At 40.1% G+C, this 60,948-nt stretch overlaps 1 protein-coding gene across 2 annotated transcripts; it reads right to left on the minus strand.

Annotated features, from left to right (window-relative positions):
• Nucleotides 1-19,846: 19,846 nt before the first annotated feature.
• On the minus strand, nucleotides 19,847-60,643 carry LOC142160343 (dual specificity protein phosphatase 13B-like). 2 transcript variants are annotated; one of them, XM_075215262.1, is made up of 4 exons: nucleotides 60,523-60,643; nucleotides 59,390-59,622; nucleotides 57,957-58,177; nucleotides 19,847-20,085 (listed from the first exon to the last, which is right to left on the minus strand). In XM_075215262.1, the coding sequence occupies exons 2-4, from the start codon at nucleotides 59,545-59,547 to the stop codon at nucleotides 19,883-19,885; spliced, it is 582 nt and encodes a 193-aa protein (XP_075071363.1). In that variant the 5' UTR covers nucleotides 59,548-59,622; nucleotides 60,523-60,643; the 3' UTR covers nucleotides 19,847-19,882. The 2 variants fall into 2 exon arrangements, with proteins under 2 accessions (XP_075071363.1, XP_075071362.1); XM_075215261.1 differs by having other exon boundaries at nucleotides 59,318-59,622.
• Nucleotides 60,644-60,948: the final 305 nt, after the last annotated feature.

Here is a 60,948-nt window from a genome sequence, read left to right on the forward strand (position 1 = left end):
GGACCTGGAGCTTTATTTATCTTAATATTCTTCAGTCGCCTTTGGACTTCTTCCTCTAACAACCAAGTATTAATTAATGGCATGGTTTCATTTCCATTTTTATGTATTACTCCTGCCATTTGTTCCTCTCTGGTAAACACTGAAGAAAAGAACGTGTTTAATATCTCTGCTTTTTCCTTAGTATCATTTATCAATTCACCCATCTCACTTCTTAGGGGTTCTATATTATCTTTTTTAATCCTTTTGCCATTAATATACTTAAAAAACTTTTTGGGGTTTGTCTTACTTTCTTTTGCAACGTGCCTTTCATTTTCTAATTTAGCCAATCTAATTTCCTTTTTGCATGTTTTATTACATTCCTTGTACCTATGGAAGGACTCCTCTGACCCTTCAGACTTAAACAATTTAAATGCACGCTTCTTCCTTTGCATTTCTTCCCTTACCTTTTTATTTAGCCACATTGGTTTAGACTTAATTCTTTTACATTTATTTCCCATAGGAATGAACTTATACGTGTATGTTTCCAACAACATTTTAAAGACAGCCCACATTTCTTCCGTATTTTTTCCTTCAAAAACTTTGTCCCAGTCTATGCTCTTTATAGACTCCTTTAGCATATTAAAATTTGCCTTTTTAAAGTTTAAAGTCCTAGTTGATCCCTTATACTGTTGTTTCTGGAAACTAATTTCAAATGAGACCATATTATGATCACTGTTTCCCAAGTGCTCCTTTACTTGAATATTTGATATTACGTCTACATTGTTTGTTATTACTAGGTCCAGTATAGTCCGGTTCCTAGTTGGTTCCTCAACTAATTGGGACATGTAATGGTCTTTTAGCATGCTCAGAAACCTATTTCCCCTAGCTGTACCGCAGGTCTCAGTACTCCAATCAATGTCCGGATAATTAAAATCCCCCATAATTAAAATTTGACCTAGTTGTGTAGCCTTTTCAATTTGCTGTAGAAGTTGGGCTTCCTCAATCGTACTAATATCTGGCGGTTTAAAGCATATCCCTATCAGAAACTTCTCTGAACTTTTTCCTCCGCTGGATATTTCCACCCACAATGCCTCTATATTATCACCAATATTCTTGTATATAACTTCCTGAATACTTGGTTTTAATTCTGGCTTAATATAAAGACATACTCCTCCTCCCCTTTTATTTACCCTATCCCTCCTGAAGAGAGAATAGCCTTCCAAGTTGACTGCCCAGTCATGTGTATCATCCCACCAGGTCTCAGTAATACCTATAATATCATACTGCTCATTCATTGCTACTAGTTCTAACTCCCCCATTTTACCTGTCAGGCTTCTTGCATTTGCAAGCATACACTTAAGTCTATTGCCTCCCTTAGGTATTTCTTTTTGCTTTAAAAAGGGCCGCTCCTTATCGGCTATGCTTCCCTTTCCCCCCTCTCCACCCCCTTTACTCTTGTTAAATTCCTCCTTACTACTCTCAATGTCTATCCCATAAATACTTGCTTGCCCCTCCCCCCCGGAGCCTAGTTTAAAATCTCCTCCAACCTTCTAACCATCCTCTCCCCTAGCACTGCAGCCCCCTCCTCATTCAGGTGCAATCCATCACGACAATAAAGATGGCAACTGACCGAGAAATCAGCCCAGTGCTCTAAGAATCCAAAACCCTCCTTCTTACACCAATCTTTTAGCCACGCATTAACCTCCTTAATCTCCCACTGCCTCCCTGGACTAGCGCGTGGCACAGGTAGTATTTCCGAAAATACTACCTTGGATGTCCTTGCCTTAAGTTTGCGACCTATGTCCCTGAAATCATTCTTTAGGACACCCCTTCTTCCTCTAACTCAGTCATTGGTGCCAACATGCACCAAAACCGCTGGGTCATTCCCAGCCCCTCCCAACAATCTGTCCACCCGATCCGCAATATGCCGAGCCCGAGCACCCGGGAGACAACACACTGTTCGGCATGCACGGTCCCGGTAACAGATTGCCCTATCTACCTTCCTAATAATTGAATCCCCTACCACCACAATCTGCCTGGGTCCCTGAGTAACTTTGGTCCCCTCTGTGCTGGAAAGACCATTCCCCTGGTTGCTAGAGGAAGCAGTGTCATCCAACTCTACCAATTCTGAACTGCCTTCCACAGTATCTTCATCCAATCTGGCAAATCTGCTGGGATTGCCTAGCTCAGAACTGGCCTGCCTCTTCCTCCCTCTGCTACCCCTAGTAACTGTTACCCAGCTGCCTACCTGTGCATCCTCCTCTGTCTCTGCTCCACCCTGCTCAGCTAACGCATCAACGGTGAGCTGTAAACTTTGCTCCAGGTTGGCAATGTCTCTCAATTTTGCAATGGTCTGCTTTAGATCAGTTACCTGGGCTTCCAAAGAGACCAATTGCTCACATTTCTCACAGAGGTAAAAACCTTGGAACACTTGCTCCAAGTGTGCATACATATGACAAGATATGCATTGAGTGAGATCATCAAGCCTGCTACTACTCATCTTATTATGGCTAACCTAACTTCTTATAGCCTACAGTGAACTTTAGTACTAGCCTTTCCTAGCCACTTACCAGATTAAACCCCTTCCTGGATTCAACTCCTTACTGGAACTAACTCCACACTTTAAACAAAAACAGCACTTGAAATAAAAAAAGCAGTGAAATCACAAGCTTAATGAAATCGCTAGCTACCTCCTGATAAATAGAGCTTGCACTAACCAGCTGTATCAACTATGCAATTAAACCACACCTACTAGCTCTAACAGAGGGAAGGAAAAAAAAAAAAAAAGGGACACTTAATAAACACACAGAAAAAAGAATCCCGTTCAATAAACACACAGAATAATTCCCCAAACTATATCACTCTCTCAGCACAGCACAGCAATCCTTACTGGAACCAACTCCACACTTTAAACAAAAACAGCACTTGAAATCAAAAAAGCAGTGAAATCACAAGCTCAATGAAATTGCTTGCTACCTCCTGTTAAATAGAGCTTGCACTAACCAGCTGTATCAACTATGCAATTAAACCACACCCACTAGCTCTAACAGAGAGAGGGGGGGAAAAAAAAAAAAAAAGAGAAAAGAAGAATCTACCAAATCATTTTTAGCACTCCCCAGTGCTTTTGGGGTGTCCCCCGTTTTTTTGCCTAAATATTTCTGGCTGTCAAAAGTCATATTTGTCAGCAGTATCTAAAACAATTTGTAGCACTACAAGTGCTTTGGGCTCAGAATGGATTCAAAGCAGTCCACATATGAGCAGAATGAGCAACCAGGTTCTATCACCAGTCCTGATGGTAGTGTTCCCAGTACATCATCTGGGCAAGGTGATGTCAAACTACACAGTGTTTCGAAATCAGTCCAAAAAACACACACCCAAAATTTTTTTACCGTGTTGAAGCGCAAAAGAAGTGTAACTGAGGAAAAGCTAAGTACAGATAAAAAAAAAATTGCCAACATGCCATTCTATACACACAGTGGCAAAGAGAGAATGAGGCCTTCACCTTTGTCTATTAGTGGCAGATCAAAAAATGTTACTGAGCCTACAAGTGGTGCAAAAGTACTGTTACGCGTCAAAGCCGAGCTGCAAGAAAACAGTAAGGCATTAGAGGATAATGTATGCTCTGAATCAGAAATGACACCAATCCCTGGGGAGAGTCCATCCACCAGTGGTATGTCTAATCGTGAGCATTCTGTTAGTGACAGTGTACCCATAAAGAAGGTTCCTTTCAGCAGTTCTGATGATGTGTGCCTGAACAGCCCGAGGATGCCACTTTTCAATTAGAAGAGGATGAGGGGGAGATTTGTGTAGGCGACGAGGGCACTAATGATGATGATGATGATTATGATGCAGACAGATACCAAATTGCCTTTCTCAATTTCTATTTATATTCTAGACTCTATAACGGCTGAATAGTTTACTATTTTACTCCTAGTGGAGAGGGGGTCTGATGCAGACAGATACCAAACTACCTTGGTCCATTTATTTTTACATTCTAATTCCACAGTCTATGCAGGCTGCTTTTTTTCTATTCAACTACAAGTGGAGGGTGTAATATACACCCAAAGACGATGGCTGCATTGCCAATAGGCAAAGATGAAGAGGAAGACAACCAGGTTTGTGTGGAGAATTAAGGACGGCCTACCAGGGATTAAACTGTTTCTTCCTAATTTATTATAATTACCTTACTTATCCAAGAAACAGGTGGAGCACTAAATTTGGTTATTTTAGGCAAAAAAACATTGATTTGCCAACAAAATAGCAAAACAAAACCAAAACCAAAACCAAAACATGCGATGGCAGTTTTGCAAAACCAAAACCAAAACCAAAACACAACGGTAATCCAGATCCAAAACCGAATACAAAACCAAAACACGGGGGTCAGTGACCATCTCAACTCCTAACCCAAGATATAGGTAAAACCCACAAGCCACTATTACAGAGAATACTGTGTTGAGCCTTCAAAGTAGAGATGGTCACTGACCCCCATGTTTTGGTTTTGGTTTTGGATCTAGATTACCTTGCGTGTTTTGGTTTTGTTTGGTTTTATTTTGCATTTTTTTGGGCTAAAATAACTTAATTTAGGTATTATTTTGTGCCTACATTATTATTAACCTCACTAACACTAATTTCCAGTAATTTCCATTCAATTTTCAACCACCTCATAGGTTACAATATGATTTTCATACACTTTCAAAGAAAAATTGCTGCAGTTCTTGCCAGTGATAAGAAAAAGGCCATTGTCATGCCTGGGCATAAGACCAAAAATCCACCTCTTAAGTGTGGAATTATTTTTACACAAATCCTGACAACAGTTGTCTAGCCATTTGTACCATTTTAAAAGTTACACTAAGTAGAGGTAGGGACCTTAACCATCTAGGATCCTCATCCATGTTACGGCATTTTTCAGCGGGTTCGTGGAAAGCTGTTGGGAAAGTCAGAAACTTAGGTTAAATAAAATAACAACAAGCAGTCCAGCATCATCTACCTCCCTTCTCTCATCTACATCCCAGCACCTGCAATCTACACCCCCAACACCTTCATCATCAATATCCCCAGAAGCAACAATTGACAGTTAAACAATCCTTTGCAGGAGGAAGCAAGTATGAAACCTGTCACCCAGTCACAATGCAGATCACAGATGCCCTGGGTACTATTCTAGTATTAGATCTGCGTCCAAAGTCCTCTATTATTACAGTTGGTTTAAGACATTTAATTGAGGTGTTCTGTTCCTGTTAGCAAATGTCATCACTATACCATTTTACTAGAAAAGCTATTACTCACCTGTACCGGAAGGTTCCTAAAAATTTAATTATTGGGCTACAAAATGGCATTCTACCCACTGTACACTTAACCACAGATATGTGGACAAGCGGAACTGGGCAAACTAAAGATTATATAACTGTGACAGCTCACTGGGTTGGTCATTCGCCTTCACCAGCAGGAACAGCAGCAGCATGTTCCCAAGTACGTCACATTTTTCAGATGTAGGCTACTCTATGTATCAGTGGCTTCACTAAGAGGCATACATCTGACAATCTGTTACAAAAACTAAGGGATGTCATTGAACATGGCTAATCCTGCTTGGACTCTCCTGAGGATATGTCATTTCTGATAACGGCACCAATATTGTTCAAGCATTACAGCGGGGTGCAATTCCATCACATTTCCTGTTTTGCTCACACAATTGTCTCTTGCACCTGGGTGTCTCTCTAGTTATACCTGTCACTCCCAATGTACCTTGTTGGTCATTGTTGTTGTTGCTGTGCTGTACCCTGCTGTGCTCCTGGTTCATCTGTTCCCTGGAATTTCTTCATATTACCTGCTCACCTGCATCAGCCTTGTTCCTGGTATTTGTTTTCTGCATCTCCCTGCAATCCTTATTCTATATCTACACCATCTAGTTTGTACCATACTGCAATAAACATTGTGTGTTTAACCATATTCCAGGCTCCTAAGCTGTGATTTCTGCATTGAAGTGTGACATACAGGATGTTCCAATTGATGCCAGATGTTTTAAGTGGACATAAGATTTAGGAATGTAAAGGTCACACATTCTTCTTGACCTGGTCATTTAGGATTTCTTTCTGTCGAAATAACTGTCAAAAGTATTTAGTTTGATTTCTTGTCATATGCTGTGTATTATTTCAAAGGATGGGACATGGATAGTGACGTCTGTTAAAGGGGTGGGTTTTCATGCTTATATTCTCTGCCTGTATGATTCTGTAACTAATATTGTTCTATACAGAACCAAGGCTCTATGTAATTCATATTTGGTAAATAAATAAATTTTGCTTTTCCACACTTACTGCTTCAAGAGTGCTATTACATTATGGAATTCATCATCGAGATCATCATCATCATCATCATCATTTATTTATTTATATAGCTCCACTAATTCCACAGCGCTGTACAGAGAACTCACTCACATCAGTCCCTGCCCCATTGGGGCTTACAGTCTAAATTCCCTAACACACACACACAAACACACACACACACAGACTAGGGTCAATTTTTTTTATATTTTTTTTAGCAGCCAATTAACCTACCAGTATGTTTTTGGAGTGTGGGAGGAAACCCACGCAAACACGGGGAGAACATACAAACTCCTCACAGATAAGGCCATGGTCGGGAATTGAACTCATGACCCCAGCGCTGTAGCAGAAGTGCTAACCACTACGCCACCGTGCTGCCCATAGATCATCTGTAAATAGCAACCAGCCAACACATCCAGAGTTTGGAGACTTGAAAAATATATTTAACAGTGGCCACAAAGGTAACATTTTATATTTTCTGATTATATACTTCTTTCCCCTAATCTCTGAGTTTGCTGAAAATGTATTTATAGATATCTATGTAAGTGTGAAATTGCAAATATATCTTTTTAATTGTTTATATAGGTGTTTTATTATATAGGTACCAGTTAGAATTTCTGTTTGCTGTTTATTTCTCAATGAGACTGTTTAACCTTGTTAACCATAGTATGAAAGTTTGCATGTATGTGTGTGTGTTTGGGCTTCCTTAACATCGCCAGCATTTGGTTAAGATTCTAAATTCAGGTATTAATTATGGTTAACTCTTGAAAGAGGAATAGATAGTCCCGAGCCACGTAAAAAATACTGAAAAAACACATAGCAAAAAAGTACACTATGAGGCCTTAGATAGCAGTTTTTGTAACATGTGTTTGTGAAACACCAGGAATATCTAATGAGATAGTGTGGTTCCCTAAGGGTCGAAGCCTAGGGTTGTTGCCCTTAAAGGGGTAATACATCCTAATAGTAGTTGTAGCACTTTTACCATCAGGCAGATACTGAATAAGTCGGACTATAAAAGAAAAGATTAAGCTGCACCATGGGACATAATATAGCCAAACAGGAGAAGCGTAAATGGTTGGATATCCCCCTGGGTGTCCCGCAGCAATTATGTTCCCTAAATATGGAAAGAAATCTGTTCACAATGTGCATAAATGGTTAACAAAGTGTTCTGAAATTACAGCAAAATTATTGATTTAAATGTTTTAGGGGGGATAGGAAAAGGTGGTTTTAAAAGTAAAGAAGTGCAAGTTTTGAAATTATGGTTAAATGAGGCTACGGTCCCGCCTCTTTATATTGATCAGTATTTGGCAGTTAAAACTCAATATCTGATTTAATACCAATTGTAATAGGTGCACAGAGGAAGTTGTATCCGCAGTTGCCTCTCCAAGTGGATCATCAAATAGATATGCCACTGGGAGACAGAATTGTCAAAGAAATAAAAAGGGATGACAAAACACTTGTAAGTTCTGATGAATCACAAATATCTGATGAGGACATTCAATTGCTTCATGCTCTGTTCACTTCAGATGAACTTACTACCTTAAATTTTCAGTGTAAGGGGAATGAGGCAACTTTTAAAGCCCCTAAAAATTATGTGAGGGCTGAAATTGATACACAATGGGATATTGTAATGGCAAAGTTTAAAGAAATATTCCCCCTTTGAGTAGACTGGTCCAAAGTTGTTCTGATTAAACACAGTGCAGCTGAAGGAGTCAGAGAATACAATGCTAGATTCAGAAGAGAAGTTGTAAATTATTCAGGTGTTTCTGATGTGTTTGGTAGGGTTTTTAAAAGTATTCTAACTAGTGCTTTTGTTGAGGATTTAAAACAAAGTTTTAAAATGAGAATTCAGATACACGACCCCTTGTGGGCTTCTAAGGACATTGATGCCTTGGCTACATCATGAAGATAATATGGTAATTAAAAATGCTCAAACAAACAGAAACAAAATTAATGAACTTGCAAATGAAAGCTCCAAGAGCAACCATTCAGGGTGTTAGACTCAACATGAGGGGATATATAAATCCTGGTCTCCAGCAGCACCTGTACCAATATGTCCAATATTGAGAACAGATCTAAAGGACCCCACTGTAAAAATGACAATTGATGGTAATAAGTGTCACACGACACTCATTCGGCTTCCATAGACAAAGACTAAGACATTCACCTGTGCCTCATTAAGCAGACCTAAAACCCTTAATCTTGATCTGCACATGTGCAGACTGAGCACCTGTCTGTTTCTGGCAAGAATCCTGTTGGTTCCTGGTTTTCGCTCTAGCCTTTCCTCTGGGCCTGTTGATCAAGTTACCTGTCTGATTAGGTTCCTACCTATTCTGTGAGCTTTCACCTGGATCGTCAGTGCCTCCGCTGTGTTGCTGTTCTACGGGCTATACTGCTCAAGCTGCACCTGTCTCTGCTGTGTTGCTGTTCCACGGGCTATACCGCTCAAGCTGCACCTGTCTCCGCTGTGTTGCTGTTCCACTGGCTATACTGCTCAAGCTGCACCTGTCTCCGCTGTGTTGCTGTTCCACGGGCTATACTGCTCAAGCTGGACCTGACGGCACTGTGTTGCTGTCCACGAGCTGTACTGCTCAAGCTGCACCTGTCTCCGCTGTGTTGCTGTTCCACGGGCTATACTGCTCAAGCTGCACCTGTCTCCGCTGTGTTGCTGTTCCACGGGCTATACTGCTTAAGCTGCACCTGTCTCCGCTGTGTTGCTGTTCCACTGGCTATACTGCTCAAGCTGCACCTGTCTCCGCTGTGTTGCTGTTCCACGGGCTATACTGCTCAAGCTGCACCTGTCTGCACTGTGTTGCTGTCCACGGGCTGTACTGCTCAAGCTGCACCTGTCTCCGCTGTGTTGCTGTTCCACGGGCTATACTGCTCAAGCTGCACCTGACTCAGCTGTGTTGCTGTTCCACGGGCTACACTACTCAAGCTGCACCTGCCTCTGTTGTATTGCTGTTCCATGGGCTGGATCAATTAAGCTACACTTGTCTTCATTGTGCTGCTACTACATGGGCCGTGCTGCTCAAGTTACATCTGACCCTATTGTGTTACCGCTCCGGACTGCATCACTCAGGCTTCATCTACTCCGCATTTGCCTCTGTGGCTCATTGGCATTACAGGTCATATCATCTAAGCTGCTTGTTCTTATCTACTCCTGCTGGCTGAACTGTTCTTATTTCATCTAAGCATATAATGGCATTACAGGGTATCTCGTTCTTGCTGCATCTACTGTGACTACATTGCTGCCTGGACTGTTACTTGTACCTCCGATGTTGTGCTGCCTTATTGTGGTCCCATATACCTGCTGCATTACCATCTTTACTCTGTTGCTGGACTGTTCATGCTATTGCTATATTTGAATATATCGATTATATCTCTATTGTATTCATTCATACTATATTGCCGGTGGCACTGCTCACCCTGTTACTACATTTCTTGTGTCAATATACTGAGATTGTACCGTTGATCATCATCATTAAATCGCTAATTGTACTTTTATCCTGCATCTGTTGTATCCGCTGTCTGGGTGTAGATCTTACAACATTACCAGTGTGCCTACGTTACACCAGTCACTATCATTCCCCTGGGACCCTGCCCAACACACCTGGTAGGGACCACGACCTGCGAGCGAAAGCCGCTGAGTCCAAGTCACCTTGCAGTGACCGCTGGTGAAAACCATTCGCCCGTTAGACTCCGCGCCCTGCTAGGGGTAACATCTGTTGGGCGGATCCAAGAGTCCAGAATACCAAACCATGACAATAAGCATGAATTTTTGATTGATTCGGGAGCTGCAAGATCAGTATTAAAAAATTAACTCGTATTACCAACTACTAGCAAAATTGTTAATGCACTAGAAGAAGCTGGACAAGTTAGTTCTTTGAAAGAAACGGAACCAGTTACAGTCATTTGTTGTGTAAATTAGGATATTCAATATTAAGTACTCCTGATGGAGTGTTTCTAGACATTCCTGAGAAAAATACACATGAAGTGCAGCTAGCTCTTGACATGAATTATAGTACACCTTGTCATGGTGCTTCCAACCAGGGCTATACAAAGATGACATGTTAGAATGTATACCTAGTCAATTGTGGACTACTGAAGCAAATGAAACTGGAAGAATGAAGGTTAGCCCAATTTATGTTAAATTAAAATCAAATATTTGACTTCCCTCACTACATCACTGTCCTTTAAGGCCGGAAGCTTAGCAAGGGATTTTCCCTGTAATAATATCATTATTAAGGGCAAGGAGTTTTTATTAAAACCCAAAGTCCATGTAATTCGCCCATATATCCATTAAAAAAGTAGTGGGCATGGCTTTAGGCTAATTCAAGATCTAAGGGCTATTAATGCAGTAGTTGAACCCTTATATCCAATTGTTCCCAATCCTATAACGATTCTTATGCAAATATCACCAGAAGCCCAGATTTTCTCAGTCATTGAATTATTTTCTGTTTATTTTTCTATTCCTATACATGAGTATAGTCAATATTTGTTTGCTTTTACCTATTAGGGTAAGCAATACACGTGGACTAGAGCTCTCCAGGGCTTTGTAAACAGTGGTACTATATTTAGCCAAACCCTAGTAGCTGATTTAAAAAATTTGAGTTTTTCACAGGGGATCAAACTCATTCAATGCGTAGATCATCATCATCATCAACAACATTTATTTATATAGCGCCAGCAAATTCCGAAGCACTTTACAATTGGGGTGATTTGTCATTATGCTCTGATTCTTTTGAGGCATCACTTTCAGACACTGGCAAATTATTAGTTCATTTGGCATATTCAGGACATAAAGTGTCAAAGGATAAAATGCAGTTGTGCAGTCTACAGGTCTTCCATATAAGACACTTTTAACTAAAGGAAAAAGACATTTATGCCCAGATCGAATACAAGCCATACATGATTTAACTTTGCCAATGAATAAAAGAAAACGTAGAGTTTTTCTTGGTTTTGTAGGAATTCTATAGCAAACTAATCAAGTTTAACTACCCCGTTGTATGAACTTACTGATGCTGTTAAAGAACCTTTCATTCACTCAGATATTACCAAACGTTGTTTTGAACAGCTTAAACATGAACTCTTGATGGCACCTGCATTAGGTTTACCAAATTATGAGTTATTATTCACTTTGTGTTTCCATGAACATTTAGGTCATGCTGCTGGTGTCTTAACACAGTCCCATGGGAACACCCCCAGGCCTGTTGCATTTTACAGTAAACAACTCAATTCAGTGACTAGAGGACTTCCTAATTGTTTAAATGCTGTGGCAGCCACTGCTTTGTTGGTAGATAAATGTGCTGATATAATTTTGGGAAACCCACTTATAGTACATGTCCCACATACAGTTGCTGCACTCTTAAATTGCCAGATGATTAGATGTGTTACAAATGAAAGACTAACAAAATGGGAACTGAAGCACCTTATGGCACCAAATATTACACTTGTCAGATGCAATATTTTAAACCCTGTAACCTTGTTGCCTATTGCTTCTGATATTGAACCTTGTAAGGTTCAGAGAGAGGGGAAGGTATATTTGGATATATATAGTTATGATCTGGCATTAAGTAAATCAGATGTGGAGAATACTCATAAGAGTGAAAGTCAGAATTTTACACATTTTGCTCATGAGCCACATGATTGTGTGGTGTACATGCAGAAAACTACTGCATCACGACCAGATTTAAAAGAAATAACATTGCAGAATCCTGATTTGGTTTGTTATGTAGATGGGAGTTGCCATAGGAAGAATGAAACATAAATATTAGAGCCAGTATATGCAATAGTAGATAATAATAGGACTGTATATTCTGAAAGTTTACAACCTCTCCATTCTGCCCAGATTCCCAAATTAAAAGCATTAATTAAATCTTGTCAATTGGCAGAGGACAAAACAGTAAGTATTTACACAGATAGTAAATACGAATTTGGAGTCATTCATGATTATGCCGAAATATACCGACAGAGCAATTTTGTCACAGCTAATGGTACACCTGTTGCTCATCATATAATTGTGAATGAATTACTGCATGCTATTCAGTTACCAAAACAGGTAGCAGTTTTTAAATGCCAAGCACATATGACAGGACTTGATGATATAATAAAAGAAAATCATAGAGCTGACTTAGCTGCAAAGAAAGCAGCACAAACAGACACTGCAAAGATTGGTGAAAGTACTGAAATACTAAATATTGTAATTCCTGATCAAACTGAACTAATTGAGATGAAAATGGTTGTTGAGAGTCTCATTCCAGAGATGAAACGCGTCAGTAAATTTTATACCATCTGATATTTTGACTTTTTACGGACCCATTACGGATAAGGTCTGGTACATATGAGAACCACATTGTTGCAGACAAACTATTTGTGGAACCACTAATCTCCATTCTATTTCTGCCTGGGCAGACTTCTGAGACGTACAACATCTCGAAGAAACAGCTACAAGCCAGAGAGCCGCAGGAATACGGAATATCAGGGCGGTCGTAAGTGTGTATCAAGTTATCTCCCCGTACATATTACCTTGGACATAAGTAGGCTTACTAATCCTGTCTACACGTATTCATTGAATTGTTGTTGTTTCTTGCTTGGAGTACTATCTACTTACAGGAGATAAGTGGGATATTATTCCCTTTACCATATTGACTCCTAATTACCTACAGTGCTGTAGAAGTCCCTACCCGTGCAATACAATATAGAGGACTAATATAAGTCTATTATCTTGATATTTTCACTTGAGCTACCTAACAATTTATATTTATATTATTGTCTGGTCTTTTATGCTTTTTAATAGCATAAAAGATTTAACATATTTTATTTATTATTAAAGTGTTACTTTTTCTTGATCCTGGAGTGTCCGTTTTCTGGATTCTGCCCTGGTGTTTTATGGTGATTTGGATATTTTAGAGACTTTTTTACATTATACATAATTCTATTCCTGAGCCCCTCATTGACCACACTCTTGCGCTGAATTGTTTGTTTGCTATATCTTCACAGGAAAAGGCTAGATGGGAAGTGGCAGGATGCCAAATTGATAAAGATGGACTTTGGCGTGGGAAGGGAGGTAAGCCTGTAGCTCCCAAGACACTCTTGTCAGCATTGGCACAAATGAGTCATGAATTGACCCATGCAGGTAAGCCCACTATGCAGAATATAGTCCAAATATATTGTTATGTTTTCTTTGTCACTTAACAATAAACACTATTAACAATAAACATGCAATTATTGTGGTTTCAATGCACAAAGATATTTAATTGCAAAATATAGCAGGATTTACAGCAAGCCACGCTGAAGCATGAAAAGATATAATAAGCAGGAAAGTGTAAAAACCCGAATACATTACGTATGTCCTTCCCCTGGGCCCAGGATCAGATACAGTCATGTTGTCTGTTGTCAGGAAGAGAGAACAATGGCCTAAACGCTTTCGCCCTTTGCAACGGCGAAGCTTGCTTAAATGCAGTTCAGTTAACAAAAAAAACCACTGATGTCACTATGTACACATATAACAATCAGAGAGGTCTTCATTGGTCCAGGGTTCAGGTCAGTCCAGTATAATGCAAATCATACATCAGTTGAACGGATTTCTCTGATAAGGTGTGGCCAGCTCACTCCAACAGCAGAGCACATGTTGTGCCTAAGGGAACTGACCTAATCCAGTTTTTACTGACCTATTTACATCCCAAACACAATATAATTTTGAGCATTAATCCTTTATCTTCCATAACTAGCGATCGCTTCGCAGATAGTAGTGGATTCCTGATGGTAATGTGCAGATCAAAATGACACTAAACATGATACATTTCCTATATCCTGAACCTTAAATACCTTTAATATAATATAATTTATGTATGAATAATCTTTAATAGATTTTACTAATAAATAAATGTAGTTTTGAACCTTAATAAACGTGTATAATTTACAAATGTAAGTGTGAATAAAAATGTGTGTGTTATTAATCAGTGCGATCGCGTCATTACATGTGACATATTCATCACAATTGCACAGTAAAACAATATTAATTAATTTGGTTTACTTCATCCAATTATTTGACTATCACTGTATTGGCATGCACCTGGATTTTCAGCCATAGCTGCCAGGTACTGTGCTTCATATATTATCTGTCTACAGAGTAATACAGGGAAGGCAGTAAAGACAATACCTAATCACCTCCCACCAACTGATGGCCCATTTCATAAATTCAGATTGATTTCATCCAACTTCCTAAGTGTAGGATGTTAGAATATGTTTTAGTGTGCGTTAATCAATTTTCTGGTTGGGTTGAAGGTTAAAGCCACTGCTAGTGTTACAGCTAAAAAGATTGTACAAGAATTTGTATGTAGATATAGCATACCACAGGTAATTTCTTCTGATCGAGGACACTCATTTTACTGGACTTGTTTTAAGCAAATGTGTTAGGTATAAAGAAAGAGTTACATATGCCGTACTATCCACAAATTAGTGGGAAAGTGTCCACAAAGTAGTGGGAGTGTTGAAAGATACAATGTAATTGTTAAAAATAAACTGTCTAAAATAGCTAAGGAAACAGGAATGCAATAACCTGATGCATTACCATTAGTTTTACATGCTATCACATTAACCCCTTGAGGGTCTCTCAATTTATCACCATATGAAATTCTGTTTGGAAAAATTCCTAATTTTACTCTGAATTGCAATACCAGTCAAAACCAAGTTAATGATGTGAATATTAACTACATTCTATTGTTTACTAAACAGTTGACACAGATTCAAGCTGTTGATAGGCACACCAACAATTCAAATTTACAAAATCTGTCATAACCTGTGTCCTGGAGATTGGGTGAGGATTAGAAGTTTCTTGAGTTCTGGTTCGCTGACTGAACAGTGTGAACATCCATATCTCATGTTATTGAGAGCACTAACTGCAATAAAAGTTGAGTAGAAAAGCACTTGGATACATGCTTCCGATTGTAAAAGGACAACAGATCCTGATCAACTAAGAAGGTAATTATCATCTGTACTACTCTACAGGTAAGGGATATTTTTGAGACCATAATAGTGTCTCAGCCTTTGCAAAAGCAAGACATTATCTTCCTGATAAAGTCAGGGGATGGAAGTCTTGCAAAAAAGGAAAAGACAAGAGACGGAAAGAAACTGGTATTCAGAGTTAATGGGTGCTCAGCCAAGTATGAAATTATGGTCATTGTTATTTGTTTTAATGTTAATAACATTTGCAATTGGTCTTTTTCTTAAACTGTAATGTTATGACTTGGAAAAGAGATGTAAAAGACAAATTACATTGCATGAATCTTGTAAAGATTTACCCCCAATTCCAGCATGTATTTGTAAATATTGTAAGCGTCATTCAGATAAACAATGTCTACAATGGTGTTCTGATGATCCTAATTATATCTGATCAACATCCTATAGATGTGTTTCATCAATTGATAGAAAAGAAACTTAATATTAGTGAGTGTTAGGTTTGTACTCAAGTACCTTGTAGACATCATAATGTTGGTCTTATACCATTTCCAATAAATGAAAGTAAATTAAGTGAGAAAAAAATGTGGTAACAATACTAAAGGAAAGTACAGTACTACCATGCCAGTGCATATAAAGTTGATAACATATTATAATGTGATACATGAAAATATAACATGTTATAATAAAACTGCTAATCCTACAATTCAAAAGAAGGATGTGAATTATAATGTACCAAAATGTATAATTAGGAGCAATGAAAGAATGTTTGAGGATTGTACAGTTTAACAACCTAAATTTAATGGAAGAACTGATCAATATAACACTAAGTGTAAATGTAACTAGGTGGACGAGAAATTCTGTTAATAAGACCTCATAGTTTAATGTATGATAAACCATATATACTTCCCGAGAATTTGTATTTCATATGTGGAAGGCAAGCATATAAATGGCTGCCTCCAAATTTGAAGGTATATGTTATATTGGTGAAATAATTCCTAGTACAAATGTAATGGAAGATAAGGATCTGATTGACATTATCACTCAAAATATAAAACAAAGAATGAGGAGACCTATAAAAACTATAGGAGCTAAATGTAAACCTCTTTTTAAAATAGAACACTAAGTTAAAGTAAAAGTGGGTTTTGAAAATTATTTCACTCATGGACATATTGTATATTTAAACAATGTTGAGGCAATAGAGCAGTTAGCTGATTTGTTGGATACTATTACAGAAATTTATGATGACACTTTCAGATATGTTTCCAAAGAGCTTCAAGCTTATAAAACTGAATTAATTCAACATAGGTTAATATTAGATTATTTACCTACACAAAGTAGTGGATATTGTCACACAATAGAAACTGTTTATGGTGTTCACTGCTGTACATACGCCACGAACAAAACTAACAATCCAGAGGAAGATATAGATAAATATGTTAGATATTGCACAAATAAAGGATAACTGCAGAATAAACCATAATGACCTAGATTCTGAAAATGATGACTGGTGGGAAAGTTCCTGATGGAATCCTTCTTCTTGGTTCACAGGAAGATTTTCGGGACTGTCAGTAAAGGTTTATTCTGGACATTAGGAAAATATGTTATTATTTTTTCAATAATATGTGCATTTATTTATCTACTTTTAAAATGTGTACCAGGTATGTTAGGAAATTTGTGCAAGGTTGAAACAAAGACTTTACAGATTAATGTTGTGTCAGAATCACAAGGAAAAGTATCTCTTGCATTGAAAAATATCAAGGAAAAAAAGGACATTTGTACCACAACTTTAATGAAGATTTCCCTCCTGATAGTTAAGTTTTTATATGTATATAGAATAGGGACATTTCTGTCCATTTTACTTTTGTTTTTTTTGCTAGAATATTCTGTTTGTCCTTGTAGTGTTTGTTTAGTTAAAGGTTAATGTGTGTGAATTCTATTCACAAAGAGAGGTATGTTATGTATTAAATTTTGGTAAAACTATATAAGTTGGATGAAATATTATTAATGTATTATATGTGTTCAGATAGAATATTTCAAGTGTCTGTATTTCTTGTATTTTGTGTATAGGGTTAAATACTTTCTTTGTGTCATTGACTGAATAGGGGGTCTCATGTTGACAAGATGTTCAAATTGATGCAAGACGTTTTAAGAAGAGATAAGCCTTAGGAATGTAAAGGTCACACATGCTCCTTGACCTATGCATATAGGTTTTCTTTCTGATGAAATGTCTGTCAAAAGTATTTGTTTGATTCCTTGACATCAGCTGTGTATTATTTCAAAGGATGTGATATGAATAATGGAGTTTGTTAGAGAGGTGGGTTTTCATATTTAAAACCTGTGCCTTTCTAATCAGTGCTCAGTCTTGTTCTGTTCGGAAGCAAGGCTCCATGCATTGCATATATGGGAAATAAAGGAATGTCACAAATCAGGCCTGCTGATCGACGGGATCCCCGCTGTTACTCACCTTATTCATGGTGGCTGTACTTCTCTGGCTCGGACGCCGCTGCTCTCCTGGCAGGACACCATTTTGTCTGGTAAATTGCAATTCAAATTTATTCTTCTGCTTCTCAAAACAACTGGTCTAATCTCCTGCCCTGAGCAGAATTTGCACACAATAACCTTTACCATGAATCTCCCTCGTCCACCCCATTTTTTTTTATTACATATGGGCAACACCCAAACCTCCATAGGTTTGCCTCCCTCCCACCCTCCCAGATGCCTTCTGTTAATAACACTTATCAGGATTTTGTCTCCATCTGGGCTCAAACCCTCAAAAGTCTCAGGAGATCCTCCTCTCATTACGAACATTTTGCCGACAAGAAACGTTGGTGATAAAGTGTGATTGTCCAGAAAGAATATCCAACTCAGAGTACCATGTATGAAATTTGCACCCCGATTGATCGGTCCATTCAAAATACTCCGGGTCATCAATCCCGCTTCAGTTAAGTTAAAATTGCCTGCTTCTCTCCGAATCTCCAACACCTTTCACGTGTCCTTACTCAAACCCCTCATCATTAATCGATTCTCATCTACCTCCTGCACCTCTCCCTGCTACACATGATGAGGAATTCTAGAAAAATCAGATCGGGGCAAGCTTAAATATCTTGTGGATTGAAAAGCCTATGGTCCTGAAGAACACATGTGGATTGATTCTTCTAATGTCCATGCTCCTGTCTTCGTGAAGAAGTTCCATTGCGCAAATCCTAAGAAACCAACGCTTAGGTGTCCAGTGTCCACCTTTAAAAGGGGGGGTATTGTCACGCATCAGACCAGCTGATCGACGGGCTCACTGCTGTTACTCACCTTATTCACGGCGACTGTACTTCTCCAGGTCGGGTGCCGTGGCTCTCCTGGCAGCACGCCATCTCGTCTGGTGAATTGCGCATTCGGGAATTGGCACTTCTCTCCATTCAGTTCCTTCAACCAATCGAATGCCTGACCGCACTATTTAAACACTCCTCTTACCTGTTTAAGTTGCCAGATCTTCAGGTCTATCCTCTTGTTCAGACATCCAGCGCATCTATCCACAGATCATCACAGCCTCTGTGTCTACTCCACTATCCTGTGGTAACGCTCTGCAGATTATTGCTACCTGTTCTTTGAGTCTCCAGGAAATCTATCCGCAGATCACTGCTACCAGCCTCCTGTAACCAGACTCATACTCTTCATACTCTCCTGCTGATCCTTACTCTCATTACATTGGCTCTACCGTTTCCCTGGGAAACTGTCTCCTAGCCTCTCAGTTATTCTGCTACTACCTATCCGTGATATTTTTAGTTATTTTCTTGGTTCTCAATACAGACTCCCTCATCAGTCCTTAAGACGGCTGCAACCTGCGAGCAGCAAAATCCAATCTCCCTTGCAGGAGTCCCTGGCGAACATCTCCCTCACCGTTAGACTCCGCGCCTCTGGGGAGGTAATACCAATGTGAGCCGACTGTATGGGCATTCCTCAGATGCCAGCTGAGTGGCAAGGAACTTTTTCAACACCTACTGCTTCTGATTGCTTCTACATTGCACATCATTAGAGCTGATGCACGTAAGTCTATCTTACACCTCTGGTTACATCCACAACCCCTCCTATATTCCTTTTTAGGGAAAATTCAAACTTCACATTTCGAATGAATTGGATGGAGACACTGATTGATAAGGAATGGCAGATTGAAAGGTTTTTAGATATGTGGGAATTATCACGCTCCTTACTACCACCAAATCTCAAATACAGAACTGCCTTCAACACACAGCTTGGTTTGAACTTCGAAATGTGGCGAGAGACCCTCCTATGCTAGTATAATGCTTCTGTTCCAATAAGTTTGATTTAATTCAATCCATTCCTGAGTTGAATTGGAGATGAGTGCAGCAGCGTCATGCGGGTCCTGTGTGGTTTAGGGCTTTCTGTAATTTTTTTTATTAATGTGTGTGATTATTAACCATGATGATCGCTGTGCTATGTACCTATTTTTGTATATTTGTTGCATGTATCCTTCTTTTTACTACTATATATATCATGTGGTGTGTTATCACGTGTGCGTTCAATAAAAAATGTTTGTTTTTAAAAAAAACAAAAAAAAAACGAGAAACATTGTCATTTTTCTTGCTGCTTTATTAGGAGTTCTGTGGTCACAGCTATAGTTGGGTTCTTCTTTGATGCAGCCACTTTTCCAACTCTATTAGTTGTTCAAGGAAACCTTTATTTGGGTTAATGTTCCTTTTACTGGTCACAACTTTGATAGCATCAATCAGGGACATATTCTCATGGATCATAAGGTAGGCAATGACTATAGAGGCTGCACGGCTGATTCCCATTCCACAATTAACCAAGACTTTACCTGCAAATAAAGCAATATGTTTACAGAGTTCTAGGATCTCACTTACTTAGTTTGCTGTATGCAATATTCTCTTTATACATCTAAAAAATATATATACTTATTGTAAAGAGCAGTATGTTAACCAAACCTTGACATCCAACTGCCTTGCAGTGCTACAATATACATAATCCAATCTATGGGCAAACCCAGGGCTTGTCCTGTATGGATATTCCTGGGAAACTAGCTAACAATGCAGGGAAGGAGCTAATGGCAAAAGTTGTTCATTTACGTAATTTACTTCTCTTGTGTTACAGGCTTTTTCTCTCTGAAATCAGACAATAGCAAATCTCAAACAGTCACCTCTGTGGGACCAGATACCGAATTAGATGCCACAACTGGCAGTGTGGCATCCCAAATCAATTTATTGTTGTGGATAGCCTGTAGAGGTGCAGGTATTGATTTGATGCTGCATTAGTCATTGTGATTGAATACACCATAAATTAGTAATTATGCAATCCATATAATCATTCTCCTCAAGACAACAGCCATTATTTTTACTCCCAAAAAAATCTGCTAGTATAATATTTAAGGGGCAATACATGAATGGCAATGAGGCAACTTCCATAGAACCATATTTGATGACTTTCACTTAATGTAGAGCTGCATATTATGACCAGCATACAATGCAAAGCCCATTCTGGAGAGCAGTGTCTATTTTGGTGGAATACATACAAAGCAGGCCCTATTCTTTTGTCAGTAATCAAAGCTTAGTCTATTCTACTGTCTAAAACAGTAACAGAGTCCATTCTAGTTGCAGTATGCAAAGTCTATGCTAGTGGCAAACATACAGTTTAGAGCCTATTCTGGTGACACGCACATACAGCAGAGCCTATTTTGGTGGCAAACATACTATTTGCCACCTTGCAGGCAGTGCATCAAGCTACAGCCTATTATGGTGGAACATACACAGTGCAGCACTGCTGTTTTCCACCATAATTCCATTCCTCCGTAATTCCACTAATAAAAATGTATCTGCATTAAGGCTTTTGCATGCTGTCAATGTGCTTAAATGCTAATTATGTGTCATGATATTTAAGTTACTGATTTCAAATTAATTAATTAAATGGGAGACTTAAAAATGTCTTTTTCTGTTTTTAAAATGCTGCATTTTTAAAAATTTCAACAGGAATACAGCCCAAAAAAGCAGTTTAGGATAAATATCCTTAGTCTGCTAATCCAATATCACAATTTATATGATAAATAGCAAAAGAACAGTTGCAGGATTTAACACAATATTAAATATTAACATATATTAGAGATGGGCAGGCTCGGTTCCCCGAGAACCAAACCCGCACGAACTTCAGGTATCCGCGTACCGAGCCGAGAAGGCTCGGTACTCTCCCCCCTATTCGGAATTGAAAACGAGGCAAAACGCCATTGTGACATCGTCAGATCTCGGAGCTCGGTTCTCGCGATGTTTCAAATGCATAAATATCCGCCTCCGCAGCAATCCATTGCCATTTGAGAGAGGGAGAGAGAAGGGTTAGGTCACAGGATTAGAGCAGGGAGAGAACAGTTATTACAGCAGTTATTACAACAGTTATTACAGCTGGAAGAGAGCAGTTATTAGAGCAGGAAGAGAGGAGTATAGAGGAGGGATATTTGCAAACATTACAAACTGTTTGGGGGTGTCATATTCCCTCCTAAAGAAACTATTTTCTGGCTGCAGAAATTGTAATATACCAGCACAATTATTTCTGAATTTGCACTACAAGTGTTGGGTGTCACATATTCCCCTGTAGTAAAAAGCTATTTTCTGGTGTTGAAATTATTATATACCACCACTACATATTTCTGAATTTGCACTACAAGTGTTTGGGGTGTGACATATTCCCCTATTGTAAAAAATCTATTTGTTTGTAATCAGCACTTTACATAATAGGTACCTAACTAGATTACAAGTATGTGGGAATTGGGGCTGATTCGAAGCTCACTGATGAACTGGCTTTTTGCTATGAATTTCAATGGCTCTTCTTAGTGCGTTGTCTGGCACCCTGGATTAGTGTGTATTTGATAAAAGCACACATCCCGGGGGGGGTCAGCACTTGTTGACATTTATTAGCTGTAGAATTACCTCACTTATCCAAGAAACAGGTGGAGCACTAAATTATGTTATTTTAGCCCAAAATTTTTTAATTTTTAACAAATTGAAAACCAAAACCAAACAAAACCAAAACCAAAACACGCAAGGGCAGTTTTGCCAATTCCAAAACCAAAACACAAAGGTAATCCAGATCCAAAACCAAAACACGTGGGTCAGTGATCATCTCTAACATATATTAACAATGTGTAATTAGTGGGTAATGCTGTAAATTTGGGGGGATCAAAGGGGAGGAGCCTACAGGTGAACAAGCATATTTTAAAACAAATTTAATGAAACCCCATAAAAATGTTATTGGGAGTTATGTAAGGTCAAAAAGACTCACAAACCGGCTATTGAGATCAGGCAAAAAGTGTACATAATGAGGGGGAGGATGGTGGAGTCTGTCATTCTACAGAGATCTAGGGGTACCAAACTTATATTAAAATGTCAGGTTTGTCATATAGATGGTATATGATTTTTCAATGCATACAACATGCCAGAAGTGATTTTTAAATAATGACTGATCTGTTTTTTTCTATTGGGCTGCTGTGGCTGATTTTGCTGCAGCCATAGCAGCCAAAAGCTGAGACGTCAGCTTTATAGAATATTTGTCTAGATTTTGTGGATAGCAAGGGAGTAGAAAGACGTGAAGACCTTTAGTTATAGGAACCTCAAAGAGTGAGTTGAGTAAAGCCATGTACTTCATCCCAAAAAAAGCGAGATATTTGGGCAAGCTCACCGTATATGATAAAAAGTTCCCCTGTGGTCATAATTCCTCCAACAAGCTGGGTTGGACTATAATACATCTTATGGAATTAGTCAGGCGCAAGGTAACACCAATAATATATTTTGCATGCTGGATCCTTGGTTATGATCGTAATGGATGCTCAGGATAATGTTTTTAGCTTTGTTCACCCAGCCAGCCGAATAGTCTGACTGTAGATCAATCCTATACATCGCCTCAAGCCTTCCCGGTACCTCAACAGTGGTTTTGTACTAACATAATGCTGTATTTGAAAGGACGAATAGAAGATATTTATAATGTTTAACTGCATTTCTGGTAATATAGTTGCATTGATGTGAATAAAGTTTGTTAGGTGTGACACTGTCACTGGAATGAGGCTAAATGGCAGAGGTATGTGTCCCAGGCTTTCTGCTTTGTGTACGTTAAAACACCAGGGAGAATGTGTAGGTATGTGGGAAAAAACCTCCCAGAGGGTGTTTCCCTGCTGTAACAAAACATGGTAAGGGCTCCATACAGAAGGCACCGTCAGGGTCTTCTGGTCTGCCAGTCTCTAAGCAGACTGATCTGGAATTGCACCTGGGTGGAGCCTGTTTATATGTAGCTAGAATGTGCAATCAGGGGCTCTCACTGTCTGGGGAGGAGGCCAGATGGCTCCTGAGAGACTCTCCTGTAGTAAGCAATATGTTTGGTGTGTGTCTGGACACTTGAGAGAGGGTGTCGCTAAAATGTATTAGTAGCCAGACATCTAGGATTTTTAGACAAATTACAATAATATGAAGACCTACAGGCGCTTATAAATATTCTTTTTAAATAAATAATAAAGATAATACTTAAATTTGGTGATGACCACCCTCCGATTCTTATTTCTCACAAGTATTCATGTGATCATGGAACAGAGAAAAAAAGGACAATATAGTGTAATACAGTCCAATTAATATATATAACAAAAAATAAATAATAAAAAATAAAAAATAAATAAATAGTTCAATAGACACAGAAGATCTTCTCTTATATGTAGACACCCCCTATGGCGGGGTACTCACAAGAGTCAGATGAAATATGGGCTCATCAAAAGATAACTTGTCTTTTCTTTTCATATAGTCTCCATCCATGGGATATTTCCATTAACACGAATTTTAGATGTTTCACCAGATAGATGAAATATTCAGGCAGTTGGTAAAGGTTCCACAAAGTTTCCAAACTGGTTCCCATGCAGAGTACACCAAAACATAAACATCCATTCAGTGTAAGAGATATTAAAATCAGCAATAAACAAGCTCCAACATGTTTCGACCTGAACTGGTCTTTTTCAAGGTGCTGACTCTTGTGAGTACCCCACCATAGGGGGTGTCTACATATAAGAGAAGATCTTCTGTGTCTATTGAACTATTTATTTATTATTTATTTTTTATTTTTTATTTTTTATTATTTATTTTTTATTTTTTGTTATATATATTAATTGGACTGTATTACACTATATTGTCCTTTTTTTTTCTCTGTTCCATGATCACATGAATACTTGTGAGAAATAAGAATCGGAGGGTGGTCATCACCAAATTTAAGTATTATCTTTATTATTTATTTAGAAAGAATATTTATAAGCGCCTGTAGGTCTTCATATTATTGTAATTTGTCTATGAATTGTTGGGAAGTTGTGTATATTCCCTTTGAATTCCAGCGGGCGGCTGTTAAAAGTGAAGCGCTATTTGGATTTCACATTCCGTTTTTATATTGTACTATCTAGGATTTTGCTTATGTTTTTGTTCATTTGAATGTATTTAAATAAAACTGGTTGAGGCCAGTTACACAGAGAAACTGTCACACACCGGTCCCATAGTTAGGTGCCGGCGCTGTGACTTTCCCTTTAAGAACCATGATTCTGCTTGCTTCTGCCTCAGAGACATTACTTTCATAGGTGTTCCTGGCTACTGTGATCTGGACCTCCTCCTGAACCTCATTGGTCCTAGAGCACTATATTAACCTCCCAAGGTTATGGGCTCATTGCCTGTTCTTCGTGTTACTCTGGTTGCATTTGGATCTGGCTTTATACCTCTCCTTCCGTGTGTCCGTTACCTGCTCGCTGGACTGAACTCCTTACTGCTGTTCACCTGCAAACTCCTCACTGCTGTTCACCTGCAAGCTGCAAACTCCTCACTGCTGTTCACCTGCAAGCTGCAAACTCCTCACTGCTGTTTACCTGCAAGCTGCAAACTCCTCACTGCTGTTCACCTGCAAGCTGCAAACTCCTCACTGCTATTCACCTGCAAGCTGCAAACTCCTCACTGCTGTTCACCTGCAAGCTGGAACTCCTCTCCGCTATTCATATGCACGCTGAATGAGTATCGTGAGTTGTTGCTAAACCTATCCCTTATCTATTGGTTCACCTTTACATCTGGCTGGCTAGGATCGCTGCGTCTCGCTGTAAGAGCTACTATCAACTTACTTGTCACCTATAGTTCCACGTCTGGCACGGGTTATCCTTACTCTGCTGTTACCTGTTTACTGGACTGTTATTGTGAACTACTTGTTGTGCCGGTGGCTAGTACTTGGGCTCAAGTTACGTGTCTCTGTTCATTTGCTTCATACTACAGCGAACCTTACCGTTGCAGTTACAACGAATCCTGCTACCTGTAGCTCCACGCAAGGTTCAGATACTACTCACGTCTCTGCTACTTCTAGGCAACATTCTACTGCACGTGTCAGTGTTCATCCAAGTCTTTGGGTGATGTTTAACGCTTGCTGTTCTACTTAATAAGAATCACAGTGTTTCCAGTACCACCTGCTATGTTGAGTCATCTCTACTCTCGGATCAGCTAAGTTCTATATACTACTCTGTTTGGACTGTAAGCTGCACCAGTGATTCACATTCATCTGCTGTGTGGTTCTCTATTGGATTCTAGTGTTCTTGTTTATCATCACTGTGTTGAACTGTATATCATCTCATCTCATGCTGTTGCCAAGGGTTACGACTATGAAGTAGCATATGTGATTAATGTCTGCATTACAACGAATTGCCGTGTATTCATCTTTGCCAATATATATATATCTAATTCCTTCCATTCCTGTTGTACCAACATTCAATATAATACGTTGCAGCACTACTACTTTCTCCTGTGTTATTATTGATGCTTGTAAGCCGTGAACTTATCCTAAGAATATTATTGTGTTCTGCCTCCACCATCCTCTATAGTAGAGGCAAGGGATCTGCAAAAAACCCTCAGAGCCGTGACAGAAACCCTGTATTGAAGTAACTTATTACAGCTGTTCATCGCCATCTACCCCAGGACATGGTACCTATTCCCCTGATTATGTCACATATGGTGAAGAAAAAGCTTGCAAAGATTTGTGCATATTAAGAACAGCAGCAGCTTTGGAGATACTTGCAGTTACCAGCTCTATATGTGTGCTTGGAAAGTTTAAAAGAGACAGACACCGTGGAGAAATACGTGCATGTCTTTTCATGTGGATAAAAGCAGCTAAAAATTGTTTATGCACAGCAACAGTGGAAAATGGAGAACCACGTGGATGTGAGTAATAAATCCTGCTGTGAAATACTGTTTAAACAGATTTGCGGCATATATGAAGATTTGAGAGAAGTTAAATTATACATGCCAACTTTTAAAACTTCTCAAGTCATGTGACAGGCGGTAGGAGGGGGCGTGGTGATGTAGCCCCACCCCCACTATAAAATGCCGAAATCCACGGCATTGAATAGCGGGGGCGGGGCTTAATGAAACAATTAATCTGGGAGGTCTGCCTACTCTCTTGGGAACCTACCGCGAATTTCGGGAGAGTAGGCAAGTATGAGTTAAATGTTGTCAGTGAAAACTGGCTATTTCTGTGTTGGAAAAACAAACAGAAGTGTGTGCAAAGACCAGTGAGCCACAGATTAAATGCAGAGAAATCAAGTGTTTTCATGGACTGAGTTTTTTAATTGCTCTAAAGCAGGTGTGTTCATTAAGACTGAGAAGAAAACACAAGTATATGTTGCTGAAGTCTAGGAAATGTGTATTTCTGCAAAGCACAAATTGGGTGTGGCCTGGTTCTGTGCATAAGCAAAGAGCAAGAGACTTTAAAGAGAAAAGTTTATTGAGAATTTTTGTCAGTGTAAAGTGGATGTCTCTGTGTTGGAACAACAGAAGCATCCAAATGTGCTTGCAAAACCATTGAGTAGCAGCTAAAGAAAAGAAAAAAAAACTTTTGCTCTGCAAAGGAAAAGTTTGAGTCATATGCTGGGTGTTGTAGTGCCACACACCTAAAGTCAAGTGAGATACTCCTTCTATAAAGAAAGTGATTTCTCTGTATAAAGATAAAATTGACTGTTTCTCAAGCTACAATGGGCAAGAAAAAGCAGAAGCCAACTGTCTCAACCCAGAAAGAGTGCATACAGGTGTGTCGATATGGAGAGAAACAAAATTCAGGATTTGGAGCACGCTGATGTGGCGTTGGTTTATCACCCTTTACGTTGTGCTAGGTTGAAAGATGATGATGTTTCTGATAAAAACTTGCTTCAAACAGTCATGGCCCAGCAGACAGCCGTTAGACAACCGCTGTTACAAGATGCTGCAGCTATATCTGTTAAAGGGCCAGATACACATTTGTCTGGACTGTTTCAAAATGCTGTGGCTCTGGAGGAAACCACTAGGATGCAGCAATTGGAACTGTAGGAGCTCCGGAGACAACAGGAAGCTATCATGATCCAGCTGGCAGCCTTTGAGGAGTCCTGCAGGCATCAACAGTTAGTCTTTGAGGAGTCCCAAAGGGAACAGCATCGAGACCTTGAGGCCCTCCGTAAAATGGTGAGTACTTTTCAAGAGGAAAGAAAGTCTCAGGAGCAAGTCATGGAAATGCTCAAACAAGAAAAACAAATGGCTGAAACAAGGTTTGAAACTGCACAAGTAGAATGTTTAAAATACCAGCAGTGTATAGAGCGCATGGTGAAATAAATAAATGAGCTACAAGGCAGTTTAAAGACAGAGCGGAAAAAGTTCAGGTAAAAGCAAAGACTTGGACCCAACTTAAAAATAAACCAGATCATGACTTACAGCAGCTTCAAGCTCAGATACACAAACTTGAAGCAAATATGTTACAGTTGCAAGAATCTAACTCTGAATTAAGTTAATAAAAAGAGAGATTACTGGCGGAAAAGAAGTTGCTTGAGGACGATGTAAAAGTTGGAGGGCCCAAACACAGCAGCTCATTGAAGAGAATGGAAAGTTAAAAACTGATATTGCAAGGGTAAGTGCAGCACAGAATACAAGTCAATGTCAAAATCAGAGTGCCAACGAAGAAGCTGAAAAACTGAGGAATGAAAAGGAAAATCTGCGGAAAGAACTTGATGCCAAAGTCACAGATATACAAGAGAAAATTAAGATCATAATCCAGGTTGAAAATGTTGGAAAGCAATATAAGACTCAATGTGAAGAATTAAAGATCCAGCATGATAAGTTGGTTATGGAAACCCTCCTAGCTCAGGCAGCACAGTTAGAAGCGCAAGCTTCTCAAACAGAAGTACAAGAGTTAAGAGAGTCCCATGCCCAGGCTAAAATAAAGATATCTGCACTGGCAGGCCAATAGTCAAGTCAAAGAGTGGGGGAAAAAATGAAGTTAGCTATCAACAGGAGCAAACCCCAAAAATGTCAAAAGTTCAAAAAGAACTACAGTACGCTACAAAAGCTATTCAAGACAATGTCAGCAGAATACAAACTGTTCAGAATAACTTGGAGAGGTTTGCCTATGACTTTGAGACACCTCGGATGTCCGAAAAAGAAAAGGAACAAAGTGGCCTAGAGTTATCCAAGATTTTACCGAAGCTTCAAATCACAAGACTTCAGGAAGATGGTAATGTTCTTCGAAAGGTACCATAGACCATGAAAAAAATTGATGAATATCTACCCTGCAAATATTTATTAATCAGGTGTTTTGCTACATGTATGATGATGACAGAATTATAACACAACTATATTCTTGAACAAGACAGCGTTATTAATTCCTATGGTGGTATATAAGTATGCACCCATTGTACATTAGAAGTATTGCTCTGCAACAAATTCAGCGTGCCAATTTGCGTTTTGTTTTTTGAATAAATTGTAATGTTTTATCTATCAAACACAGAGTAAGCCCACATTCATATATCAAAACGACAAACACCTTGGATTTGAGCTCTGAATTTTCTTTCATTGTGTTGACTGCAGGGTAGTGTACGTTCTAATGAAATGGGCAATGTTATCAAGACTGCTAACTGTACACCTGATGTTAAAGTAAAGAAAGATGTTTGTGCCTCGGAGCAATTAAGAGATACCACTCTAATAAAAGCCAGAGAAAGTGTGAAAATTATTAATGAGAAGCCAGTAGAACCTGGTAATAGGTTGTTGGATCCTTACTTGGCAATAAACCAAGTGTTTGAAAAGATGTCTTTGATTGTTGATCATCCTGCTCTGAGTGTCGGTGCCATGTTTCCAGGTATCATTATAAAACTTTGATGGCAACTACCCAGCAAAGTGGAAATAGAGATGCTCAGGCTCGGTTCCCCGAGAACCGAACACATCCGAACTTAGCATATCACGCTTTTTCGGAATCGAAAACGAGGCAAAACATCATCATTACATCGTTGGATCTCGGATCTCGCGAGTTTTGAAATCTATAAATACCGCCCTCCACGGCGATCTAGCGCCATTTGAAAGAAGGACATAGAAGGAGTAGCACAGTGTGTAGAGTAGTTGGGCAGCAACATAGATAGAATTGAAAGAGGAGGGGGAGCAGTATTCAACAAAGTCTACAGTGACATTCAGGAGAGCTCCATTGCTAATTCTCATTACTGAAAAATACAAATACTAATGCTGGCAGGCTTGGTGTAATTCTGCAGTCACATTCTACTGTGTTATATAGGTAACACACAAAGAGGAGAGCTCCATTGCATATTGTCATTGCTGAAATACAAATACTAGGCCTGGCAGGCTTTTCTTCTGACTTTGCAGTCAAATTGTATGGTGTTATATAGGTTACACACAAAGAGAAGAGGTTACAAGAAGAGACAGAACAGAGGTTATAGCGTGGGGCACTCTAGGATACGAGGTTAATGGAGATGTATATGATAAAAAGCAAGTCTTTATTGGTATATGTTAAAATACACACATCCTAGCAAGAGGAAAGCTACGCGAAATAGTTAAAAGAAAACAAAAACAGTGAAATTAAAAGTTGCAAATCAACTGCAACAATCGCTCTATGGTCAAATTCTTAGGGCTAATAAATCATGTAATATGATATAAATTGAAGGGTCAGTGGGCAAATATCAGGTCCTAATGCAGAGGTACGTTTGTGAAAATATCTATCCTCTGTCTATCTTATCATAATAGATACCATAGACTACCAAATCAAATATTCTCCTTTAAATTAGAGCCCTAATCACTGTCCTGATACAATTCTCAAGGACAGAGATATAGTATACTAAAATAGTATGGCTGGTATATGTCAGTTGTATAGTATGAACATTTCCATTAGTAACAGGTTCATTATCTATCTGAAGAAATAAGGACAATGTAAGCCATAAAACTATACTTTGTCCCAACAGAGGGATACACTTAGTAATATAATTAATTGTGTATGAGTCTGACAGGTTTAGAGGCTATGCCTGTTATGGTTCCTAATATACAGGGCTAATAGAAAATGGAGATTGTGTCTGCTATCAGTGTTATCACACATGCTAATAGTTTGTCCAGAGATTAATAACTCCTAAATCCTTTAATCCTGAATCATATGAAGGTATTATTCATTAAAATGTCCTCAAAACCCCACAGTTAATTGTATCTCCGTTATCACCTGTGACTCATAAAGGTTCAAACATTAGTGAGGCGCTCACATTGACACTTCTATGTGAGTCTAGTTTGCCTGTAAACTGTCTCCACTAAGATTAGTAACACATAGCATTGGTAGTCTATCTAGATGCTAGTATCTTATGTCTCAGTCCTCTGACCCTGAATTGAGGAGAAGCGCTAGTCGCTATAGTGTTCCCAGAACCCCACACATCGCTATCATTTAAATATAATTTTGGTAGGTCTGTAAGAACTAGATATGCATAGAGCGCTATCTAAATATTAAGTTTTAAGACACATAGAGCGAACGCCAACGCGCGTTTCGCTTAATTAGCTTTTTCAAGGCAACCAGATTGATGATTAGATCAGCCTTAAATAATCCATAAGGCCAACCCCCATAAGTCACATGGTAAAGTGAGCCAATCCCGTCATGAATGAGGTGACATTGATTGCCATCAAAATGCTGCAATGGTAGGGTAAGGATAAGTTCTAATCCCGCCCCTGTAATAGCGTGATTGGCTGAAAATATCTAGGTGTAGAGAGTTCCTAATAACAGATATATCATACATAGGCATCATTCTAAGACATCCAAAAGAGGGAATAAAGTATAAATACAGTTAGTATGTTCTTATAGATATGATAACCTGGATTTCAACATGTTACAAATTCAATAATATAGAGCAAAAATCGATCTGATCTTGGCTAATCTGACTAAATATTGCATGGATCATGGTAAGTAAGGAGAATTATAATACTATCCGTGGTGAAAAGTGCATTACTATGTGACATATTGAAAATAAATAAAAAATAATAAAAATAGTAATAAAAAATAAAATAAAATATAAAAATGTTAATAAACGTTGATAAGGATTCTTTATATATAAATTTACTATTTTTTTTATTATTATTAATATATATCTTTTGTTGTTTATTTTTTTATATTTTTATTTTTATATTTTCTTTATATATTTATATTTTTATATTTATGATTTTGATCTTTATTGTTTTTATTATATCTTTATTTTCAATATTAAATTTTAATTTATTTCAGTGTGTTATGAAGGATAATAGATTGCTATTAATATTGTGTAGGTATTACAGTGATGTATTAACTAAAAGTGCTAAACCAACATGTGAAACAAATAATAATTAGGGGGTAAGAGAAACCCGTATATATTAAGATCAACAGTGAATAAAAATCATCACGGTAAGTATAGTTCATTATGTATTTACATACACATATGGTGTATGTTATTCTCCTTAGATTCATAGAAATGCAGAATAGCTGTTGTAGTCGTTTAAGCCATGGGGTGACATACTTCCCATCAAGAAGATCTTTTTAGTCTCTTTACGCAACAGTTGTCCCTGTATGTCTCCCCCTTTAAGATTTAGTGTGGTTTTCTCCATAGCAAAAGCTTTGATCTGCTTAGGATCACTATTGTGAAAGATCATAAAGTGTCTTGCTACGGTTGTCTGAGTTTTAAAATTCTGTTGGTCCTTCAGTGCATTCTTGATGTTGCCGATATGTTCAAGTAACCGTTTTTTAAAAGGACGGCTTGTCATGCCTATGTAGTTGAGTCCACATGAACAGGTCAGACAGTAAATAACTCCACAGGAATTACAATTTAGAAATTCCATAATTTTCCATATTTTTCCATATTTATCCACATACTGTTTAGTAGGAATAGTGAATTGGCAGGCTTTGCACAAATCACAGCTAAAAAATCCCTTAGGTCTGTTATCCTCTCTTTTGGGGTTTTGTAAATAGCTATGTACAAATCTGTCATTCAAATTCTTAGATCTCCTCCAACTAAAAGCAATCTTATCATCTAGTTTTTTATTCAAGTCCTCATCAGAACATAACACATGCCAATGTTTCTGAAAAATAGTGGATAGTTGGCGCCACTCAGCACAAAAAGTACCCACCATCCTAATTTTGGATTGATCTTTAGTTGGATTAAGAGTTGGATACATCAAAGTGTCTCTGTTTTTATGATGAGCAAAATTTTTTGCTTTCCATATGATGTTCCTACCGTATCCTCTTTTCTTCAGTCGTTCAGTTAATTCCTGTGATCTCCTTTGATATATTTCCTCATCAGAGCAATTACGTCTCATACGCAAAAATTCTCCCTTAGGAACTCCTTTAAGGACTGGTGGAAAGTGGGCACTAGAGTGGTGAAGAATGCTATTCGTAGCGGTAGGTTTTCTATATGTGTCTGTGCTGAGAGAGCCATTAGATGTTTTATAAATGGACAGATCTAAGAAATTTATAGAGGTGTAATTAATCTCAGATGTCAATTTTAAATTTATATCATTCCTGTTCAGGATTTTTGTAAGATGAACTTTTCCATGAGTTTACAAAAATCCTGAACAGGAATGATATAAATTTAAAATTGGCATCTGAGATTAATTACACCTCTATAAATTTCTTAGATCTGTCCATTTATAAAACATCTAATGGCTCTCTCAGCACAGACACATATAGAAAACCTACCGCTACGAATAGCATTCTTCACCACTCTAGTGCCCACTTTCCACCAGTCCTTAAAGGAGTTCCTAAGGGAGAATTTTTGCGTATGAGACGTAATTGCTCTGATGAGGAAATATATCAAAGGAGATCACAGGAATTAACTGAACGACTGAAGAAAAGAGGATACGGTAGGAACATCATATGGAAAGCAAAAAATTTTGCTCATCATAAAAACAGAGACACTTTGATGTATCCAACTCTTAATCCAACTAAAGATCAATCCAAAATTAGGATGGTGGGTACTTTTTGTGCTGAGTGGCGCCAACTATCCACTATTTTTCAGAAACATTGGCATGTGTTATGTTCTGATGAGGACTTGAATAAAGAACTAGATGATAAGATTGCTTTTAGTTGGAGGAGATCTAAGAATTTGAATGACAGATTTGTACATAGCTATTTACAAAACCCCAAAAGAGAGGATAACAGACCTAAGGGATTTTTTAGCTGTGATTTGTGCAAAGCCTGCCAATTCACTATTCCTACTAAACAGTATGTGGATAAATATGGAAAAATATGGAAAATTATGGAATTTCTAAATTGTAATTCCTGTGGAGTTATTTACTGTCTGACCTGTTCATGTGGACTCAACTACATAGGCATGACAAGCCGTCCTTTTAAAAAACGGTTACTTGAACATATCGGCAACATCAAGAATGCACTGAAGGACCAACAGAATTTTAAAACTCAGACAACCGTAGCAAGACACTTTATGATCTTTCACAATAGTGATCCTAAGCAGATCAAAGCTTTTGCTATGGAGAAAACCACACTAAATCTTAAAGGGGGAGACATACAGGGACAACTGTTGCGTAAAGAGACTAAAAAGATCTTCTTGATGGGAAGTATGTCACCTCATGGCTTAAACGACTACAACAGCTATTCTGCATTTCTATGAATCTAAGGAGAATAACATACACCATATGTGTATGTAAATACATAATGAACTATACTTACCGTGATGATTTTTATTCACTGTTGATCTTAATATATACGGGTTTCTCTTACCCCCTAATTATTATTTGTTTCACATGTTGGTTTAGCACTTTTAGTTAATACATCACTGTAATACCTACACAATATTAATAGCAATCTATTATCCTTCATAACACACTGAAATAAATTAAAATTTAATATTGAAAATAAAGATATAATAAAAACAATAAAGATCAAAATCATAAATATAAAAATATAAATATATAAATAAAATATAAAAATTAAAATATAAAAAAATAAACAACAAAAGATATATATTAATAATAATAAAAAAATAGTAAATTTATATATAAAGAATCCTTATCAACGTTTATTAACATTTTTATATTTTATTTTATTTTTTATTACTATTTTTATTATTTTCTATTTATTTTCAATATGTCACATAGTAATGCACTTTTCACCACGGATAGTATTATAATTCTCCTTACTTACCATGATCCATGCAATATTTAGTCAGATTAGCCAAGATCAGATCGATTTTTGCTCTATATTATTGAATTTGTAACATGTTGAAATCCAGGTTATCATATCTATAAGAACATACTAACTGTATTTATACTTTATTCCCTCTTTTGGATGTCTTAGAATGATGCCTATGTATGATATATCTGTTATTAGGAACTCTCTACACCTAGATATTTTCAGCCAATCACGCTATTACAGGGGCGGGATTAGAACTTATCCTTACCCTACCATTGCAGCATTTTGATGGCAATCAATGTCACCTCATTCATGACGGGATTGGCTCACTTTACCATGTGACTTATGGGGGTTGGCCTTATGGATTATTTAAGGCTGATCTAATCATCAATCTGGTTGCCTTGAAAAAGCTAATTAAGCGAAACGCGCGTTGGCGTTCGCTCTATGTGTCTTAAAACTTAATATTTAGATAGCGCTCTATGCATATCTAGTTCTTACAGACCTACCAAAATTATATTTAAATGATAGCGATGTGTGGGGTTCTGGGAACACTATAGCGACTAGCGCTTCTCCTCAATTCAGGGTCAGAGGACTGAGACATAAGATACTAGCATCTAGATAGACTACCAATGCTATGTGTTACTAATCTTAGTGGAGACAGTTTACAGGCAAACTAGACTCACATAGAAGTGTCAATGTGAGCGCCTCACTAATGTTTGAACCTTTATGAGTCACAGGTGATAACGGAGATACAATTAACTGTGGGGTTTTGAGGACATTTTAATGAATAATACCTTCATATGATTCAGGATTAAAGGATTTAGGAGTTATTAATCTCTGGACAAACTATTAGCATGTGTGATAACACTGATAGCAGACACAATCTCCATTTTCTATTAGCCCTGTATATTAGGAACCATAACAGGCATAGCCTCTAAACCTGTCAGACTCATACACAATTAATTATATTACTAAGTGTATCCCTCTGTTGGGACAAAGTATAGTTTTATGGCTTACATTGTCCTTATTTCTTCAGATAGATAATGAACCTGTTACTAATGGAAATGTTCATACTATACAACTGACATATACCAGCCATACTATTTTAGTATACTATATCTCTGTCCTTGAGAATTGTATCAGGACAGTGATTAGGGCTCTAATTTAAAGGAGAATATTTGATTTGGTAGTCTATGGTATCTATTATGATAAGATAGACAGAGGATAGATATTTTCACAAACGTACCTCTGCATTAGGACCTGATATTTGCCCACTGACCCTTCAATTTATATCATATTACATGATTTATTAGCCCTAAGAATTTGACCATAGAGCGATTGTTGCAGTTGATTTGCAACTTTTAATTTCACTGTTTTTGTTTTCTTTTAACTATTTCGCGTAGCTTTCCTCTTGCTAGGATGTGTGTATTTTAACATATACCAATAAAGACTTGCTTTTTATCATATACATCTCCATTAACCTCGTATCCTAGAGTGCCCCACGTTATAACCTCTGTTCTGTCTCTTCTTGTTACCAATATATTTTTAGGTTATAGGGTGCACCTTTCAGCGATTCTGCTGATTTCAATAATAATATATTATCAATTATAAACTGATATATATAGGATACTTGGCTATAGACCTAGTGCGGCTGTACTCTCCCCTTTTTCCTTCAACACAAAGAGAAGAGCTCTATTGCTCCATTGATAATTGTCATTGCTGAAATACAATTACTAGGCCTGGCAGGCTTTTCTTCTGACTTTGCAGTCAAATTATACGGTGTCATATAGGTTACACACAAAGAGAAGAGCTCTATTGCTCCATTGCTAATTGTCATTGCTGAAATACAATGTAACAGATTCTGGATACTATATTACTAATCTTGATTAGCGCTGGCTTACCTGAGGTGCGGAGTCTAACGATCTCCCCGGTGTTCACCAAGAACCGCAGCAAGGCGGGGTGGGCTTCGCTGCCAGGAGTCGCAGGTCGCGGTCCCCAGGTTCGCCTCAAGATGTAGTACAGCGGAGTGAAGCGGTGGTAGCGGAGTCAACGAGCCGGTTCGGTACACAGGAATGGAGTCAGGCAGAATCAGAAGGCAACTCGGAGTCAACAAGCCAGGTTCGGTACACGGGTCACAAGAATAGGAGAATGGTCAGCAAGCCGGGTCGGTACACAGGGAATGGAGAGCCAGGGAAGTCAAACAGGCAGAGATCAGCACACAGGAGACACAGGAACAGGAAGACACTGCAATCCACGAAGAGCAGGAGCCAGGAACAGGTAAGTGTTGCTCTGACACTCAGCGAGTGTCAGAGTGAGGTTTTTATGCAGAAGGGGATTCAAAATCCCCGCCTCTAGGTTGTGGTCATGTGACCGCCTCCGGGTGCGGTCACATGGTCCTGAATGCGGAAGTGCGGCTGGACGGAGCGGCGGGGATAAGGTAAGTCCGTAACAGTACCCCCTGCCATAAAGGTGGACTCCGAACACCTAATAGGGTTTCAAAGGAAATTTTTTATGGAAGGATTTAAGTAGACGGGGAGCATGTAGGTCAATGGCTCTTACCCATGAGCGCTCCTCAGGGCCGTAACCCTTCCAATCCACCAAGAACTGTATGGCACCTTGAACTTTACGAGAATCTAGGATAGTTTTAATCTCGTATTCCACTTGATCCCGATCCACAGCAGGAGGAGGAGTTCTGGATGAGGTGGAGAATCTGTTGGTTACCATCGGTTTTAACAAGGAGACATGGAAGACATTGGGTATGCGTAAGGAGGGAGGCAGACTCAATCTAAAGGCTACGGGATTAATAATCTCAGATATAGCAAATGGGCCAATAAACTTGGGAGCAAATTTTTTACTGGGAACCTTTAAACGAATGTTCTGGGTGGATAGCCATACCCTGTCACCAACTGCAAAACTTGGAGTCATTCTTCTCCTTTTATCGTAGAATTTTTTGGAACGAGTAGTTGCTTGTTTTAAGTTTGTCTTGCTTTGTTCCCAAATATCAGAGAAGTTACGAACCAGAGAGTCCACTGCTGGAACTTCAGAAGATGAGACTTGAGAGAAGGTGGGTAGTCTAGGATGGCAGCCATACAGGACAAAAAAGGGGGAGTTAGAGATGGCCTCATGAAAATGGTTGTTATGGGCGAACTCGGCCCAAGGGAGAAGGTCCACCCAGTTGTCTTGGTTACTAGAGATAAATATTCTTAGAAACTTCTCTAATTCTTGGTTGGTTCTCTCAGTAGCCCCATTGGACTGGGGATGATATGCGGAAGAGAAGTCAAGCTTGATCCCGGATTTATTGCAAAAAGACCGCCAAAATTTTGATATGAATTGTGATCCCCTATCGGAGACAATATGTTGAGGACAGCCATGGAGGCGAAATATTTCTTTAATAAAAATATCGGCTAAGGAGGAGGAAGAAGGAAGGCCTTTGAGAGCAATAAAGTGGGCTGTTTTAGAGAAGCGATCCGTGACCACAAGCACTACAGTACAGGATTTGGAAGGGGGACGGTCCGTGATAAAATCCATGGAGATCTGTGACCAAGGGTAATCAGGAATGGGTAATGGGAGCAAACATCCATAAGGCTTCTTCCTAGAGGTCTTGTGTTGAGCACATTTGGAACAAGCAGCAACAAATCTCTTCACATCCTCCAGCAAGGAAGGCCACCAGTAGCTTCGGGACAATAAGTCCCAGGTCTTGCGAATGCCAGCATGCCCAGAGAAGAGTGAGTGATGAGCCCAGTGAAGGAGCCGGGTGCGTAGATGTGGCAAGATGAATGTTTTGCCTGGAGGACAACTCTTTTTTAGGTGTGTAGCTGCCAATACTTGACATGGATTTACAATGAATTTTTTATCTTCCGAGGATTCCATGTCAGCTGGATCAAAAGAGCGAGATAAGGCGTCTGCTTTCGTGTTCTTAGATCCTGAGTGAAAAGTGATGTTGAAATCAAAGCGTGAGAAGAATAAGGACCACCTTGCTTGACGAGGATTTAGACATCGGGCAGTGCGTAAGTAAAGCAAATTCTTATGGTCGGTATATATGGTGATAGGGAATTGCGCTCCTTCTAGTAAATGTCTCCATTCGGAGAGAGCCAATTTGATGGCCAGGAGCTCTTTGTCGCCAATCCCATAATTCCTCTCAGCAGGTAAAAAGCGACGGGAAAAGAATCCGCAGGGATGAAGTTTTCCAGAAGGACCTCGCTGTGATAGTACGGCTCCTGTGCCAACAGAAGAGGCGTCTACCTCCAGGACAAAGGGACGAGAACAATCTGGCTGTTGAAGAATGGGTGCGGATGAAAAGAGAGACTTTAATAATATGAAGGCTTGGATAACCTCAGAGGACCAAATACCAGCATCAGCAGATTTGCGGGTCAATGCTGTGATGGGAGCCACGAGAGAGGAGTACCCCTTGATAAATTGACGATAATAGTTGGAGAATCCTAGGAAGCGTTGAGTGGCTTTAAGGCCTGAAGGTTGGGGCCAGTCAAGTATGGCTTTCAATTTTGTGGGATCCATCTGTAGACCGGTGCCCGAAATAATATATCCCAGGAAGGGAATTTGTTTCTGCTCGAAGGTGCATTTCTCCAATTTGCAAAATAACTGATTTCTTCGGATACGAGAGAGGACCTCCAATACATGAGTACGATGAGATGCTAGATCTTGAGAAAAGATGAGAATGTCGTCCAAGTAGATGACTACAGATTGGTACAAGAGGTCTTGAAACAGCTCATTCATAAAGCTCTGAAATATGGCTGGGGCATTGCATAGCCCGAAAGGCATGACCAGATATTCAAAGTGGCCGTCTCGGGTGTTAAACGCCGTCTTCCATTCATCCCCCTCCTTAATGCGTATAAGGTTATACGCTCCTCTGAGGTCAAGTTTAGAAAAGATGGTGGCACCCTTCATCCGGTCGAATAGTTCAGAAATCAGTGGCAGTGGATACCGATTTTTAACGGTAATGGCATTCAGGCCTCTGTAATCAATGCAAGGGCGGAGGGCCCCATCTTTCTTTTTTACGAAGAAGAAGCCAGCCCCAGCTGGGGAGGCAGACTTGCGGATGAAACCCCTGCTTAGATTTTCTTGGATGTACTCCTCCATAGCCTTAGATTCCGGGAGGGAAAGGGGGTAAACACGGCCCCTGGGAATGGGTTTACCAGGTATCAGATCAATGCCACAGTCCCAGATTCTGTGAGGAGGAAGTCTAGTGGCCTCTTGTTGACAGAAAACATCAGAGAAGGTTTGGTATGGCTCAGGCAGGAGAGTCACAGGAAATTCTTGGGTATGTCTGGGACTATTCGGGGGAACCACTCTCTGTAGGCAGCGAGAGAAGCAGGACTGTCCCCAGGACAATATGTGACCAGATTTCCAGTCCAAGGTGGGAGAGTGGGCACGAAACCAAGGAAGTCCTAGGATGACTGGGTTGGTAGATCTCTGTATTACTAGAAAAGAAATCTTCTCCCGATGAAGTGCTCCTATCTGAAGTAGAAGAGGAATAGTGCGTACCAAGATGGACCCCTCAGGGATTCTTCCCCCATCAATGGCCATCAGAGAGATGGGTTGTTCCAAGGCTTGTGTGGGAATAGCGAATTGTTTAACTACTGTGGCAGAGATGAAATTTCCTGCGGCCCCGGAATCTAGAAGAGCCGACTGCGGGAAGGTCTTTTGTCCTAACTGAAGGGAAATGGGAATAGACAGGCAATCATTACTATTGGGAACTGACTGACACTGAGAAAAGAGGCCCAACGACACAGCTCCAGAACTCGTTAGGCCCTGTCGTTTCCCGAGCGTTTGGGACAAGAACTCAGAAGATGGCCACTCTCACCACAATATAAACACAACTTGTTCCGAAATCTCCTCTCCCTCTCTTCGGCCGACAGGCGGGTCCTCCCAAGTTGCATGGGCTCTTCAGGGGGAAGAACAGGGGTTTGGAAGTTGGGGGCCAGGCGAATCATGCTACGCCGCGACTGTTCCTTCTCGGAATTACGTTCCTTGAAACGCAAATCAACTTTGACACAGAGGGAGATAATGTCGTCCAAAGATGTAGGGAGTTCCTGGGATACCAACTCGTCTTTGATTCGGTCTGAAAGGCCCTGCCAGAATGTAGCTACTAGAGCCTCATCATTCCAGCGAAGTTCAGAGGCCATGGTTCTGAAGTGGACCGCATACTGCCCCACAGACTGGTTTCCCTGGCGGAGTCGTAGTAAGCCGGAAGCGGCATTGGACACCCTTCCTGGCTCATCAAATATTTTCTTGAAGGTGGACAAGAAGAGGTTGAAGTCATGTAGAATGGGGTCGTCCCTCTCCCATAAGGGGGAAGCCCATGCTAAGGCTTGACCGGACAATAACGAAATCACATAGGCCACTTTCGTCTTTCCGGAGGGGAAGTTCCCAGGTAGAAGCTCGAATTGTATAGAGCATTGATTTAAAAATCCTCTGCAATTTTTAGGGTCTCCATCGAACTTAGGTGGGTTAGGTAACCGTAGCTGCGAGGAAGAAGCTGCTGCTGCTGCCTGAGGTACAGGGGCCACTGCCGGCCCAGGTGATCCACCAGCCACTAGGGTGTTCTGGACAACATCCAAGCGAGTGGATAGGCTATTGAGGAATTTTAAAAGTTGCTCTTGGTTAGCTTCTTGTTTATCCATCCTTCCTACTAAATGCTCCAACAGATCTTTAGCTGTGGTATCCATGGTCAGAGCAAACTGTAACAGATTCTGGATACTATATTACTAATCTTGATTAGCGCTGGCTTACCTGAGGTGCGGAGTCTAACGATCTCCCCGGTGTTCACCAAGAACCGCCGCAAGGCGGGGTGGGCTTCGCTGCCAGGAGTCGCAGGTCGCGGTCCCCAGGTTCGCCTCAAGATGTAGTACAGCGGAGTGAAGCGGTGGTAGCGGAGTCAACGAGCCGGTTCGGTACACAGGAATGGAGTCAGGCAGAATCAGAAGGCAACTCGGAGTCAACAAGCCAGGTTCGGTACACGGGTCACAAGAATAGGAGAATGGTCAGCAAGCCGGGTCGGTACACAGGGAATGGAGAGCCAGGGAAGTCAAACAGGCAGAGATCAGCACACAGGAGACACAGGAACAGGAAGACACTGCAATCCACGAAGAGCAGGAGCCAGGAACAGGTAAGTGTTGCTCTGACACTCAGCGAGTGTCAGAGTGAGGTTTTTATGCAGAAGGGGATTCAAAATCCCCGCCTCTAGGTTGTGGTCATGTGACCGCCTCCGGGTGCGGTCACATGGTCCTGAATGCGGAAGTGCGGCTGGACGGAGCGGCGGGGATAAGGTAAGTCCGTAACATACAAATACTAGGCCTGGCAGGCTTTTCTTCTGAATTTGCAGTCAAAGTGTACGGTGTTATCAAACTGGATTCACAGCAGTACACAGAAGAGCAGGAGCACCAAGCAGCTGCTGTCACGAGTAATGATGATAGTAATCCTTCTACGTCATCTGGTAAAACCTATGTAAAAGTGCATAGTGTTTTTAAGTCAGGGAAACAAAAATGTAAAAAAACACCTTCTACCTTGGTCAGGAAAAATAAAATTGCCAACATGCCATTCTACACATGCAGTGGCAAAGAAAGAATGAGGCTTTGTCTTTCTCTTTGAGTGCGAGTTCTGCAACTGTCACTGAGGCATCTTCTTGTAAGGTCAGTAGTGACCAAGCAAGACCTTTGTCATTCGGACTCAAAAAGTGGTGTCCAAATACTTTTACATGTAAAAGCCGAGCTGGAAGAAACAGTAAGGCATTAGAGGAAAATATATGTTCAGATTCAGAAATTACACAAATCCCTGAGGAGAGTCTATCCACAAGTGGTATGTGTAATCCTGACTGTCTGAGAGTGTACCCATAAAGAAGGAACTTTTCAGCATTTCTGCAGATGTGTGCATGAACAGCCCAAGTGTAGCCAGTGATACACAAATTGAGGATGCCACTTTGGAATTGCAATAGGATGAAGGGGATATTTGTGTAGCTGACGAGGGCGCTAATGAGGATGATGATATTGTTTGTGTAAGCCCTGCACCAGTGGAAGCAGTTCTTGCACATGATAAGAAGAAGGCATAAGACCAAAAAATCCACCTCTTATGTGTGGAATTAATTTTACCCAAATCCTGTTGTCTAGCCATTTGTAAAGCCACAGTCAGTAGAGGTAGGGACCTAAACCATCTAAGAACCTCATCCATATTACGCCATCTGAAGCGAGTTCATTGCAAGCTGCTGGGAAAATCAGAAACTTATGCTAAAAAAGAACAACAAGCAGTCCATCATCAGCTAGGTCCCTTCTCTCAGCTAGATCCCGACGCCTGCAATCCACACCCACAACACCGTCCTCATCAATATCCTCAGTAGCGATCGGAGGTAGTATTGCAATCAAGTTGCTAAGGCTAGATGACTCCTCCACTATCCTCGATTCCTCAAAAATTTCTTGAGCGTTAGTTCACTGCTGCTGCTGCTGCGGGTGAATCTTCATCCCAGAAGCAGACCAAAAAGAAGACTACTAGTAGTGTACAACAAATGACTGTTAAACAATCCTTTGCAAAAGGTTGCAAGTATGAAAGCTGTCGCCCAGTCGACAAAGCGGATCACAGACGCCATGGCGACTATGCTAGTATTAGATCTACATCCAATATCCACTATTAATGCAGCTGGTTTTAGACAATTACTTGAAGTCTTGTGTCTCCGTTACCAAATTCCATCACGACACCATTTTACTAGAAAAGCTATTCCGTGCCTCTACCAGAAAGTTCATAAAAATTTAATTATTGGGCTACAAAATGCCATTCTACCCACTGTACACTTTGATTTGGTTGGTGATGCGCCTTCACCAGAAGGAACAGCAGCAGCATGTACCCAAGTACGTCACATTTTTCAGAGGCAGGCTACTCTGTGTATCATCGGCTTCACTAAGAGGCATACAGCTGACAATCTGTTACAAAAACCAAGGGATGTCATTGCAACATAGCTTATCCTGCTTGGACTCTCCTCAGGATATGTCATTTCTGATAACGTCACCAATATTGTGAGATTGTGTGCATTACAGCTGGGTGAATTCCATCACATTCCCTGTTTTGCTCACACTATAAACTTGGTGGTTCAGAGCTTTTATAAAATGACAGGTATTTGCAGGAGGTGCTGTCTGTGGCCCATAAAATATCTGGACATTTCCAGCATTTGGCAACATCATGTAGGAGATTGCAACAGCTACAAGAACTATTTAATTTGCCCTGCCACCAACTGAAGCAAGAGGTGGTGACAAGGTGGAATTCCCCCCTGTATATGCTTCTGCAGATGGAGGAACAACGAAAACATATCCACGCTTACTCCAGAAGCCATGACATTGAAAAAGGAGGGGGATGTATTTTACTCATGCGCAGTGGAGAAAACTTTCCGTGTTGTGCAAGGTACTGAAACCAATCAAAGTAGTCACTTGTGAAGTGAGGTCAGACACTGCTAGCTTGAGTCAAGTGATTCCCTTATTAGACTTTTAGAAAAGCCGCTTGAGAAACTAAAGGAGGAGATGAGACAAAGCAATTTCGCTAAGTATGCCGGACTTGTAGATCAAGTACTTTATTCACTTTGCCAGGATCCAAGAGTTTTCAAAATCTGATCACTATATTTTGGCGGCTGTGCTTGATCCTCGGTTTAAGAGCTATGTCTTCTCTGTTTCCACCTGACCCAGATCTGAAGAGATGAAGGAGCTCCTGGTGAGCAAGATGACAGCTCAAGTGTTACGTGACATCATAGCATCTCCTCCTTCAGTTTCTCACTCAACTGCTGATAGAAAAAAAACTTAACTTTCCCAAGAGACCCAGGGATGATGCAGATGATCAGCACAACATTTTGACATCTGGTCTGGTCTAAAAGAATTGACCAAAAAACGTGACACCTCTGCCGTAACTCCACCTGATCCTACTATCAACATCCAAAGGATGGTGGAGGATTATTTTCATGACAGCATAGAAATAGACACATCAGAGAGTCCCTTTAACTTGCTTTGCACTGCCTAAGCTGCCCACCCTCCAGTGTGTACTCGCACAACCGGGAACCTTGTCAGTAATCGGTGTAGAAGGCTACTTCCTATAAATGTGGAAAAGATGATGTTCATCAAAATCAACTTCAAATTCCACAAGGAAGGCCTTTACTGCCAATTACAACAAAGTACAGAGACTTCTGTAATGGTAGATTCTAGTGGGAATGATATAATATTGTGTGAGGATGATGTACACACTGATGATGACAACAACATGTTGCCACTGTAAAGTTCATTCATAGCACTGTCACTGCTTAGCTGCCTTAAACCCATTGTTAGCTTATCTCCTAATTTTAGCGCATGGAACACTTATTATGATATTGGAATTATCTTGTACATAAAGAAGATAGAGACATACAACTATTAAATGTTTATGCTCTTCTGTTGAAAAATGGTGGTAGGTGATATACTGACCTCCTGATTGTTCCTGGCAGACTCGCCTATCGATGGAGGTATTCTGAGAGATATTCTCTCTAGTGTTTGTTCAAATCTTCTTTACAACCTTTACCTCGTCCTCCCTCGTCCGGAGGCTCGTGGAATGCAAAGTGCTTCCTAGTAGTACGGAAGCCTGAGTAGCTCAAAATCCTTTTCAAATAGCTTCTACCAATGCATTTCGTCCTAATGAAGATATATCATGGTTTGAAATGTCCTTTCTCACAGCAAACAGACAGGGTGTGTCTGTTTTGTGGGGGCCCAAACAAATCAAGCACTTCAGCCACAAAATTGGGACTCCTTGTCGCTGAAGTGCTTGGTTTGCTAAAGTGTGCATGTCCTTTTTTAAGATCCAACATAAAGGTGGGTGGGAGGGCCCAAGGACAATTACATCTTACACCACTTTTCTTTTCTGCCACTGGTGTGTGCCATGGTTTCCTACATGTTCTATGAACTGCCGTGTGTTTTTGCCCTTGATCTGTCGATTTATATTGCAGCAGTTACAAGAACAATTTAATTTGCCCTGCCACCAACTGAAGCAAGAGGTGGTAACAAGATGGAATTGCACCCTTTATTTTCTTCAAAGGATGGAGGAACAGCGAAAAGCCATCAGTCTTCGAGTTCACCGGTTTGTTAAACTGTACCTGCTACCTATCCTGTTTTTGTGTGAGTTTGTTAAACCTTTTTAACATATTTCCCAAGGACAATTCCATCTTGCACTGTTTAACATTGGCCTATCATCTTTTGTGTCAGTCGACAATTCAGGTTTCAACAGCATTATTAGGTTGCCAATTCACATGGGGACAGTATGATTAGGTAGACTAATCAACTGTGGACAGTATTATTATAGGGCTAGGGATATGGTTAAGGACAGGTCTAGGGACAGGGATAGGGACAGGTCTAGAGATAGGACAGGGTTAGAGTTAGGAATAATACTGTCTACATTTGAATGGTCAGCCTAATAAATACTGTCTTTGCAATGGATGTCCTAATAATACTGTCAATGTCATTATGTTGTCGACCTTATAACCTCCTCTACTCTGCTGCCCATCAACCATATTATGTCAATCCAACATAAGGTTGGGTGGGAGGGCCCAAGGACAATTCCATCATGCACCATTTTTCTTTTCTGCCACTGCTGTGTGGCAATGTTTCCTAGATGTGCTATGTACTGCCGTGTGTTTGTGTCGTTGCTCTGTTGCTTAGCATCCAGGCAGCTCGCTGCAGTCTTTGTACGAAGGTGGATGAAAATAATATTGTGACCTGAGAGGTGAACAAAATTGCCTGGAAATTAGTGTTACTGAGGTTAATAATAATATTGTAGGAACAAAAAAAGAGCAAAATTATGTGATTTTAGCAATTTTTATAAGAAAATACAAATCCAAAACCAAAAACGCAAGGGCAGTTTTGCCAAAACCAGAATACGGGAGTCAGTGAACATTTCTACTTTGAAACCATTCAGTGCTAAGAACGAGTGGAACTTGTCCTTAGCATTTATGGGCTATATTTGGAGGATAATTCCCACTCGCACACTAAAGAGGTTAATGTATATTAAAAACAGATAATAAAGGTCATACAGTAACATTATTGCAAAAGTTTGTGTGTATGCTAATCAGTTTTGCGATCTCTTTTTGACCCTGGGCGCATTTCTATTCAAAACTTATTAAATAATTTTATTAATATTATATTATTATATTAATATTATTTTAACATTATTAAATAATGTATCTTTTCTCTGGCATATTGTAGAAATATACTAAATAGACCTGGGATGGTCACATTGTCTTCTATAGGCATAGCATCTAGAGGATGCCATAAAACCTTATATGATCTGCTGATCTGGGTGCTAGGCCTCAAAAAAACAATTCAGCTATATGACAATAAACATAAACTTTAGATGACACCAGGCTTCTCCAAAAATAAACATTCTGCAGGCCTCTAAAATAGATTCCTGTCTACGGAGGCCAGAATGTGGCTACTGTCTATAGGACGGGAGATCTTATGGTAATATGGTGCATGTAATCCGTGTAAATGGCCTTGTAAATGGGATGAGTTAGCACATTAATTCCGATTCAGTCCATGCATAGAAATTAGGTTAGATATTCAATACTGCAATTATTCCGCATGCAACAGCAGCACAATAGAGTTTATCAATGTGGAAAATATGTATGTAAAGAAAGTGCCAAAGCAAAGATACTCTAACAAACAAGTATTGTAAAGCAAAATGAAGGTACCAATATATCCATAAATAAATTTGGGAGTTATCTTCCACTCATCACTGCTCTACATAGCAGATCATCAGTGAACATGTGCTGCTTGCACCTGTCACTGGTGCACACAAAAATTAATAGGTGTTAGGAAGGAAGGGGGTTAAGGCACAGTCTAGCTCTTCAAAAGTGATAGGAAAAACCTGTGGGGGTGTGTACATGCCCACCCACTCAACATGACTTGTCTACAACCCATCACAATGTGACCACTCCACCTATATCATTTGTCGAAGTCAGCAAATTGGATAAAGTCATTTCAATTTATATTGAGCAAACTTGGTTGTCTTTGTCTGAAAAGATGCATATTGCACTCTACGGCGTGGAAGTGCGTACGCAGCCGTAACACGTGGCAATAGCAGTTTATACACTTTTACACATATTCGCACCTTCACACACATTTTATATATAGCACACATTAATGATAGTCGCAACACATAGTTATTTATGTCAGAATATAGTAGTGTTTATGTATAATATTATAAGTTATATGCATATTAGTAATACATATGGTACAGGTTAAAGGAAATGTGTCATGTGGTATCATATTAATCCCCTTTACATCAGCAGCTGTCCGGTGCATTCGGCAAAGAGATCGCACGTTGCATACGCTAGTTATTGATGTTAGGGAATAAATCTTTAATATGATGCTGACCATAAAATGCTAATGGACTAGTTGTAACTGGAGTCTTGGAGGGAAGAAAGGAGCACATCCCCTGGAGAGATGACCCCCACCTTTGGATTCTTTAGTTTGAACTAGCCTATGATCTGCAACCCCCTGGACCTTCCTGAAGCCTGGACCAATAGAAGCAAGCCACACCATTTGCATTGTTTTACTGTATTTCTGTTTGCATATAAGCAGGAGCATTTCATGTGGTGTTCAGTCATCTTGACCACAGACTTCAGACCTGAATGACTGTTCACTGGATCCAGAGTGCCTGCGATAAGTAACGTCTGTACTTATTATTATTTTGCTTGAATTATTCTGCTACTTTTTGAGAATAAATATTTGTGCATTGAAAACACAAATCGAGATTCGACAATCATTATTTGATAGCGACAAAAGTGCATAACAATTTGGGGGCTCGCGCGGAGGTTACGTTGCCGGACGATACGCAAGACCAACAGATTTCGGTTCCGCAACAAAGGGTGGAGACGCGTCATATACGGGTAAGAACGCAATGTGTTCAAAACCTGAATTTTACTCTGTATTGTGAAACCGAATGTCCGTTTTTGCATCATCTAAGGTGCGCTAACTTGAATCTAGGGACAAAAGAGAAAACGGTTTCTTTTTATTGTCATACTGCGTTTTATGTATTACAGTGCTTTGCGTATGTTTACTTCCTGCGTTGCGTATGTGAACTTCCGGTAGATTTGCCACGTGGTTAAACAATCGTTTTGATAGTTGTTATATATGCATAATATAATCACTTGTGAAAGCCTCTGAAACGTTATTACTATTGTTGGGAATTTTGTTGATTTTCTGCGCAGAAAAGGTGTATGTTGTGTGATTTTGTGATTTCAATACACTAAAGTGATCTATTGTTGAATAGAGTGTCAGTTGCTGTCTGACGAGGCAGGTGCCCAACTAGTGAACGGTATATTAGGCAGATATACCGAAGGCGAAACCTAGGAGTTTTTCGCCAAGCACGCCCAATAGATCGCATGGTTTACTGATAATTAGTATTAGTAGGCGGTGCGATCTGACTGCACGCTAAGGACAACCGTAAGTGTGAATTGGGAGAGCAGCTTGGAAGAATTATACTGGAAAGGCAGGTTGATTGTATCGACTTTCTGCTACCAGCGATAATAAACTCAACAGATTTTGTGGTCGGGGTTACGAGGAGCTGATAGCCCTGGGGCCCACAGTGATATTTCTGTGTTAGGGGTCCTCGCCGGGTGCGAGAAGAAGCGAGTGGACGCGGCTAGCGGACATACGTTCACGGCCATTAAAGATCTCTAGCGGTAGATTGATTGTAGCAACAGGGTTGAAAGTGTTTGTGGAAGAGACAAAGTATTGCGGTATATTTGTGGTCCACATAGATATTAGTACTGTTCAACATGGGTGCTAAGCATACGCTAGAGATGGCCAGTGTACTGCCTAAGCAAGGGCCTATTGGTTCAGCGAGGTTTCTTATGTGTAAGAAATATGGTGAATACGCAACGGTTTATTACGACACGTGGGTCAAGATGACCAAGGATTGTGTTAGGCCTTTCCCAACAATAGGAATTTTTAATTCAGAGGTACTGAATAATGTAAAAGATAAAGTGTGGTTGATTAAGTCAACAGAAGTGAGAAATAAACATAATGATTGTTTAAAATTGTGGCAAATGGAAGGCAACACATGGCAGAGCAGCGAATGCACAGCGGAAGTAGCCGTTGAGAAGCGTGGAGAACTTAGCGCAAGCGCGCCCCCGCCACCCTACGTGGTGGGAGGAGTAAGTACAGCCATTATTAAAAATGAAAAAAAGGAATTTGCAATCCTGTTTTAAGTCAGTTTAAAACAAGTGTTTCTGATGAAGAAGATGAACCCACTGTCATTTCAGCCATTGCCCATGCTGTTAATATGCTAGAGGTTCAGCGTAAGTATGGAAAGGGGGCAATGGCTGAGATAGGTGAGAGTAGTGTGACCACTAGGAGGGATAACATCCAAAGTACTGAAATAGCAAATCCTGTAGTTATTTCTGAAGACAGTGAACCAGTGGGTACGTATCCAGTCCGCACAATATCAGTTCCCAATGGGAAGGCGGACAAAGATGGTGTAGTTCCTTTAAGAAATGTTACAATGCATTGTCCCTGGACTAGATCAGAATTACGTTCCATTATGGCTGAATTCCTGGATCCTAGAAAAGAGTTGGCTAAGTGTCAGAAGTTTGTCAAAGACTTAGGAAATGCACACGAACCAACCAATAAGGATTGGCGTGTAGTGTTGAGGGCATGTCTTCCTCCCAATACTAACATACAAAAATGTATTAAAGATTGTTCGTTAGAGGAAGATGACACCTTGACAGATGAGGTCAATCAAGAGAATATAGATCAAATTGGAGTAAAATTTTCACCATTAAACAGAAAGATAGTGAAACAGCATCAGATTACTTCGCTAGAGCTCTAACAGCGATAGCACGGTTCACTGGAATATCAAACATAGGTGAGGACCCACACCACAGAGAGGTAGCTGTAGGGGTATTAATGGATGGCCTTAGGGAAAATTTAAAGACGAGGGTAGAAACCACATTACCTATTTGGAGAGGCATCACAGTAGATTCTCTTAGGGAGTCTGCTGTGGAGCATGACAAAAAAACCTTTTTAGGAAAAAGGAAGAGAAAAGTGATAGGTTAATGACGGTAAGTATACAGGCTCTAGAGGGAATGTATACACGACCACCAGCATACAACCGACATAAGAAGACACATAAAATAATCAGGTGTTTCAACTGTAACGAAGTGGACATTTCATGAGAGATTGTAAAAAGGAAAGATTCAATACACATAAGGGTGGGTCACATAAATACCCTCCAAAGAAGAATTCACATAGACTAGAAGACTCACACCTGCCCGCGCACGTTATAGCAGTAAATGCTGCGCGGGAAAGCGATAGTCAGCGCTAGGGGTCAGGTCATACCTGTAGTCTACAGCCAGTGAGGTTAACTGAGAATCTGAGAGAAGAACCAACAATGATAGTTGACATAGCTGGTAGGAAACAAACTTTTATTGTAGATACAGGGGCGGCCAGATCTGTGATAACCTCTCCTTTCAATCTACAAGTGACCAGTAAAACTATTCCAGCTATGGGGGTAACGGGAAGAGTGTTACATTATCCTTTAACTAAACCCACAGAAGTTACTATCGGGCCCCTGCATACCAAGCATTCGTTTCTCTTGGCTGCAGCAACTCCTACTAACTTGCTGGGAAGAGACTTATGTAAAATGAGATGTGTCATATACTGTACCCCAAATGGTGTATTCCTAGATATACCAGAGAAGGTCGTGCATGAGGTACAGGATATTTTGGACACCCCTCAAAAGTTAATGTTGCACTCTACCGTTATAGAACACAGTCCATCTCAAGTAAAGGGGATGTTGCTGGAAATACCGAGTTCCCTATGGACCAGAGATGGACAGGACACTGGATTGATGGCAAATGTAGCTTCTGTAATGGTAAATCTAAAAAGTGGTAGGATAGCTCCAAAAATTCCACAGTATCCATTAAAACCGGAGGTGGAACTAGGGGTATATCCTGTTATTGAGAGGCTGTTGCAACAAGGGAGTTTAATTTGAAAAATCCAGCACAGCAAATAGTCCCATTTTCCCTGTAAAGAAGAGTGGGGGGAGGGGCTATAGATTAGTCCAGGACTTAAGGGGAATTAATAAAGTTGTTGAGAGCCAATTCCCCGTAGTGCCCAATCCAGCTGTCATCCTCATGCGGATACCACCGTCTGCTAGTCATTTTACTGTCATTGATCTATGTTCTGCTTTCTTCTCAGTCCCTCTTCACCCTGACTGCCAATACCTTTTTGCATTCTCCTACAGGGGAGTGCAATATACATGGACGAGACTTCCCCAGGGGTTCATTGACAGCCCCAGTAGTTTCTCCCAAGCCTTACATGACTGTTTACAATCCTTTCAACCCAGCAATGGGTCTGTTTTAATTCAATATGTGGACGATTTGTTGTTGTGCTCTGATTCTTTTATGTCATGTTTACATGATACTAAATTGCTGTTGCTCCATCTCTCGCAAACAGGCCACAAGGTGGCAAAGGACAAATTACAGCCATGTCAGACTAAGGTCAAATACTTAGGACACTGTCTCACCCAGGGGCTAAGACACCTGACAACTGACAGAATTGAGGCCATACAACACATGACTCTGCCGCAAAGCCAGAAGCAAATTCGTACCTTCTTGGGGATGTATGGATATTGTAGATCCTGGATCCCAGGTTTTTCTATTCTGGCATTACCATTGCAGCAGCTAGTCTATTCCTCAAAACCAGAACGTGTTGTACAAACAGAAGAGTCAGAGCAAGCGTTCTTTAATCTTAAAGATAGTCTGACTAGAGCACCTGCATTGGGAATACCTGATTATGAAAAGCCTTTTGAGCTATACTGTACGGAAGCTGATGGTCGTGCAGCAGATATCCTCACACAGAAACATGGTGATGCTAGCAGACCGGTAGCATACTACAGTGCACAATTGGACACTGTGGCAAGATCACTCCCAACATGTCTCAGAAGTGTAGCAGCAACTGCTCTTCTGGTAAGTAAGAGCGAGGACGTAGTATTAGGACAAGATTCAACTGTCTATACACCCCATGCTCTATCAGCTCTGTTAAATTCAGCTCAAACCAGACATGTTTCTTCAGCTAGATTCACATAATGGGAACTAGCTCTGATGGCACTCTCAAACATCACCATCAAACGATGTAGCACCTTAAATCAAGCTACATACCTTCCATTTGTGTCTCAAGAGACACAAAGGGTGGGAGGTGAGGAGACCCTGGTTGATGATGAGTTTGACAAGAGTACTGATACGCATGATTGTATGGAATACCTGAACCAGACCTTTACTGCCAGGCCCGACATACGTGACACCCCCTTAGAAAATGTAAATTTTACGTTTTATACATACAGGAGTTGTCATAGACAGAGACGGGAGAACTATGTACTGGTTACGCTGTTGTAGACGATCAGGATGTTGTAGAAGCTGAACCCCTTGGCCCACCTCACTCATCCCAGGTGGCGGAAATAGTAGCATTAAGGAGAGCGTGTGTCACTCACCGGACTGTGAGTGCCATTTCTCCTGTGTTCAGGAACCGTGGCCGTCCACCATCCTGAGGGTCTGCGCATGTGCAGCCCTTATTAAACCTTCAGTACCTGTTGCTTTTAATTGATTGGATGATCAGGCAACCCTCCCTATTTAAACCACCTGTGATCATTACCTGGTTGCCTGATCTTGGAGTCTCATTTCTGATGAGCCTCTGAAGGTGTTCCTGTGTTTCCTCGTGTATTCAGCTCCAGCTGATTCCCGTCTACTACGTTTGTGGTTTCCAGACCACTTCAACTCTCCTGTGTTCATCGTGCCTACACTCAGCTGATTCCCATCTGCTACTGCTGCCGGATTCCAGTCCGCCTCAACTCTCCTGTGTTCATCGTGCCTGCACTCAGCTGATTCCTATCTGCTACTGCTGCCGGATTCCAGTCCGCCTCAACTCTCATGTGTTCATCGTGCCTGCACTCAGCTGATTCCTATCTGCTACTGCTGCCGGATTCCAGTCCGCCATAACTCTCCTGTGTTCATCGTGCCTGCACTCAGCTGATTCCTATCTGCTACTGCTGCCGGATTCCAGTCCGCCTCAACTCTCCTGTGTTCATTGTGCCTGCACTCAGCTGATTCCTATCTGCTACTGCTGCCGGATTCCAGTCCGCCTCAACTCTCCTGTGTTCATCGTGCCTGCACTCAGCTGATTCCTATCTGCTACTGCTGCCGGATTCCAGTCCGCCTCAACCCTCCTGTGTTCATCGTGCCTGCACCCAGCTGATTCCTATCTGCTACTGCTGCCGGATTCCTGTCCGCCTCAACTCTCCTGTGTTCATCGTGTCAGCTCTCCACTGATTCCTATCTGCTTCTACTACCGGATTCCAGACCGCCTCTACTGTCCCGTGTTCAGCGTGTCTTCCCTCCGCTGCCTCCGCTACTACTGCCGGATACCAGACAGCCTCAACTCTCCCGTGTTTATCATGTTTCCAGTTTTACTTACTACTGCTTCCTAAGTATTGCTCCGTTGATACTGGTTACCTGTCATGCGCTGCACCAACCTGATTACTGCTTCCATCCTCTGGTGGTCTCTCCTCCTGCCGGCGTTCAGCCGTTCAGGTATCCCTGCACGTCTCACTGACAGCCTGCTCTCCTGAACCGCGGTATGCATACCTTCCATTGACTTTGCTTTTGTATTGCATATCCGTCTGGACTGTGTTGTGTTCATCTCCGGAGTCTTCTATCTACTGAAGCTATTGTGACTATTGACTTTGTGTCCTATTACCTGGATCGCTCTAGTGACTTTGTATACTTCAAGCAGCGCTTGTCAGTTATTATTGTATTGTGGATATCATCGAGGGATCAAGTTCCGTGTGCCCCGTGTATCCTCTGCATTAAATTCATCTCCTCGTGTCCCTCCTCACATATATATAGCAGTGGTACAACTTGCTGACGCAGACCACTGACTCCTGTTTCCCTGTGACACCAGTTTCTAGTATCCTCTCACATAAGCAGTGGTACAACTTGCTATACGCAGACCACTGACTTCCCCGTTACCTACTTGCACCTGGAATCCATTCCTTCACTATAGACAGTGGTACAACTTGCTATACGCAGACCACTGACTCTCACTACCTCCTCGCTACTCCTGGACATTCCTCCTCACTATAGCAGTGGTACAACTTGCTGTACGCAGACCACTGACTCTCCTCACGTTTACTTGTCCATCTGGTTCCTCGTGTACATTCATCTACTCATTACCAGTTGCTGCTAGTCAAAGACTTTCTTTGAGCATTCTCTCACCATCTGCTGATTCTCCTATTCTGTTGTCACCCTGCTACCAGAGAACCATAGTACCAGCTATATTACTCTGGTAAGTTCATCATCTGGTGATATCCTGGGCAAAGACTCCTAGTGCCCGTGACAGCGTGTGAGTTAGCAAAAGGTAAATTAGCTAATATATATACTGACTCTAGGTACGCCTTCGGGGTAGTGCATGATTTTGGGGCCCTTTGGCGTCTTAGAAACTTTACGACAGCAGCAGAGATGCCAGTGGCACACTCACAACACATAAAAGGACTTTTGATAGCGATACAGTTACCCAGGACAGTAGCTGTCATAAAGTGTAAAGCCCATACCTCTGAAGAAGACCCGGTGTCATTGGGCAACAGGGCAGACAAAGCTGCTAAATGGGCAGCAGGGCAACCTATGACTGTATCGACCGAGACTATGATGGTTTTTCAGACATTAGACATGCAGAAATTAATTGAAATGCAAGATTTGTGTTCCCTGCAGGAAAAGGCGGTCTGGAAGGTGAAGGGATGTGGTCAAGAGTCCTCAGGACTCTGGAGAGATGGACAAGGTAAGCCTGTAGCTCCCAGAACATACTATTCAAGCCTGGCTGAAGCAGCACACGGTCTGACTCACCTGGGTAAAGAAGGTATGTGCAAACTGGTGAGAGCATACTGGTGTGCTCCTTGATTTTCCTCTCAGGCTGGTAAGAAGGCAATGTCATGTCTTATTTGTTTGAGGAAAAATGTCAGGAAAACTATTCCAACTGAGCCATCCCACATCCCTCCTACAGACGGACCTTTTCAGGTAATACAAATTGACTATATCCAATTACCACCTTGCAGGAATCTAAAGTATGTGTTAGTATGTATTGATGTGTTTTCCGGTTGGGTAGAAGCATTCCCGGCAGCCACTAATACTGCTATGTTCACTGCAAAGAAAATTGTACAAGAGTTTGTGTGTAGGTTCGGTATCCCTAGAATCATTGAAAGTGATAGGGGTACCCACTTTACTGGTGATATCTTCTAAAATATGTGTAAGCTCATGGGAATCAGTAGCAGACTTCACACCCCTTACTGACCACAAGCCAGTGGTAAGGTGGAAAGAGTAAATGGTACTATTAAGAACAAGCTTGGTAAGATAATGGCTGAAACTGGGTTGTGTGGCCTGAAGCTTTGCCACTAGTCCTTCATAGCATCCAAACCACTCCTAGACCTCCTCTTAATCTGTCCCCCTTTGAGATACTGTTCGGCCGACAACCTCATTTGATGGTGAGTCCGCAAGACGACTTAAAGTGTAATAATGAAGTGACTGAACAATATCTTATAAAAATGAGCAGACAGCTAAAGCAACAACAACAAAAACTAAAAATGCTGTCACCTGGTGTGCCAGAAACGAACTGTCATGATGTTGAACCTGGGGACTATGTTATGATCCGCAATTTCTTACACTCAGGTTGTTTAACAGACCGTTGGGAAGGCCCGTACCAAGTGCTGCTGACCAGTACCACATCACTGAAGGTTGCAGAGAGAGACACTTGGGTCCATTCCACCCACTACAGGAAAGTCAGTAACCCGGAGAAAGTGCGAGATAAAACTGAGACCAACGACACCGATCTGTCACTCGTAGACCTAAAGCCTGCAGTCAAGACACCTGAACCAGAGACGTTGCTTCAGAACTCTCTTTCCAGCGATGGAGTGGCGGTTTTTAGTTTTTTTTTTGTTCCAGGATTTTCCTTGTTTTTACTTTTTCTAGAGCACTCTATTTTTGTGAAGGAGAATGGAGGACAGAGGCAGGTTCTGGTAGTGATACCGATGGCGGGAAGAAAGGAGCACATCCCCTGGAGAGATGACCCCCACCTTTGGATTCTTTAGTTTGAACTAGCCTATGATCTGCAACCCCCTGGACCTTCCTGAAGCCTGGACCAATAGAAGCAAGCCACACCATCTGCATTGTTTTACTGTATTTCTGTTTGCATATAAGCAGGAGCTTTTCATGTAGTGTTCAGTCATCTTGACCACAGACTTCAGACCTGAATGACTGTTCACTGGATCCAGAGCGCCTGCGATAAGTAACATCTGTACTTATTCTTATTTCGCTTGAATTATTCTGCTACTTTTTGAGAATAAATATTTGTGCGTTGGAAACACAAATCGAGATTCCACAATCGTTATTGGATAGCGACAAAAGTGCATAACACATTCTTGGCACTACAACGTTGTTAGGTATGCTATACATATATTTAAACTCAGTTTCATGTTCTTAAATCCACTTTCATGCTTATATAATCTTCATCTCTATCACTGCAAAATTTGCACCATGTCTTCATTGTACCAATCTTAACTGGGTTACATTTTTTTGGCTTTTTTTACCATATTTTATCAATATTTTTACTGCTGTACCCTTTTTTTGTTTACATTATTACACATTCTCTACTTGCAATATAATACAATAAATATATAATACTCTTCTATCTATCTCCACTCTTCCTTAATATCATATCACACACTTTTCCTTTTCTTTTTTCTCATCACATTTATTTTCAATTTGTTATTCCACTATTACCTTCTTTGCTATTCACATAATAATCTTCCTATACCAGTCTTTTGCCTACAATCTAGCAACTATTTTATGAGCTTTATATTAACATTTAATATTATTTTATCATCCTACTCTTGTATTCACCCAGAAATGCCCCTTGTTCTGTTTGGACATACAAATCTAGAATATCCAAAGCCAAGTGAGAAGTGCTCCTTCACAACAAATGGAAATTTTACTAGTATAACTGGGTGGAGGATACTGTGTTTGCAGAGACCAATATTTTTCAGTGAAGTGAATAAGTGATCTTGAACATGTACTGTGCAATAGTTATAGAACAGCTGAAAACTGCAAGTGTCTTGACAACTGTCAGAGAGAAACTTTTATTTCTTCATCAAACAGTCTATATTCCTTTCTTGAACAATCGTATATAGTCTTACCTCCCAGGAAGTCCATGCCTGCCTTGATAAAGCTTGCTGCTGGTGTAAAGAAGGGGCTGAGGTCAAAGCAAGGATCATCATATGCCTCTATTCCATAGTAATAGATGGGGAGATCACAATAGAAATCAGAGCCAGTGTTGACATTGAAACTCCCATGTGCTACATTCAGGATGTGGGTGATACCTAACTCATGGAGAAGAGGTTTGTTTTTTGCAATCCACCTGCAACAAGACAAATTGCAATCGAACATACTACCTGCAGTTATTGTAAAATAGGTCACTGGATATTGTAAATGCAAAATACCACATTTCCTACATTTGTCCATCTTTGTAGTACCATGCATGTTGTAGGATGCATCTAAATAGGCAGCTATTTAAAATAAATCTGCTGAATCCGCAACTAAACACCAAACAAAAATGTTCCGCCACATAGTTTCTGCAGCACTGTGTCAAATTGCCACTAACTGGAAACAACCCACCGCGCCTAATATGCAGACAATTATTAATAGAGTTTGGCACTTATACAAAATGGAGTTTATGACATGCATATTGCGCAACACCTCTAAATCATTTAATAAAGTCTGGGAACCGTGGATGTCATTTTTTCAAATCCAAATTCCTTTTGCCTTATGACTCCTCTAAAACACTCCCATTGATATCCCCCCTCAACCCGCTACCATTCCCTCCCCCCCACCTCCCCCCACTTCTCCTCTATTTCTTGCTCTGCTTTCTTTTTCTTCTCTTCTATTGGCGGTCTGCCACACCGCCTCCTAATCTATCCTGCCCACTTTTCTCTGACTGGCCTCATTTCTGTTTCTTCCTACTTCTATCCTTATAGCTAAAATTTGGTCAATCTCAATATTCTCATTATGATATACAATGTTTGTATTAGTCCCTGATTATGTATAACCTGATTGTAACAGAGTTTGTCTTGGACTGATGCTCATTATTGACCTTCTCAAAAATAAAACTTTAAAAAAAAAATCAAAAATAAATCTGCTGAATAAATCACAAGCATCCTCCATTTGTATAGAGCCCACAGCTGGTTGCTGCTGTTACAATGTCTTTATATTCAACTGTCAGTTTATTTTAAGAAAAAAAATTTTTTTGTAAGAAATTGGAAACCATTTTAATGGTTTTATATCATCCTCGTCAATATAAAAAAATACACTAATACCCTGTACATGTTCACATACCCTACAGATACACTCAACCATGTAACCCACCATAAACTGATCTGTGTTCTTTGTGGCAGACGGGATTGTCCATAGTAAGGTGTATATTGTATTATTGTGTGTCCTGAAGGTCTATGCAAGCAAAAGTAAGACTATTTAAATTAAGTTAGGTAAATCTAATCCTTACGCATCTCCCAGATAGAGGTTTGGCCAGACTTCATCAAAATGGTTAAAAATGGCGTCCCCAGTATAGATTAACCTTTCCAGATCAGACAGCAGTGGGGCATGGTACACAGCTTCATGTTCTCTCAAGTTTACTGTGCAGACCATACACTGGTGATTTTGTGAGTTCCAGCTCCTCAGGTCATCTTGTGAGTCCAGATTCCTCAGCATTCTTCTGAGCTCTATATGGGACATTATCTTGCATCGATCTCTGACAGAGGGCAGCACCTCAGTTGCTAGTTGTCATTTCGTGGTAGACTCTGCACAGCACTAAATTCACATAAAACCAGATAAAGGTCAAACATAAGCAATATTGCTGATTTTAACACATCACCTGTGTAATTTTTATATATTAAATATGCTGTTAAATATGTTGTTCATGCTTACTTTCTTTCCACTACAGCTCTAAGCATTTACAATATTAAATGAAGCATAGATGTGTTGTTATTTATGCTTGCAGCCTCTATAGGACATTTCTTGAACACTAGTCAATCATGCAAACACTGACTTTCCAATGACCTATTAGTAATAAAAGATAATAGAAATACCACCATCCTAAGTAATGACTGTTTTGTCTAAAAGATAGAACAGACATCATATTTGGCAGATTTAAATAAATATAACCATTTCAATAATTTCTATAATATATATTACCATCCAAAAGTGTCTTTACGCTCTCTCCAAAGTTACACTGACATCCAGAAAATGTTTGCTGCGGACTATGGGCCAATTATTTTATTGTTCCTACATGCTGTGCGGTATACAGCATGGTCAAGGCTAAGTTGCTACATGTTGAAAACGGTCTATTTGTTTTTATAACAAATATCAATGTAATTACAGCCTTACAGATTTTTAGCTTGAAATGTAAATTGTGTTTTACCTATGAATCCTTGTTGAAAGAAACTTCTTTCTATTCTGTATGCTAGTATTAGAGTAGTTTCTCAGATCATAGGAGAACTACAACTGAGCCCATACTCTTTAGGTGTCCCAATTCATGTACTGTTTGCAGCATAATAATTAAATCTATATTACCTGTTCATAACTTGTGCAATTGTTGTAACTTATTCTACCAGGGTTAATTGCTCTCTCATACCATTTAGTGGTTCTGAATGAAAAATTTTTTTGCCCCACAAATTTCTAGTTATATCTAGCAGCATCCATGCTACTTACCTGGTGTGTCTATCTTTTATTGCCACTGCTCCACAGACTCCTTTTTCTGTATGGAATTCTAGAGCCTTACAGCTTTCATTTGGATTACATTGAAGCAGCACATTGTCTACAGTGCAGCCCAAGATCTTATATAAGCACTGGTGATGTCACTGTTCCTTTGTTATGTAATTTGAATCAATGAAAATTATTTCTATAGTTTCCATGGCAACAAAGTAATTTAAAGGAAGAACTAACTTTATTATAACATATTTGCTATACAATGTTCATTTACTGAATTAAATAACTTCTTAATCAACAGCTTGCCTTAAAAAAGATATAATATATTAACCCTCTCTTTAACACATTTTAACATCAGGAGCAGAATAGTATTCACTGTGGGGTTCAATCATGGTTTTGACTTATTAGATTCCTAGAGATCCCTTGGCT

Source organism: Mixophyes fleayi, chromosome 6, assembly GCF_038048845.1.
Source record: "Mixophyes fleayi isolate aMixFle1 chromosome 6, aMixFle1.hap1, whole genome shotgun sequence".
Lineage (NCBI taxonomy): Eukaryota > Metazoa > Chordata > Amphibia > Anura > Limnodynastidae > Mixophyes > Mixophyes fleayi.

Excerpts from the sequence above, each read along its gene's own strand:
- LOC142160343 (XM_075215261.1), bottom strand. The coding sequence starts at position 59,547 with ATGTCCCATATAGAGCTCAGAAGAATGCTGAGGAATCTGGACTCACAA. Across the intron at positions 58,178-59,317 it reads AACCTCTATCTGGGAGATGC|GTGGATTGCAAAAAACAAAC; the intron begins GTAAGGATTAGA and ends GTCTTGTTGCAG. Across the intron at positions 20,086-57,956 it reads AGGCATGGACTTCCTGGGAG|GTAAAGTCTTGGTTAATTGT; the intron begins GTAAGACTATAT and ends CTTTATTTGCAG.